The sequence below is a fragment of the Amphibalanus amphitrite genome, unplaced genomic scaffold, assembly GCF_019059575.1.
Source record: "Amphibalanus amphitrite isolate SeventyFive unplaced genomic scaffold, NRLGWU_Aamphi_draft 001163F_arrow, whole genome shotgun sequence".
NCBI lineage: Eukaryota > Metazoa > Arthropoda > Thecostraca > Balanomorpha > Balanidae > Amphibalanus > Amphibalanus amphitrite.
In genome coordinates, this window is record NW_024882657.1 from 1 (window position 1) to 70420 (window position 70420).

Genomic DNA, 70420 nt, shown 5'->3' on the forward strand with positions numbered 1-70420 from the left:
ACGAACCACCTACTTGACTATTTACGAGAAAAGCTGCGGAAACTGGTATGAGATCAGTAGGGGAGAAGTCATATTGCGCCCCTTAAGGATATCGCCTATTGCGGCTTAAGTTGACCAGCTGTCATGCTTGATGATATCTCGAATTGTACCTCAGTTATTTTGGCATCAAATTACAACTCCTAATTTGTATCACACCCATAAAAATTAACAAGAGAAAAGTTTTCCGACACACCTGCAAAGGGCGCATTTACGGACTACCCCATCAAAAAGCGCCCATGTCTCTCATGTAAAAGCGCCCTATTAAAAACAACGGTTTGCTACCTAACTAAGTAGCCTATTTGAACGTGTCAGCCCATTAACCATTTATGCTGTGAAGACTAAGGTAATGGTAAGGTGAGCGCTCTAATAATCAAAGTGTTCAATGAAATGTGTCCCAACCACCAGATGCTGTTTCTCTGGGTTGAAGAATAGGGCGCAAATAGGGTGGGCGCAATTACGAATGGAACACATTTTTCATGAACTTCAAATATGGCGAGGACAGCGAAGCCACGGTGGTGATAAACTTTCAAAACTACCATTAAACGAGCAATTAACAATGATTATTAGTTAAATCACTATCTCTAAGATAAACCATGACACTAGCAAAGGTCGAAATAGACTGTTTCGCGTAAGAAAATAGAGGAAATCACAAAAAAATGGTCTGCGAGAAAGCTGAGACACCTCACCTGCCCCCGTGGACCGGAATAAGAGCGAGTTATTGGCGGTGAAGGAAATGCACACATTCGAGCATTCATTCGAATCGAATTTTGGACAGGGGGAAGGTGTGGCGCATTTAAGAACATGGCGCAATATGACCTCTCTCCCCTACCTACCAGGATATTTTTGGAACGGTCATTGCCACCCATATCCGGACGCGACCGGTTGCACCCAGGAGCTGCACCAGTGGTGATTTCATGGTATTGCTGCGGTGGTCTAATGCCACACACACGAGCGAGCACTTTTGTGATGTGTCCTAAAATGTCACTTCTACTTAACTGACGTTATGACGTGAATGTCTTCGTAGATTAGTTCGACTTAACCTTCGCCCCAGTGGGGGGGGGGGGGGGGCATATGCTACCACCCTGTCGCGTTTTTTTGCGTGTGAATAAAAAAAAACGCGGCGCGTATCGCCGCGCCGCTTGGGGTAGCTTTGGTACCTACATCAATTTTGGACAATGTGTGAAATTTTGACCACAGGTCATGTCAGGTCAGGTCACCAGGTCAAGTTAACTGACCAAGCCTAAAAAAGTTTGCAATCATGTCCAGCCTGCAGTGTTTGTCAGAAAGGTTTAAATTTGGTAGATTGCATGATGTTATGGGCGCCTACAATTTTCATATCTCGGATTTTTTATATCCGTGACCTAAGGTCAGGTCAGTGGCGTGACCTTCCCATTACAAGTCAATGGAGAAAAATGAAAATGCCTCTAGATCCGTGTGTACTAATAGGAACAGTCCAAATATTTCAGAATCACAATGATTTGGATCACCCGTGATGACCAAGGTGTCATTTTTGCTGATAGCCTCTAGAAAGGTCATCCGAGGTCATTTGAGGCTACAAACAGATTTTTGCAAATAACTCACGATTGGAAAGAGATAGAACGCTGGTGATGGTCTCATTGTGTTTGTCTTATTGAGACGCATCGACTGATATGCAACATGACCTTTTCCGGTCAGGTCATGACCTTGACCTGAGGTCAAATTTTCAAGTTGACCTTTCAAGGTCAAATTATAGTTCATTCGACGCGTCTCGGCAAGAGGAACACGATTCTGGCAATAGCAATGTCTTGGCTTTTTTTAGTCAAAAGTTATTGTCGAAAAAACACTTTTCGTAAAAACAGCTATTTTTGGAGTTTTTGCCCTCTGGAGGCTAAACTGTTGACCTGAGGTCAATTTTGATTATGACCTTATCGCAAGAAGAATTCAAAAGCTATCGATTGCTTTTCCATGCGTTTTTCTAGCTATCATAATTCCAGAGATAAATGCATGTTTTCTGAAAAATATTATGACATTTGGCAAATTTTGACCTTTGATGACCTCTAGTGACCCCAATATTTCTCTAAGATGAAAAATGACAGAAATACTTTCAAACGTACGCATTGAGAGCTATCGACTGCTTTTTACCGCGTTTTTCTAGCCCTCTTCATTTTTGAGTTAGAGGTGGGTGGTAACATATGCCCCACCCCCCACTAGGGCGAAGTTGGCTGAGACCGCCACTAGGGCGCGGGTTAACATTGGCGAATGCCCCTCGTAAGCTGACGTTTATCCATGCTCGTATATGCATATCACAAGCGTTATTACGGAGCGAGCGAAGCGAGCGTAGTCTTTCCTTAGATTAACGGAAATTTCTGAGTATGAGCGGCCGGCCGGCCGGCCGGCCGTGCGGACGCTTTTGCGAGGCTTATATCTCAGCAACCACTTGACCGATTTACACGCGGTAATTTTTGTAGGGTAGCTTCATTCCTTCTACCAAGTATTGGACTATTCCCGATGCATGTGGGTGACCCCTTATGCACGTGCCACGTGCAAAACGAAGAGGTGTCACTTTTGTAATTGTTGCAATATCTCGGTAACTACTTGGCCGATTGCGCTGAAAGTTGGCATGTAGGTAGGCACCCACTAGGCACTGCATATCCATGTGCCAGAGTTGGGGTGCTGCTGCACGTGCGCACGTGCAGGGGTCGTTTCCAGATCTCGAGAACGGCTGGACCGATGGCGCTCAAATTTGGTACACGGTTAGGGACCAGTTAGTAGGGTGCCGTGCACAAGTCAGTTGGGATCCATTTTGCACGTGCGCACGTGCAGGGTGCCGCTCCCAGATCTTGAGAACGGCTGGGCCGATTGTGCTCAAATTTGGCACATCGCTAGAAACCGGTCAGTAGGGTGCCGTGCACAAGTCAGTTGGAGGTACCCCCTCGAAATTTCGCACGTGCAAGACTCACCCCCTCGCTCGCTCCGTTAATCGCCCCAAAAGGCGTTATACTGGTGCTTATTGCATAATATTTTAGATTCGTGGGATTTAGTTTCACTAAGATGCGAAGACCCTAGCAGGGGATTGATTTTCATTCACCTAATCTGTAATTACAACATAATCATGAGAGATAGTGAACAAACTGCTCGGATAAAGTATGCTTTCGAAACACTTCCGAAAGACCTACAAGTAACTAAAGAATCATTGGTCAGGCTCTCTTCCAAGGAAAGGAAAGCTGGCACGCCACCATGACGCAAACGGATAACTTGTTTCGACCAAAACACTAAATGAACTTTGGAGAGGCGAGTTTACGGTCTACGGAACTAATGCCTTAGGTATATCTATTCACTGACGGATCCAGCTCAGAGTTTTGGGAGGGGCAAACCATAACAATATAGTGGTTCTTTCCATGCCCTGTCTATAGGCGTGGTATTAGAATTTTGCCGTTTGGCAGGGGCAATCCTATTTGCCCTCTCCTGGATCTGCCACTGTATCTATTATCTGCTAAAGAGTTGATGTTGTTAAGTTTAAAGCATGACTTTACGAGCATCCGTGCGATTGCGATTTGTTCATTGTCCATCGCCCATGGCTAAGAAGACTTGAAGAAAATTATCGTGTTTCCGTATGCTGAAGAGCTGAGGATTTAGTGATTTCGAGGCCTGTTTATCAACACTGAAGTATTATTTCTATCGAAACATTATTAGCTACGTCGGACAAAGTTTAGTTGAAGCAATGAAACAAACTTAGAATCCTTCCTTATCGTATTTTTACCTACTAACGACAATTTTGCCAACAGAAATATTGTCGGCTGCAGTTGCATTTATGCATCAAAATCAGCAAATAATTTTACCAGCCGCGGAAAATGTAGCCGCTGACGTGTTGTCAATTGGCTCATATTTTGATTGAATAGATTTTATTTGATTGGCTCCTGTCAGTTTTCACATCAGCGGCTATTTTTTCGCGTGGCTGGTAAAGCTTTTATGCGGCTTAAAACCTAAAAATAACTACAGCCAGCGCCTAATTCTGTTAATAAAATTGGCCTCTCATCTATGCATGATTAACCATTGTTTATGACTGCCATGAGTTCGTATTTGCATTTGTCCGAAACAAAAATAGCGTACATATACCTAATGAAAAACGATCAAGCTTACCAAAAGAATCTGCATCCTGCGTTCTGTTTGGCTGACTCCCGGGCTACGAGGTTGGTAGTCAAAATGGGCTGTGTTCCGCTTTACTTTTTCACCGTTTCACTGGCTTACGCACTTAAAAACAAACTATCCTCTTGGGATATCACTAAACCGCCTCACTGGCGGTACGTTTTAGCACTCCATTTTCACCAAAAACCTCCCTTTTCGGCACCACTGGCTGGGACGTTCGCGCGTCCTCACTGGTCCCGCCTCACCAGGTGAGATACTACTCCGTATCTCGCTCGCAAGTGCCGCCGCGCCGCCGAGCTCTCGAGTGAGCCGGGTGTTCCGTGTGCTGCCGGTGAACCCAGTCGGGCGCAGCGCGCTCTGCCTGGTATATATAGGCGACCGCTCCCGGCGCGGTGCCCCCCGCCGATCCCCGGCCGTTCTGGTTAGCTCTGCGCGCTGCCGGTAGTTGGTCAGCTCCGCGCGGTGTCGTGTGGTCGCAGGGGGCAGAGGCCGAGCCCGGTTCACACGGGGCGGCGAGGGAGCACTGCGGCTCGTGGGCAGAGCTGTAGACCTCGTGGATGGACAGGTGGATGGGTTTTCCTCGGTCATCGAGGACAATGGACAAATGACTTCATCAGTAGCTGACGGTTGTTTCCCGCGAGATGACGAAAGCGGTCGCGCTGAATCATGCATAAAGATGTATAATAGATAAAGATGCAACAACTTATTATAAAATCATTCTTCAAAAAGTCATCGCAGAAACAATTGGTTGTATTTACCTCTACGTATTCGTAAGTCTTCTTCTCACAGATGACGTCTTATGAAAATCTATTCATCCCATTAAACAGAGTGATCGTATGTACCACGTTCTCCAGAGTTTAGCTGATGTACACGCGCTCCAGCTTGGACAGAGCTTCAGTATAATTGCCGGCCGTTCTAATAACTCGTCAACTGTGCTTATGTGCTTGTGCATGGATCTAGGATGGGAAGATATGGCGGGTCCGTGTTGGAGATACTATCTCTGCACAGTGCACACGCTTTGCACATAAAAAGGAAATTAAATGATATTTTTTCTAGTATTTTGCACAAGTCTCAGCATAAACCACTCATTACCGTGTAGCACGCCTAACTATGTAATGACAAACGCTTTCCAAGAGGTCTACTATAGCTACTTCTGTGACCGAAGGATATTAATGCTGGGTGAGGACATCACATCGAGCTGGTGGGAGTTCCACTTCAAGTGCTATCAAGTGACGTAGTTGCCTGGTTTTATTTGCGCTTATAATGCATTTCACTGTTTTCGCTCCGATCACTCCGAACCTACTAATTGGCTATACAAAAAAAAACATTTTACATATGTTCTTAGTAGTTATATGTGGGAACTGGAAATTACTCGGATCTCTACCTAATTAATTTGAGTACTCCCATTGGCCATTTTATCAAAAGACATAAAACATATTGAATGTAAACATTGTCGGGGAAAATTCCTTATGTCGCAACCAATGCAATTCAGACAAAGAGCTCGAGTTCAGGGCGTGTCAACGGCCCATGCGTCAGGGGCCAGTGAATGTGGTCTCCAGTGACTCCAGTGATCGGTTTTTGTCGGTTATCTCCCCGATAGAGTGAAGGTTGGTCAGGAATCGGCTACTGCAGGCCGGGAAATCCCATTTGCAGCCGCGACTTTGGCGCATTTCTTCTTAATTATTTGAGTGACACGTTTGCGCTGTGATAGGTTTTGCAACAAAACGGCCGGCCCAAAGTGTTTGTAGTTTTATTTATGGCGTTTAGCAGCATTTGCAGCCATGCCAGTGTTGGTTAGTGTATATCCGAGTCAACGAAAAGATTCCTATGACCATAAATATGTGACGGGCTGAAATGCGCAGAAACCATTTTGCATTTACATAATAGCCGTTTTCTGCAATCGGACTCCAGCCAGTGCGGCCAATCCTTTATACACCATTTAAAAGATTAGGCCGTCGAAATAAATCGCACTGTCGAAATAAAACATGTTATGCCTCGTACTGTTAGGTGGTGCTCGCCGTCAGAAGCGGCGGAACACCTTCAATTAAAAGGGCACTGCCGACTTTTGGTTCCATTCTTTCCATGCAATGCACCCATAGGGCTAACGTTAAAATGGCAAAATCAAGGGGGCCAGTGCCCCGCCCCCCCCCCGTTCCGCCGCCTACGCTCGCCGTTGTTAATTACTGAGAATGTCATAACTCGTAACTACGTGGATTAACAGGTTTAGCTAATAATTGCATGGACCGACGCGGTGGAGTTTCAAGTTGACAGGTATTTGGTTAGTTCGCGACCGAAATCTTTTATTCCCTTGCTATTCCATCCTAGCTTACGAGTCTCGTGTTCATCTCTACGATAGGATTCCCATAGTGGTCACTTTCACGGCTTGATAACGTCATAGGCTAACTAAGCAACGCGCATTAGGGCCGGCACCGGTCAGGGGTTATACTGTGATCCCACACATGCGAGGCTAGTGAAACGGGTCTCGACACACTGCAGGCGTTTGCTGTCCTGTCACGCATGGTGGATGATTTTCTAATCCGAATATATGGGTCACCTTCACTTTCCGCTAAGCGTCTTTTCCGTGTTACCGACCCGTTAGCTGAGTGTAGTCCATTCACCCAGGACATAACACAAAACAAATGCGCACATACCTACATTCACAAAATCCTGAACGCACCTGCACATTGCTCCTCTTATGCCTGCCTTGTGCTTCTTGAATTAAAAGAATATGTGTCAACCTGGTCAATGCTGCTGAGATCACGCTCCACACTAACCCTCGCGGGCCCGGGGGGGGGGGGCGTTTTTCGCCCCCCCTGGCGAATATTTGCGATAACTCACGAACGCTTAGGGATAGGAAGGCGAAACTTTCAGTACCTTTTCTCCCATCAATTTGACATCTTCTGAAGTAAAAAATTTGGACCTAGCCCCCTTGATGACGTCACAAGGTCCATTTTTCTAGACCCCTGCACGGCAAACTTCGGCGTCACAGACGCAAACTTCAAATAGCTGCTAAAAATAGAGTTTTAGAGATAAAGACAAATTGCGAGCACGGCTGTGTAGCGTTTGACCTAGAGAAAAATAGAAAAATAGTTTCGGTGACCTGAGGTCAGAGGTCAGGTCAACGACCCCGAAATGTGGTTTTAGTTTTTCGCAAATAACTTCGACAAAAATGGTCCTAGAGCTACAGCAGTGGTACCATCGCATTCGCCTTGTCAAGCCGCGTCGAATGATATATATTTTGTTCGGAAAAGGTCAAGTTTCATGTTGACCTCATGTGACCTCGAATGACCTCTGGTTGACCTTGACACATGAAAGGTCGTTTATGATGGATTTGTACCCGCTGATCACGAATCTGGCATCTATTTTCCTCTAAGCCTTCATTTAGAGCTTCCGGATGGCAAAATTGTCTTATTTATTATTACTAACTTGAATCAGTGAAATAGCCCCTAGCAGGGATACTCTTCTGTGACCTTGACCTTTGAGCAGCCTTGTATCGTAAGATGAACCACAAATAGGGAATTGATAAGCCTCAAAACATTTCAAAACATCTTGGAAGTTAGCACGCAAGATGTGCGAAAAAGTGCCAAGTTTGAGGTCAACTTTGAGCGTGACCTTGACCTTGACCTTTGATTTGGAGCACATTTTCAGAATCCTCAGATTCTCTTCTTTCGTTTGACACCCAATTTTGCCGGTTTGATGCATCCTGCCGTCCTCTAGAATGCTTACTTTGAGATCACTACACATGTGCCGGTTTTGGCCTTTGACCTTGACCTCTGACCTTGAAAATTGACCTGAGGTAAAAAATTTTGGGTGCATTAGAATCGTCTCGTAAGGACCTTTCGTTTGGTATCGCTTTTGTTTCCGTAGCTCCCTTATTTACGGAGTTAGACAGGGGGGGGGGGGGCGAAAAACGCCCCCCCGGGCTGCGGTGGTTGGGATTACCCCCGGGCCCGGCCGGGCTAAGCCGCTTCAGGCCGCCCCCGCATGTCACGCGATACGTGAGAGGACACGGCGGTAGCCTGACCGCACGCTTTACCCCACCACAGATCAGGCTACCGTGTGCTGGTTCGTAGATGAAGGTGACCGAAGCGTTGTACGGATAAATAAGTACTCAGAAATGGCGACAGGAGAGATAAAGCTGAGGAGGCCGGTAAGGGTGGAGAGAGAGAGAGAGAGAGAGAGAGAGAGAGAGAGAGAGAGAGAGAGAGAGAGAGAGAGAGAGAGAGAGAGAGAGAGAGAGAGAGAGAGAGAGAGAGAGAGAGAGAGAGAGAGAGAGAAAGAGAGAGAGAGAGAGGGAGGGAGAGAGAGGGAGGGAGGAGAGAGGGGAGAGAGGGGAGAGAGAGATGGAGAGGGAGAGAGAGAGAGAGAGAGAGAGAGAGAGAGAGAGAGAGAGAGAGAGAGGGAGAGAGAGAGAGAGAGAGAGAGAGAGAGAGAGAGAGAGAGAGAGAGAGAGAGAGAGAGAGAGAGAGAGAGAGAGAGAGAGAGAGAGAGAGAGAGAGGGAGAAGAGTGGCTGCACGTGAGCTTATAGCTCAGATGCGTGACTAGATATTTGGGGCTGCAGGAACTTGCTATTTTCGGAGAGATTGAGTTTAGGTACGATCACAGGCGGCGGAAAGTTGGTGCCGTTTATAGATTCTCCTCGCCACCAGACTTCCAAAACATACGGCTGGATCCGCCAATGGCAATGTGTATTATTACAGATGTAACATCGTCTCCCTTGCAGAAATGAGCTGACAACTACAGTTCTACACATTTGGCGTATCCAAATCCAAGAATGCAATGACAATGCGACACACCCACATCAAGTGACATTTATGCGGCACAACATAACATAAGAACACAAATTCACCTTCTTAGCTGAACTCAGGGCCGAGTTACGCGCAGGTACAACGCCAAAGAACACAGACAAAATAGCGACCCAGCCTTCCTAAAAACAACGTATATTCGAGCCAAACAAAGTCAAGACCACACGAGCCTCGTAAACGCCATACAAAGTATTTGTACTGGTCGGAAGGGGAGCGCCGGCTTGCAAGTTCTTCACAAGTCAGTCGTATATTTACTACCATGTAAGGCGCAAACGAATGCAGAAATGCGTGATGCATGTACGAGTAGCTTTGCTCTGTGAGAAACAAACGGATCTCTGATGCCGGAGAAAGCTCAAGGAATGCCGGCTGTCCTGATCAGCTTAGCGAGGCACTGGCGACCAGAGTTGCCTTCAGAACCGCCGTATTCACTACGGCTCTGGAGATAAAAGCCTTCAAAGGCACATTCTCTTGGCTTTTTGCTAGAGATGTCTTCTGATACATATTCACTAGGGCTGGGGTGAGAGATGCCTACAGTGACACATTCACTACGACTCTGACGAGAGATGTCTTCAGTGACATCACTACGTTCAACGACTGGCATCTTACTCTCTTGAGCAGTGTGCTGCTCTGCCATCAGTGCCTCTCGCATGTGAATACGCATATGCTTAGTCAAAGTCCGCCTCGCAGTAAAACGCTTATCGCAAGAACAGCACACAAAGCGCCTCTCGGTGATGTGGCGTGTGCGATGAGCGTACAGGCGTTTGGCAAGCGTAAATCCCCTGCCGCATACCTCACAGAGGTACGGGTTCACGACCCCGTGCAGCAAGGCATGCTGCTCGAGGCTATCCCGGTCGTGGAAGGTATCACCACACTCTGGACAGTCCCAGCGGCCGTCATGCTGTAGGATGTGCCTCTTCAGCGACCTCGTGCGCTCAAACACCTCGCCGCAGACGCCACAGGCCCATGGGCGTCGCCCTCCGACGTGTCCCAGCGCGTGGTAGACGAGCAGCGACCGCTCGGTGAACGGAATCCCACACACCACACACCCGAACAGCGCCACCACGCCGTGACCGCGCGCGTGGCGCACCAGGAGCGCCTGACTGAGGAGCCGCGCGCCGCACACTGGGCACTCGTAACGTCCCGACGGGTCGACGCCGGTGGTGGGTGGTCCCCGAGAAGAGGTCGGGCTGTCTCCGACGACAGGGAGGGAGTGGGTGGCGGGCGTTTCTTCTGCTGCCAGTGTCTTGTCGGCACCAACAGCCGCTGACGAAATGGTGCTCTCTTCAGGGATGTCCGAATGGAGCAGCTGTTGTCTGGAGGAGGGCTCAAGTGGCTCAGACTGGGACAAGTCGATGGTCACGGTGCTGAGAGGAGATGGATGTGCCACCGTGACGTCAATTGGTCCTACCGGGGTCGGAGCTCCAAGATCAGACACTTGTCCATCAGCTGCTCCAGCGGGATAGCTCGCCCGTCCATTTATGGTTGCCCCGGGATTCTGCCTCCCTTCGACGGCCACTGTTCGAGGGTTATCCCACTGCTTAGCGGTTGCTGTTTCAGCCCCCAACAGATGTTCACCAATCCTTGTTACAGGCTCATACCCCCGATAAGCAGTCGCTCTTCTAGGATAATATGTCTCTCTAGCAATGGCTACTCCCAGATCATACCACTGCGTAGAAGTCACTGGCCCAGGAAGATACGTCTGTTCATCAACGCCTGCCGAAGGATCATGCGTGAACCCTGCAGCGGCTGCCAAAGGTTCATACCATTGCCCAGAAGCCACTGTTTGAGGACAAAGCGTCTGTTCAGCAATATCTGCCGAAGGGTCATGCGACTGATCAACATCGCTGACTGCAGGACCATGCAACGGACCAGCAGTGACATCGCCATGAGCATTGCACGTTTGCTCACCAGCGGTTACTCCAGGGTTGCAGGACTGTTCAGCAGTGACTGCTGGGAGCTCATGCCACTGCCCAGCTACGGCTTCTCTGGAAAGGTGACTCGCCTGTTCAGCCGTGGCTGCTTCAAGATAGCACGTCTGCTCCACAAAGGCTGCTGCAAGCTCATACCACGGCCCGGCAGTGGTTTCTTCAGCAGTGGTTTCTCCAGTAGCAAAACACCTCTGCTCAGGGGTGGTTGCTGCCGGCTCAAACCACGGCCCAGCAGTGGTTCCTCCCGGATCGCGCGCCTCCCTAGTGGAGTCGGAAGCCGGACCAAGTTGACCAGCATCGCTCTCCTGAAGGAGTCCAGCCAGCCGGGCGTGGGTCCGTCGTTCCTGGCCGATGCCGGTGGCCGGAGCCTCCGGTCTCGGACGGTCGTCATATCGCCCGGGCGACTCCCGTAGCGCGCATTGCCAGAAAGTGTCGCAATGGCTGTCAGCTTCTGTGGCGGAGAAACAAAATCCTTTCAACTGATTGATCGGTAGCTATGTTTAGTCGAGCTGATGGTCAATACTTAATCTTAGCCAGTCGCCCGTATAGGGCGGGGGCGAACGGACCCCCTCGGTTTTTCGCGAATAAGTCGCGTAAAAAGCGGCCGATCGCGACGAATCTTTCAGTACCCTCGAGTTGATCAATTCGACACCTACCCTGAAAATTTCATGACCCTGACCCAAATGACCTTTGACCTGTGACGTACTTTTTGAGACCATATTTGGCCGGAATCGTGATTCTACGTATGTCGGCTTGCATTAGCCGCGCATTTGCAAACTTTTCGTGTTTTCAAGCGTTCAAACATGCGATATGATGTTGGTCCCATGCATTAGGGTGGGTTTCAAGGTCACCTGAAACTCAAGTCAGTTCATGGGCCTGTTATGACCTCGGTTCACTTTTTCGAGTTTTACATGTTTCTAGGCTAGTTTTTGGAGCTGAATTGGAATTTAGCAACCATTTGAACATTTACGAAGTAGTTTTGGTGCCTCCTTGATATGTTACGAAGCTGTTAGAGGCGAATGACACCTACTACAAATACCCGGCAGGACCCCTACTGGTTGAACTGACATGACCCGACCTGGTCTAAATGCATGAAGACATCATCTATGATCAAAACTAAAATAATATTCACGATCAGCACCCCGAAAAAAGCATAGCAGTCACACTCGTCACGAGCAACACGCTCGTTTTTTCCGCGAAGCTCTAGCTTAATCAGGGGCGAAACGGCAAGGGGGTCCAACGGACCCTCCCCTTGTACAATCGCGGCTGGCAAAACACTAATACGGGCGAGGGTTAAAATACCTAACCGATTTCAACTGGATTTTGTGCGTAACAAGAATTGCGCTGTAGGTATTCGAGCTTCATTATGCTCGACTGGAGACAGATAGCAAGTCTTTTTTCCTGTTCGAACTGTATGGCTGCCTTTGCATAATGGCTGAGCACGAATATCGTTAAAACAATGGAGCTAATTCAAGATTACCGGATGACGATCGGTATTAGTTCCCAAATGACAACCGTAAGCATGCTCGTGTGTTTCAAAGGATGCCATTTGCTTGGATCATATCGATTGGAAAATTTCATTTTAGGCAACCTTTAAATTTGAACGGTTATCTTCAAAGGAGCCAGCACCGGGTTAAGTTTACGTACGGCGTTACGAATCCTACCTATCGTGCTCTCTGTTTTCACCCATGCTTTATTTGTACTTATAACGCAGTGTAATTAGGTAGATACTCACCTGAAAGTGTATCTTCCACCCAAAGAGGAGCCGGGCAGGTCTTGATGACCCTCTCACTCCTTATCAGCTGGGCGTCATCCATTTTGGACTGCAAAGATAGGCAGTTTATGTATATGCCTGCAACGGGCCCTGGTATTAACTGGATTATTTGCCAACTGGCGCCGTATGTTGGCGCTAGCAGAGCTTCCTTCATATCAATGCTAAATATATAAAAGAATAAATATTTACCGATCAATTTTACATTTAAAGCCATTTGAAATATTTATGTCCATCCTACTACCTCGCTTATACCTATATTCAAATACCTATCGTACGTCGCAGCTGGCCAGCCAGCTGACGCAATCCAGTTTTTACCGAAGCCCCCTGCAACTCAGTCGGCGAACAACTCCGAGTGCCCAGATAGCTAATGATTTTCTTGCACGGTGCACAATGCGCATGTGTATTTTTATCTTAAAATGATACCGTACCGTGGATGTAATAAATGAGAGAGAAAAACAAAAAAATATGGGTAAATCGCAATAAATGGAACGCTGAACTTGTAATCAATATTGAGCCGCAATATGCTATCAAACATCAGCCATCATTCAACTGTCAGCGAGTGTCGATGCAACTACAATTTTTAGAAGTGCAGAGACCAGCCCCCCGCTCTCACTAACCTGTTTACAGTCCAGTCCGCCTGCTCTCGATCGTGTCATTGGCACCCAACTCCCTCCTGTCACCGTCCCGGGCCGGCTGGCCGCCGGACACCGCCCGAGGCTACGACCCGCTCAAGGTCACAGCTCAGTCAGCTGTTGCGGCGCCCCGTCTCTGGTCAGGCCTCGCTCCCGGTGCGGCCGGTGCGGCCGGTCTGGGACCGACTGTGCCTGGGCCGGCGGGAGGGTATCATATTTTTTGTTTTTGCAGCAGAACGAAGCAAAACTTCGCAAATGGCTTCGTCGTCGGCACTCCCGAAAAAAACTCAACTAACGAACAGAGACAGATAATTCATATGATCGTTTGTTACAGGAGAATAAGGAAGTGGCATATAAAATTTGGCCCCTTTGCTGAATTGCTGAATAACGGCGCGAGCTGTAAAAATTTGAACAGTGAAATAAAGTAATAATAAAAATAAAAAAGTATTATTCGTGACGCCGTATTTTGTGTGATTGCTTTGTATTATCACTCATGGCGAATTTATCCACAGTAACGACAACATAAACAAAAATACCCACACTTATCCGATGCATAAAAATGTCCACTATTCGCGATACATATTGCCAAATCAACAGTTCACACAACATGTACGTATAATAATGATTCCAATGTCATTGAGTCATAAAATGCATTCACAAACTCGTTCGATACTGAGCATGTCAGGCGGAATGACTGCTTTTCCGGGCAGTTTCAAACGTGCATAAAAGGTGATCGTTTCACTCGTTTTCCTTGTTATTAATGTGCTTCGCTGCCTTCGAATCAAGTAATATCGTGTCAGTTATGAGGTAAACGCAGCCACCTGATTACGATGACTATATAGGCATCAATCAGTCAGAAGGCACGCATCTTGCAAACTTCTCACCGGTGGCACTCGTGCACACGGCAGCACGGCATATCTCACAGGACGCGGCGCTGCCCCCTTCCCCTCCCTCCCCCCCCCCCCCCAACACACAGGCCAGCGCACACCACCCAATAGGTAATTCATAACGGCAGCATACCTACATTACCTGCACGGCTTGTTGATTCATATCGCTAGCATTTGCTGACTGTAGCAGCCTCGCATATCCCCATCTATGAAATGAGTAAGACACATACATTTTCAAGGCACTCCCGACAAAAAAGAACAGTCACGAACATGACAATGAGTCATGTTCTAAGGCTTATTGACTTTAGATTTGTCATTGTCTGGGACATTTCACCATTGTCCCGGTCTTTGGCTTCTGACTGCATCTCTCGGTATCGTTAGCCAAAAGTCATCATGTCCATTAAGTTTAAAGCTCGTTCTCGAGTTCTCGACATCTCCAGGCTTCAATGCGAACACTGAAGCGGTTTCGCTTCATCACGAAACTGTCTACCCGGTCTAAGATCGGGATATGGTTACGTTCGCTACCATGAAGGTCCGACTAACAAGTCAGAACGCTTCTCACATAGCGGTGACTCATTGTCGGGTTCACGGTTGATACAGCCACACCAGTTCGTAGACGCGACTCCCGCGCCGAGACACGGTCGGAAAGAGTTTCTCTGCCCCCGTGTACGGGTTCATCTCGCTATGGAACAGCCGGAATCCCATGGCCTCCAGTCGCTGGAACACGGCGAGGTACTCCCTCCACCTGTCGAGGCCGGCGTTCCTGTCGCGTGGATCATACGCCAGGTGTATCTCCATGCCGATCTGACGCACGTTTTGCAGTAGTTGCGGTGAGCTGGTGAAGATCTGGGTGAACATGTCCCACTCGGCGCCCTCCACGTCCACCTTGAGGTAGTGGACGGTGCGCCGCTGATGACCTAGCATCGACACCACGCTCTGGTAGGTGCGGACGTCCCAGCGTCGCCCCCGCACCTGAATCGTCTCGTCCCGGCCGCCGATGCCGAGGTTGTGGAAGGAGATGTGCTCGGATCTCTTGTGGTCCTTCTGGCCGATGGATGGGTCGAAGGCGTGGATCTCGCACTGCAGTCGCTGCACGTTGTCGTCAAACGACCAGTCGTGGTCGACGCCAAAGCTGTAGATGAGGCAGCTGTTGGTCTGCAGAAGGCCCAGCGCCGGGTCCAGACACACCCACTTGTAGCCGTCAAACTTGCGGTTCTTGTAGTCGGCCTGGCCGCCTATACGCATCGACTTTCCGCACTTTGCATACGGCTTTTCGATGTAGTCAAACACAGCTGACGCCAGCTCTTCCCAGTTCTTGGGTTTGAGTGTTCGCCACTTTGCCCGCGCTTCTTCCGTCCACACTGCCGTTGCTGACGTTTGTGACGCAGGAGATGATTGCCGTGGGGGCGGCGCCGCAGTGGTCCCCAGCAGTAGGTCACGGAGCCGGGTGCTGATCGGGTGCAGGATGGTCACCGTCGGCACCGGACAGTTTGACCTGAAACGGCGAAACAGAGTTGTGAACCCTACCGGCTACCGGCTACATGATCTGTGATCTATTGATCTGTCATCAACTGATCACCGGCCTTATACGTTCATAATTCATACACCATACCGTACCATAAGGCGAAAGCATACACCCACCTTATGTTTTCATGGTTGGTCATGGATCATTTTGCTATTTATTACGGCTTTGAGTACCGTCTTTTGTTTCTTCATGACCATCAAAACTTCATTTATTACGGCTCCCGTCCCGTTTGTTATATTTCGCCCTTTCCAACCCTTTTAGCGCCCAGAAAGAAGTTTATTTTGTGATATGAAACATTCTATTGCAATCACTCAACGCCTTTCTAATGGGAAAACGTGTCCCCTGGGATATTTCTGAAAGAGTTATTCATTGGTTAACTGTGTAATGTGTATGGTGCGGCACACCAATTCCTGAATGATGACGGCTGCTTTACCCAGAAATGACCACCAGCCGGTCTGACAATAGACGACTGACATTATTTGCAAAGGACGTTCGGCCCCTATTCAATATATCCTGGTTCGGCCTCGCGCGCTGCATCTGAATGCCCGCTTTGGGTTCGAACGGTAAACGCCGCGAATAAAACAAAGGCCCACGTCTATGCGTCGACACACAGAGTATCAAAGAAGCACCCGATAGCGTGGGAGGTAAAGTAAAGCGTTCGTTCAATATTATGCTGACAGCGACAACGAGCACGTAACAGCAGTTCAGGCTGACGGCGGTCAGGTGTCAAGTCAGCACGCGCAACTCACTCAAACGTGAACATCAGACACATGACGTTTTTAGAGCACACGTCACATGAAGTCTGAAGATTTCTACCCCTGTCACCCTAATGCATTGCCTAAATCACCCCCACTTATCTGCGCCGCCTCGGCTGGCACCTCGCCTCGGTTCGGCTATCCTCGCTAAATGGCACTCTCTGACCTTTGACCAACCACCCGTCCCACGGGCCCCCATCAGCCGTTTCGTAATGCGTTATCAGAAATAACGGTTAGTGTGGAGATAGTGCGGGAAATTGTCCCCTTACAGTTCGGCAAGTGTCCGGGAAATGTCCTAACGGGCGCGGGTTAAAAAGGTTGGATAACAATAAAAAGATAACGATAAACGATTCTTAGCTCCAGCCACAACTAAGCACAGCCTCTCCATCACTACATGTGCATCGAAAATGCTGGAACTGCTGATTCTCGACGAGCTGATGTCGTCTGTCGAGCCGCACGACCTCCAGTTCGGGTTTATACCCAGCCGCGGATCTGCACAAGCGTCGCTCCTGGCTAGTGAGACAGTGCAGCACCAGCGCAGGAAGGGGCTACCGGTATTCGCAGCCAACCTTGATGCGCGTAAGTGTTTTGATCGCATCTGGCACGACGGTTTATTCTTCAGACTGGAACGGTATTTGAGCGTCAATTACTGGCTGTTAATCGTTGATTGGTATCATCGCCTTTCTGCTCACGTCATTTTGGAAGGCATTGCCTCTGAGCAGTTCAAAATTCATCGGGGCACGCGACAGGGAGCAATATTATCTCCAATGTTCACGAACATTTTCCTGTGTCCTCTTCTGCGAGCGTTAGACAGCAGCGGACGTGGTGCCACGCTGTACTCTAAGCATGTTCCTGCAGTATGCTATGCAGACGACCTTCTACTTTTATCCACCAACGTCAAGCACCTCCAAAGTCTTCTGCATCTAGTTGAATGTTACGCGAACATGTGGCGTCTAGAGTTTGTACATCACCAGCCGTCTAAAACTAAGAGCCATTGCATCATATTCGGCAGCGAGCTCTTAGCTCAAGTACCCAACTGGACTTTATCTGGTCAGACACTTCAGGTGCGCCCTCAGTCGGAGCACCTCGGAATCATCCTTGATTCGAAGCTATCTGCTGCGCCACACGTAACACAGCGTATCAAGCGGGCACGAGGTGCATTCTTCGGACTAACGCCAGTAGGAATGCTTACAAACCGTCTCTCGCCGTGGGATAAGATTTACCTATGGAAAACTATTGTATTGCCGACATTGACCTTCGGATGTGAAGTGTCACCCCTTACGTGTTCTGAGGTAGAGCACCTTGACTCATTCCAGGCAGCTAGCATCAAAGCTGCTGTGGGACTTCCTAAAACTTCACATCATACAGCGCTGCTAATTGCGTTAAAAGTCCCTCCCATTCACGAGATGCTCCGAGGCTCGGCCTTACGGTGCTTCGGTGCAGCCTTTCGCTCGTCCCACCGGCTACGCCAGGCGTACATAGCGGCACTGGCACAACTTGCCATTGATCCGAGCGTTGTCACTGGCTCATTCTTGTACCATGTTTATGCGTTGTGCAATACCGAATTTGACGCAGTTATGTATTGTGCTGGTGGCGTATTTGAAAGAGAGCGTGTCCATGCACCTGTCCCCCAGAGCGGACTGGTTGACAGCATCAGCTCGCTTCTGGCTGTGCCTCAATGTCAGGCCACCAGGCGCCTCATCCGGCTGCTAACCTCTGTATGATACTGTCTGTCATTTCTCTGATTGTTGTTGATCATCTCAACTGAATACTGATCCAGTTTTTTGTGTTTGTTGTGAAACATTGTTTCAATGGTATTTTTGCATTGTCACTTTGTGATGCTCAATAAAGATTGATTGATTGATTGATTGACAACATCGGCTGGCCCACCAATCACTCATTTAGGACCGCTAAATCAAAACACCGACAAGTTGAGTGTAAAATGCATCGGGAATCAAGAGGCTTCAGGTCTGCAACCTACTTCAAAATAGTTGTTTTTTTTTAGGAAAAGATTTTATGCGGTTTTAAATGTAGTTACCCATATTTATCGATCACAAATTATTGCATCGGAATCAAATCACTCACACAGCTAGGAGACAGTCGAATTTTGAAGACAGGATGCCCATCCTGTAGAGCTTGCTTTATGCTAATTACAACTTAGGTACGATGTGTAGCATATGTCATTCTGTTAATGGCTCAGCAGAATGACCTGTCCTAGTCCAGTCCCCAAACATGAAGTATAGTGTACAGTACCTACACCGTTTTAACGATCCAGCCGCTCCGCACTGATTATTCGCTTGGTTTCCCGTCGAATTATATTGAACGTCATACCGTAGTAAACTTAAAACTCATTACCTATATGGGGGGCCGGGGGCTAATCAATATAAACGTCCACAGCTTGCACTGGCGGTGACTTTTGACATATACCTAAATGGGCGTATGACGATGGATGGTCAACGACCATTCATGCCACATGTCGACCTGCAGGGTGGATAATGACGGTCCATGACGGCCACTGCCGCCTTCAGTCGACTATGCGAGTCGTTCGCTGAAGGGAGCAATTGTTGTTTGCTTTTGTTTGACGCATGGGGCCTACTAGCTACAATCATGTGAACGATTACGGCTCATAATAGGTATTTTGTTATGCGATGGGCATGGGTGGAGAACCTGCCCCGGCCACCCCGGCCGTGGCCGGGGTAACTTTCAGCCGACCCCGGCGTGGCCGGGGTAACTTTTTCCACTTCTGTAAATCCTAAAAATGTCTCCATACGAAAAAATGCCATCTATAAAAGCGTCTCTCATTATTGTTATCTACCTTGAAAAGTTCTTGAAAATTTACTTTATTTTCATTTTGGAGCTTCTATGTTTTTAAGTCTTTTCATCGCGGAGCCCGACATGTTTCATCAAACAGAAGTAAATCATTTTTAAGGGCCGTTGTCGTAAGATGGCACTGTAATAACATCACAAGACAGGACGAGGGTACCTAATATCAGTGAGATAGAAGGATGAGCTGCTGGGGCTCAAGGCTCCCCCAACTTAACCCGCGCCAGGGTGGTGGCCTTATCGTAACACGTTGAGTCGAGAGGTGGTCTTTTCACGCTCCTTCTAACTCGGCTCCTGGGCTACGAGGCGAGAAGCGGAACGACGTTTGAAAGAGCGACAAACGTGATCAGAGAAATCTGGGCCTCGTTTCATAAAGCGAGTCCGTAACTTACGCGGGTTTTTGGTCTTGTATTGCAAGTGCATGTGAAGCGATGACGATAGTTTGAATCGATGAATTTATTTATCTTGCAAGCAAGAACAGAAGAGAGAAGGGAAAATAAATTTATCGCTTCACGTGCGCTTGCAATACAAGCCCAAAAACCGGCGTAAGTTACGGACTCGCTTTATGAAACGAGGCCCTGGTCATGTTTTAGGCAAGCTCAATAATAAAATCACCATAGATCATCAAAAGCCAAATTTCTCTGATTTTAGCGTTCTCCGACAACTTTTCTCACAGTTCATGAGCATAACGGAGCTTAAACACTGCAAACAAAACATTCGATTACTCGTTTAAGGCTCGGTCGCGAATAATATTTCAGGTGCGAGCTCAAATCAATAAGAGGGTCAAAACGGTCAAATTTGACATTTTGTTTTGTGTGGGAAGGTTGCAACTTCCACGGAATAAGCTTTGCAAAGGGCATGATGGCATTTTTAGCACGATCATCCATCAAATTTGACCTGATGACCTGACCTAGCACTGGGTGACATGCGTCCGAAATTTTAAGGCGTGTTGCAAAATTGTTGTTACAATTACGAAATCTTCCGCACCTGCGTGCAGCAGTTTTCCCTAAAAACGTAGGTACAAACGGCAGACAGACATCCATTATTCTATGCCACAGAATAGGGTTTTTTTGATAACCGTTGACAAATATTTGAGCATCATCGTCTTTCTGACTTTCGGTCGCCGGCCGGGGTAACTTTTTCAAACATTCTCCACCCGTGGCGATGGGTATGAAAAAATCAATCCCGTAGCCATTGAACCTCTGCATACCGAGTTATATACATAGTTCGGAGACATACAAGGTCTGTGACTTATAGCTTATGTGTTTTTCCAGTGTGTTGGCTGTCAGAAGCAAGTATGTTGGATACCGTTTCGCCGCACGTTATGGATGTGAATATGACCGGCACGGATGCGCTAACTCACCCGTTACACTGGGCCGTCGGTGACGTCTTCATGGTCGAGTAGATCACGAACAGACCTTGTAGTATCAGCAGGAGGAGCAGGACAGCCAGCTTGCGACGGTTCTGCAGAACGGCCCCCGCGAGGAACCCGCAACCTGAGAGACAAGTCATAACCAAAAACGCGATTTAACTTACTTGAAAGTACGGAATAACATTGATTTACCATTTGTACTTAAAACAAACGTCAGGGACAGAACCGATAATGAACTGATATCGTTCGACAGAAAAATTACTAACAGTTATTGATGCCTCCGATTTTCCGTCTGGTCCCAGTGGATGCATAAAAATGCCGCGAGTGTTGTGGACCCAAGTGTTGACCTTAAAAATGTTTTTAGGTCAAAGGTATCAGCCGTGCATAGCTACAGGGACGGAACGTTCGACAATTGTCAAAGAATCCTCGTTCTGGCTGGTGGAGTGTTCGAATGAATCCGAGGGCTTTGCCTTCCGTCGGTCGCCGCGGTCAAGGGCCGTGGTCGATACATGTCAGATGTGCCGGGTAGTGGGTAGTGGGTATGGGGCTGGGCACGGGGTACCTAACAACATGTTCGCCTGACCCGAGGAAAGCAGGTAATCTTTTGCCGATTGTCAATAAAACGGGCATCCATAAAAGAAGGAAGCATGGTGTATTAGGAGCTCCTGATGGTTTGAATGGATTGGATATTTGCGTGACAGATAGCTAGGATGAGGTATTTGGTGGCTTGTAATTACGATAATAAAGAAGCAGGTATTACGTTTTTATTATGACATATGTATCGTCCTCCGATATCAATGTGCTCGGTGCCGTGGAAAATGCTAATAGATCCCGATTGGGGTCACAAGGATGCATTTACCTATAATATTTTAGTGCACCCGGCTACGTCCGCCATTAGTGCGGTTCATTTAGCTAGAATTATGACTCTTGTGGGCCACTCCGAAACTACTGACATCTCGCTTAGCGAGAGAAAAGAGCTTGTAATAAATTAATCTAAAATTCTCGTTTGCAATGCCCCATCTCTTTTCAGCACGCTGACCTACTTACCTGAGCTGGACATTGCATTGGCGTACGTTGACCTTTAGAGCTTCACTTGCCGGTGCAAATCGATCAGAATACCTAAAAATGCCATGATTCTATTATTGGTTCAAAGTTTTCTCGTTTCAACATAACCTGGATCTTAGATGGTACGGACGAACAGCTTGGCTTCCATTCATGCTCTTGTGTCTAGTGCTTGTTGGCCCATTTTCCGTCTAACTCACTGGCTCTGGGACCATAGCTTCTCGAGGTGAGGCGATTACACCGGGTTTTCACGTGTTCTCATGATCCATCTCAGCACGAGCGTATCACAGAGCGATTCAACTAAAAGATTCGTGTATCTCTTGGAGGAAGCCGAATCTCTATCGGTAGCAGAGACGGGAGCAGCAGGAGCAGCAGCTGTCGGTGCGGGAGCTGCAGCGGTCGGCGCGGGAGCTGCAGCGGTCGGCGCGGGAGCTGCAGCGGTCGGGACGGGAGCAGCAGCAGCGCGAGGGAGCTCCGGCCCTGACACACCCTCGCCGGCGGCACTGTGGGTCAACTGGCGCCGACGGACCGTCAGCCCTCCGACGATGCTGTGCGCAACTCGCACGCCACTCCAACGCCCAGATTTGGTCCACGTCGCTCGGAACTGTCTCGGAAACCTCCACGCGTCCCTCATTCGTCGGCCGCGTTGAGCTGTGCCTGCCTCGAAATATGGACTTCCCTCAAAACAGATGTGTCAACAGCGGGTCAGCACCCAGCGCCGTCCAACATCAGGTCCGTCAATCAGCACCGTTTGTGCGTGTGTGTTTGTTTAAGTCGCTGCAGTCGGACCGTGTAAAGACGCTGAAAAGCATATGAAATAGCGCATAGCATTGTATAATATGCCATTCCGTGTCCTTTTTAACGCGTGAACAAAATGGATGCGCCTTCTAAGTTAATAACAAGCGCCAACTGACGTAAAATATTGCTCCATTGCGCAAATAAGACCGACAACGCTACGGATGCAATCTGTCTCCATAAAGGTCAGCTATGTCATGGGATAATGTTGCCGTTAATATTCCATAATCGCTGTATTCTTCATTTGAAGAAGCGAGGGAACTTAAGCGCAAAATGAAATAATTTTTTAATATGCTTTGCAACGGTGGAATGCTGTAGTGCATACCTGGGCCCGGCCCCACACCACGAACACCAAAATATTTGAAGCTTTTGTCCCTAGCAGTCACGTCGTACGCAACGATATTGCACATCTCGATCGCGTGAACAATGTACCTATTGCATAATACAGACCGAGACGTTGATTCCGTATAGAGTAAAGCCGATGTACCGATGCATCATCTATGGTAAAAGAAAACGTACAAGAAACACAAGTTTACATTATATATTCATTCACTTTCGAATATAGATAATGCGAAAACGGCACAATCCAATAAACAATGCCCCGTCTTTCGTGACAGGCCGTTAAGAACCCCACATCGATTCCACGACTATTATCCAACAGTCACAGAGCTGACTCCACCGAAACTCAATGGACAGTGGGCGTGCACTGTGCAGTGTGCACATCCAATGCACATTGGCCATCGCATGTTCCCTGTTCATTCTGCATAACTGCCGCCGCCGGGCGCCAGCCTCGCTGATCGATACGGTCCGCTGGACATTTGTACACGTTACACTGCGAGTCGGGCACGTAATTGACAGAGTGCCGCGCCCGCGTGCCACCGCCTCCGGGCGACCCGGGCGAGCTGGGGCGGAGTCGATTGCAGCCCGCGCCGGGCCGGCACCGTTGCCACGAGGCCGTGTGTTAGGCTGGCGTTGCCCCGGCCTGTCGTGTTGTAACATCCGTCGGTCCCACGAACGGACGCACGATACACTATATTCACATCCCGCTCTCACTGCCACTGCGATCGGCGTCACCGTCCGACTCCGAGTCCTCCTCCGACTCTGACTCTAACTCCGAGTCTGTCTCTACCTCCACCGGAGGCCGGTTCGGGTTCCCCTCCTCCAGGTCCAGATTTTGCAACTCATCGGCCGCCTCGTCTGCCGCCGTCGAGCCTACCTCATCGAACCTCTCTGGCCAGGCGCCTGCGCTGCGCAGCTCGGCCACGTGCTCCCGCGACAGCACTCTCACCACCTCTGCCCGCACCTTGTCGCCCTCGGCAATCGGCTCGAGGATCAGAAAGGTGCCGCGACGCACCCAGATGTTGCGCCGGAACTTGTTGGGCATGCTGACCAAGTAGACCTCCCCGTTGGCGTCCTCCACCTGGTGCAGGTTGTTGCCGCGGGTCTCCAGCAGGCGGGCGATGGTCTGGTCACCGCTAGGCGGCGCCACCTCCGACATGTGCTCCTGGTACACGTACTTGCGCTTGGTCTTGGATGACATGGTGCTGGACACAACTGAAAACATATATGATGTTAGATAAGGTCATATCAATAGCATATCACGATTTGGGGACAGGGTGGCACATTATTGCGGTTGAATATTATAACTGGTTGGTACCACTGACATGGTTTGTAACATTCCCTTCTGCCAGTAAATAACAATGCAGACTGTGAATGAGCCATAAAACAGTCCTTTTTTAGGTGCAAAAGCCAGAGCCATCACAAAGTACTAAGTTAGTAAGGACTCAGGAGCATGAAAGTAGCATAAGTGGTGGTCTGAGGATCACTTTTGAAGTTCTACCATATAGGTAGATGTTTCTTAGCATTCAGGACACAAGTTGAAATGACACAGCCACAGGTTTGTAGCTAACGTAATACAAGGATAAAAAAATATTCGATGATAAGGTTGCCTAAAAAGTAAAATGCCAAATTAATTGTATAACCTTGAGGCCAAAGTCAAGATGGCAATACGGCTTGAACCAGTTTGAATTGGTTCCAATACATGAGCACAGAGCAGCTGATGCAATTCCGTTCCGTTTTGCAATTGATGCCAAAGATGCCAAGTGTTGGGTGTTAATTTGCAGCTTGCGTTTGATTTACCTATGCTCTGATGTTTTCAATTGAGTTCAGTCAATTAGGTATGTCACAGCTTGAGCTAAGACATGGACACAGACAATATCAAGGGACAAGTACTTTATGCAGAGATTAGGCAATAGTCAGCTCAGTTGCATAAAAAAATGCCTATGAAACTTTTGCACTTACAGTACTGGCCTGTACTGATAGAAATGAAGCTGCGTTAGCCTTCCCGGTCTGGGAAAAGTCGCTAGATTCGTCAGGTCTAGAGATATTTCTGCCAAGTCGCTATACAGGGTGATCCAAAAAAATTGGAACCCCTAACTTAAAATGTCTGTAACTCCGAAAGTTTTCACTTTATTGACAAATTGCAAACACCATTAGAAAGAACGTTCAATTTTCTATAACACCAAGTTGATTGTACTTAACTATTACTAAAAATATTATCCTAGACTTATGCCTATAAAATTTGTGTCACGAAACTCGGTGAAACGGATTTGAACATTATGCGCAAATCAGTGATAGAATGTTTGCCGTTCTGACCATGTCGCATGTTAGAGGTTCATGAAAAAATAGCTCATTCACGTGCTATTGTAAGGAAAGGAAAGGCTGACGGCCTGCTGGGACCAGTTGTCCCAGAGTCCGCTGGCCTGCGCAGTCGGAGCCGTCCCCAAGCGGCTGCAGGCCTGCGTGAGGGCCCACGGAGAGCACATGCTAGGATGAAGACTGAAGAGCGGAAGCTAGGATGCGTGTATCTGTTCTACCGTGTGCTTCTGTGTTAACTTTTATGTAATAAAATTGAACTTGGATGTGCTATTATTCGCAAAAAACAACAACAGATAGAGTGTTTTTTGTTTCAGTGCATTGTTAACATTTGGCGATTTCGTTTCACTCAGTTTTCTGACGCTCATTCCAAAAGCTAATAGTGTGCCAATGCTTTACAACATACATGCACCAATTTGACGTGATTTTATAGAAGATTTAATACTCTTTCTAATGGTGTTTGCAATTTGTCAATAAAGTGAATACTTTCGGACTTATAGACATTTTAAGTTAGGGGTTCCAAATTTTTTGGATCACCCTGTATAGGGTAATCACATAGCGGTGATTTAACCCTCGCCCATGTAGGGGGGGGGTTGGTGCAACCCCCCCCCCCCTGAGGTTTTTCGGAAATAGTGCAAAAACGGCGGCGCGCAGCGCCGCCAAATTTTGGGTACCTTATGGGGCAAACCTTGCGCATCTTTTGATAAAAAAAAATTGACCGGGTCATGTCAGGTCACGGAGTTATGACGTCACAAAGGGAACAGCCTCCGGCCGGATTTTCACAAACTGAGTGCCAACGCCCGAGGTTTCCTGCCAGTGGTACGGACATCGGTGGATGGATCGTGATGAAACTTCCTATGCATGTTGGGGCAAGTATTGGCTATCATATGGTATAAGAAACTTGACCGGGTCAGGTCAGGTCACGGAGCTATGACGTCACAAGAGGAACAGCGTCCGGTACTATTTTTGAAAAGCGCCCGAACCACTATTTTGCTAATTCTTGTCACCTCAATGGGAATATGCAGCAATATTAGCTTCTATAGGGAGCAAATGGACCTCCCAAATCCAAAAATACAATCAGATTTCAAAAATTTAAATTTTGATTTTTCGAATTTCTGCCGCCGACTGTGACCTTGCCGACTTCCGGCGCTCCCAACGCGCCATTTTTAGAGCTAGGGAAACGAAATACATACCAAACGATAGAGAATTGATCAAGGAACACATTAGTGAAGGTTTCAAGTCGATATCTCCCATCGTTTTGCCGCAATCGCCGCGGAAAGTTGAAAAAAGTCTATTTTTCCGAAAATTTGACCTTTGACCGGTCAAAAGTAGGTCAAATGTTGACCTAGGACCAAAAAATATACCACCAATCGCGAGATCTCGGCGAGAGCAATCCGTTGGTCTTTTCCGCTAAGCTCTACGACGCTCCGTTTTCAAACGCCAAGGGGGGGGTCGCACCAACCCCCCCCCTGCATGGGCGAAGGTGGCAGATCGCCGTTTACGGGCGAGGGTTAAAAAACGGAGTCAGTTTTTTTCTGAGTTTGCGGGGGGGGGCGTTTGGGGGGATTGCCCCCTTGCCGATAGCTCGGGAACGGCTGATCGTAGCCAGGATTGCAAGGTGGCGTTGGAAAGCGGTCGAGTAAACAAGCCTAATTAGTAATGCAAACTATCATCGGGATACTGGGGGGGGGGGCGTAGGGGGGATTGCCCCCCTTGCCGATAGCTCGGGAACGGCTGATCGGAGCCAGGCTTGCAAGGCGGCGTTGGAAAGCGGTCGAGTAGACAAGCCTAATTAGTAATGCAAACTATCATCGGGATACGGGGGGGGTGTGTGTGTAGGGGGGATTGCCCCCCTTGACGGACGCTTTCCAACGCCGCCTTGCAAGCCTGACCCTGATCAGCCGTTCCCGAGCTATCAGTCAAGGGCAACACCCCCCCCCCCCACACACACACACACACGCCCCCCCCCCCCCAGTATCCCGATGATAGTATGCATTACTAATTAAGTAATTAGGCTTGTCTACTCGAACGCTTTCCAACGCCGCCTTGCAAGCCTGGCTCCGATCAGCCGTTCCCGAGCTATCGGCAAGGGGGGCAATCCCCCCTACGCCCCCCCCCCCAGTATCCCGATGATAGTTTGCATTACTAATTAGGCTTATCTACTCGACCGCTTTCCAACGCCGCCTTGCAAGCCTGGCTCAGATCAGCCGTTCCCGAGCTATCGGCAAGGGGGGCAATCCCCCCTTAGCCCCCCCAGTATCCCGATGATAGTTTGCATAACTAATTAGGCTTGTCTACTCGACCGCTTTCCAACGCCGCCTTGCAAGCCTGGCTCCGATCAGCCGTTCCCGAGCTATCGGCAAGGGGGGCAATCCCCCCAAACGCCCCCCCCCCCCGCCAGCTCAGAAAAAACTGACTCCGTTTTTGAAATCACCGCTGTGATTACCCTATATAGCGACTTGGTAGAAATATCTCTAGACCTGACGAATCTAGCGACTTTTCCCAAACCGGTGGCAGCATGTGAGACGCCTGCTATCATAGTACCAAAAGCAGTACCTATATATCAATATTTCTTCACCAAGCTCCAGGTTGTTCAACTGTCTTGACCCAATGGCATCACCACCTGCAACCAAATCAAGAGCGTAGGTATATAATCAAGAAATCAAGAGCGTAGGTATATCAGTAGGCGGAACTATGGTCATGAGTACCCAAATTTAGGAACGTTCCCATTTTTGGGAACGGAGTTCCCAAATATGGGAACGGGCGTTCCCATTTATGGGAACGGAAGGCAATTTTTCGGCCGTTCGCCCACTAAAACTCAAAAGTGCATCACGTCTCAAAAAAGTGCACGCTGATTTAAGTATCTACTAAATCTCCATAAAGTTATCTTTAATCTGACCGTGGAACAAGGAAATTGACCGTGGAATGATATTTTTAATGATTTTTTAAAAATGACAGAATGGTTGAAATATGGGTTATACGACATTTAACATGCAATTTTAAGGAAAATGAAGCATTTTTTACATTTTGAGGTCAAGTATAATAATTTTCGCCTGGTTATGAAGTTTCATTCTAGCGACACCAGATGCTGACATACGCAAGCGAACACGCGGACAGTCCCGAGGTAATATTGTTGACTTTTGGTGTCGGGGCGATCGACCGCGTGGAACGTCAGTGATTTTACCGAACTACTGTTGTAAACTCAGTTTCAGTGGTTTAAAATCATTCAGCTGTATTTTATCAGCCCTGAAAGACATATTTTATTTGGATGCTAGCTGTTTAGCGTTGTTTTATAAGCAGCGTCATGAGCGTGGTTTTTGTCTTCGGCGTTTCTAAGCATGATCGTTTGGGGGGAATTTCTCTGATATAGGTCGCTCTGTGTGGCTTATTTATAATTTTTATGCTGATTTCGATCATTCCTCGTGCCCATCCTACCAGGCCTTTTGCCACTTACACTCATTAAGAAAGGAAAAAACTAGATTTTCATTGGGAATAGGTGTTTTGAGGGTGTAACATATTCAGCGTTCCCATTTTTGGATACTTCTTGTGCTCGTCAACTCTCGGTGATTAGCAGACAGGTGCTTGACATGTCTCCACCCTCGGCGCGGACGGTGGATATAGGTATGGAAGACCTTGTTGAACATCGCTGAGCGTAGTGGATTACGTAATCCTGCAGAGGGGGGCGTGCCCGCTGCGAGATCGACGGGAATAAAAGCGCAGAAGACCGGGCGAAACATGCAACGGTCTTGCCGGAAAGGTCATCTGATGATTGTTGCGTTACCAATAATTTGCGGCGTTGGACGTGATGCTTGTTAATGAAAAGAGCCCCTGAAAGGCGTCGGTGAAATCGTTCCCAATTTTGGGTACGCCGTTCCCATAATAAGGAACGCTTGCAGCGCCAGTGTACGAGAGCGTTCCCAAATTTGGGCTCGCGGCCCGGGTGATGGACTGCTTTAGAAATAGGGGAACGATTTGAAACTACGATGGGCCTTACAATATCAAACTCTTTCCCAACAATATTGAGACAACGATCAGGCGGTTCACGATCGTTTTATATTTTTTGGACGTCATTTAACGGTTCTTTTTCTTGTTTTAAATAATGCCTACATGGCGTTCCCATATTTGGGTTTATCGTTCCCAAACATGGGAACGAAAATGCGTTCCCGAAAATGGGTACGCTTGACCATAGTTCCGCCTACTGATATAGGGCCTTGATCAAGAGTCAATGACTTACTTACTTACTTACTTACTTACAGCTTCTCGAGATTTTGTCAGGCCAACTAGGCCTGTGGGTCTCGTTCTGACCAAGCTCATGGTAAGGATGCCAGGCTATCGGTCCTGTTCGGGGATGGCGAAGGCAAGGTCCGCCCAGTGACAGTCTAGGTTGGATTTAAATGTGTTGAGTGAGGGTGAGTTGACCACATAGGTTGGAAGGGAATTCCAGTCATTTACAATCCTTGAAGCAAATGCGTTTCTCCTGATCCTGGATTCGGCACGCAGCTTCTTCAACTTCCATTGGTGCCCTCTGGTGATACTTCCGGTTGCTTGGTCAAAGAAGATTTCTGGGTGAATGTCGATGCCAGCATGGAAGATCTGGTACGCCAGGATCATATCGCCTCTTCTACGACGATAATACAATGATGGCAGGTTCAGGAGCTGAAGTCTCTCTGTGTATGGTCTGTGTCTGATGTTTCGGACAAGCTTTGTAGCGCGCCTCTGTACACGCTCGACGAGGATTTGGTCCGCACGATTAAAAGGTCCCCATACTGCATTACCATATTCAAGATGTGGTCGCACCAAGGTTTTGAAGAGAATTGGTAGAGTTTCATGATCCAGTTTCTGAAAAGATCTCTTAATGACACCCATGATCTTGCTGGCCCTGGCAGTAGCTGCAGCTGCCTGTTTCCTAAACTTGAGTTCTTGGTCCATCAGGACACCCAGATCCTTCTCCAGAGGAGTTGCTACAAGAATCCTGTCCCGCATTTTGTATGTTTGGAGAGGATTTCCAGATCCTATGTGGAGTACCTTGCATTTCGACTCGTTAAACGGCAGCTGCCACTTCTCGGACCATGCCAGAATGCTGTTAATATCCTCTTGAAGTTTGCTCCTCTCAACTGACGCCTGGTAGATTTTAGTATCATCGGCAAAAATTTTCATCGGGCACTCAGTCACATCAGGCACTGAGTGACTGAGACTTGAAGCTTGCGTAGAGAAGTCTATAAAAACAAATGGTATATACTAGTGCTGTCAACAGAAAATTGGAATACCCGACACCATAACCTTTAGCATACCTTTTACTTACTTTAGATAACCTTAAGCATCATAGTGCCTGTATGTCGATGTTAAGCATTCAATAGCATTTTGAAGCTAACCACATCACAAATGCAAAATGCTAGGGCCCTAGCATTAGAGAGAAAAAATATATTAAACCCCTAGAGAAAAAACCATCGCATTCACCGACATCTCCTGTCCACCACTCCCAAACGTTCTTACCTGTATTGGTATGATGATGAACGGCCTTGCAAAAATTAGGCTTGTGAAATCCAAGCCCGAGTGTTTATTAATGCGGTTGAATAACCTCCAAGATAATCTCTAATATCTATATACAATATGACCTCTAAACTCCTTCAAGCACGTTCAAGTGATTGCGCAAACGTGAAGGACAAATGTGAAGTTACCGAAGTTACGCCACGTGCTGTTCCACAAAATGCTTTATGTTCGACAGAAGCGACTAGCTGTCGCCTGCACGGATCGCATTACTGGTAATGAAAACCCTGTGCATGTTGCCTGGCAACTTGCACGTTTATAGCTGCTCACAGCAGCTCGCCGAACAGCAGACTGATTATGTGTGCCATGGAGGAGCAGTAAAAAGAACTGCCGTCTTTTACTGTATATATTTTTTACTTTTCGAAATATTATTCTCATTTAGATGTCCACTTGGAAGGACTGTTTTGCACATTTCTGCATAATGAATTCAAAGCCGCCAAGAGTTACTATCATTTTAACATCTTTGTAATGCATTTTACATGGCAGACGGACAAGCATGCTAATATTTTATTGGTCGTTAAAGAGAAATAAATTGCAATATCATGTCATAATGAAACTGTCAACAATTAAAGAAAATAAAAATTCTGGCAGGGTACTGTGATTTGGTAGAAAACTGAATAGCTTGAGCTGATTGCAATAGCTCTACAACACTACTATTGCAGTGCTTTAATAGCAAAATGAAAAAACTGCCTTGAATCAATACATTAATGGCGCTTATCAGACAAAATATGATTCATCAATACCACATCAATACACTGAACTCTATAATGATCAATAGCAGCTGCATCCCGCTGCATCCACCACCGACGGAAAGACGGAAAAGTACGGGGAGTCCCCGCCGAGATTCTGGTCCCCGCAGATCCAAGGCCGCAGGCTCACTCTTATACGGCCTTGGGCCCACTTCATAACATTTTTTTTCATGACTTAGGGCCTGTTCAAGGCTATATAAACCAGGTAGAACGCTCCGGGAAAAAAGTTGGAAACAATAAATTAGTTGCGGCATTCCCTGATGACGCGAATGTGGGTCAGCGGCCGGCGGCCGGCCGCCGCTAACACTGTATGAGGAGGGATGCGCGGAACTTTTGCTTGTTGGTGATTGCGTTAGGCAGTTAAATGGTAATGTTAGGATATGTTTCGAAAGTAAATTGAACGACGCTTCGAACGCCGTCAATGAATTTGCGATACGACGACTATTTGTTTAGTTAGAGCCGGCGAACTTTTACCTTCCGACCGCGCGCGGAGGCGATATGGTGCCACACTGGCGGTTTTTACGATAGCTCAAAATTCTTTTGAGATAAAGAGATGAAATTCGACATGTCCTATCTTTTGATCAAGCTGGATCTTATGGTACAAGTCGCATATTTAAGGTAGGTCAGGTTGTTGACCTATGTTGTCGCTCGTGATCCTCTGCACAGTCAAAAAACAACGCAATTTCTGAACACTCAGTGCCAAGAAATCCTTCACAAAAAGATGACACTTGGCAGAAAGAAGATTTGTCGGTTTCTTACCGTTCGTATGTGTCGTGTTTTCACAAGAGTTTAGTAAGGTCAGGTCCGTCACGTGACCTCCCCTCATACCTGAATAGGTTTACTATCATAGAAGCGTTTATCAATCGCCGGAAATCTTAGCCAATCCCACTGGACACTGGATCCATACCCACATGGGGCCCTCCTGACTGGCCACTCCCTCTGAAATCCACAATAACATTGGGCTGCGGCCACGGTTATGTATTAATGCTTTTCACTAACAGAAATACAACTTCAACCAGCACAGTGCACGCCGCCACAACAGTCCGACCCACGTCCCTGATATCGACTAGCTCCCGGCCGGATGCACATACGCGGAGCCAATCAGTCCGAATGTGACCTGCAGCTTACAATTGCTGTGTCGCATGGCGCATGGCACAGGACGATTCCTAGCAGCTGTCGGCTGGAGTGGAGAAACAGCACGTTGCGACACACCGCGCCGGCGACAGAGCTAAGCAGGGCTGGTTGGAGGCTGGAGCCGGAGGTAAGGGCGGACACAGGCACAGACATTGCAGGACAAAGAACAGGATGTCAGTTAGGGATATAATTCAAGACGAATGATTCAAGACGGACTGAAATAATACACATTTTGCTCACTTGGATACCAACTTCAAACTTGACGTTTATGTATAGCACCATGGAAACAATGGGCACACAGGAAAGAAACAAAAGATGAGGGTTTTGTAACTCAAGGAAGTAAAACAGCCCGAAGTGCAGACAAGCACATACTTTTGGTAATAGCTATCAGCTGTCCTACTCCTCTTCTCCCTTCATCAACTACTGGACACATTTGAAGCATCATATATAGCACCAATGTCCATAACCAAAGCTTGCAAGTAGTTTTAACTTCTATGAAGCCAAGGGAAATGTGCCTACATTATGCATGTAAACTCAAAATTACACATGCATGACAAAGGAGGCTTATGTAAAGAGAATAGTTGACAAAAGCATCTCATGGTTAAAATTATTCAAAACTGCACACAGGGCAAACATAAAAAGCAGCAAGTGTACTGTTCTGTTATGCTAAGAAATAGTCCAAAACAAAATACAATCTTTTCATGTTTGAACTGGTTGTTCTTCTATGCCCCTTCATCCATATCTTGATTACAGATGGGCTGTTGCTGTAGGCTGATGAAGTGACACTTGATTGCCTTTGTGCGAGTTTCAGTTGCAGCCTTCTTGGTACTGCACTGGAAAGCAGATTGAATTGAATGCCTCTGAAAGATAGGAATACAGGCAAAGTTAGCTGTAGTAGTGTCAATGATAATAGACATGACATTTTTGTCCTTTGACATACATTTGTTGAAGTACAAAAAGGTACAAAATAAATTGGTTTGTTTCAAGACACGCACACTGCACAAAGCCGCACAGACATTACACAGGCATACGAAATTGGTACCCATAAAAATTGATGATTGAAAAGGTCAAAGCTTGCAATAATAATTGAAGTAAAAGTTACAATCACAATCATTTGAATTAAAATGACTTGGCATAAGTCACAAGACGCAGCGCTTCTATTCTTTTATGCTTTCATTATCCTCCACATATCAACCAGCTTGATGCCAGGCTGTGCAATAGTGTGTACATAACCCCATGTTGCCATTTTATTAGAGCAAGTGGGGTTACAACAACAATGCTAATGTCAAACCCACATCTGCAACCCGTACTGCAGTTTCAATCACCTTACAATTGCACACCTTCTGGCAGTTTGATGGGCAGGGCAGAATGGTCATTACTACTTTCTCCTCACATTCAACACATATTCCCTTTATACAGAGACAGTTTAGACCTGGTTATGGCAAGCATTTTCGAGAAAAGATATGATTAAAGTCCAAGACAAAGGTCGAGAGAAACAACACCAACATAAAACACCGACTATGTAGCACTAATAGTGTCAAATTAATAAAAATATATACATGAGTCGATCAGAAATTCACTGTAGATTTCGAAAATGGTGTCAAATGCCACTCAAATACCCCCATTCGCATGTACGAAGCAATAAAACACTGACCTTCAATCCCGCGTGCCATTCTCCATAGGCCACTGTGTATTAAATAACGCGTTCACTGATAGCAAAAAAAGAGACCCACATATGACGCGTTTGCTACCAGCCAATCAGCGCCCGAGTTACCGAGCGCTGATTGGTGGAGAGGGCCGTCGTCAGCAGCTAATTACGCGTTGTTTTCCTTGAACATGTGCGTGAGCGCTGATGCTGCTCACGGGCTGTTGCCATTTTTCGTAATGCTGAAGGCACGGGAGCGAACCCCCCCATTCAATCTTTATACCACAATATTGATATTCTGGCTGGTCTGCACTCGCCACTCTGACCTGACTCTGCATTTCATTTTTCATGTCATTGTCAAATGTCATCCATCTATAACTTTAGATTTTAAGCAATGTTGATACTATCATATCTTGATCTGTAGGTATCTATTCGTGCTTCACTATCCATCCATCATGCATCAAACAAATATGTTTTCAGGTCTGCAATAATGTCATTGTCTGGCAAGACACCAGTGCAGGTCATTGATGAGAGTGTACTGTATGAGGAGTTGGAAAACTGCAGCTGCTTCAAGTTCATCGCCTTCAAAGAGCTGCGGATGCCCTTCAGACATACTGGTTTCCTGTTGTTTTTTGATAATGTCCCCAAATACACCATTAATGTCAGGACAGGTAAGTATTGTTGACATTTATTTTTTATAGATAATTATTGAAAATGTTTGTAAGGCTGAGCTGCAATGTGCATGACCATCCTAATCCAGGAATTACAATGAGGAAATGATGTGACCTTACCAAACATCCAAACCTTATATCCAGATGTAAGCATGGCAAAGGTGAAAGGGGTCAGTGAGACACACTAGCTAGTCTCTGTATCCCATACCAATCACTAACAAGGCTAGGAACTTCGCTAACGCACCGAGCGAAAACAATTGAGGAACGCTATTCCAGGAACGCACTAACCGCGGCCGGAGGAACGCAGGAACGCTAACGCACTACCGAAAATCGAGGAACGCGCCCAGCTCTGCTAAGATATATCCTTCTATGATCCTTCCCACTCTCGAGCGCTGCTGTGTGGGGGCGGCATCTGATGGCGGCCCGTGGCCGGCCGGTGCGGTGGCGCCACCTACTGCTGGATGTAGTGGCGCCCCCTCTCCGTTCCTGGAGCAGATAATGACATGTTCAAAACACTGACCGCCTCCGTCTGCCGCTCCGCTGCCGCCCCTTCAGTTCCTGCTGAGTATCTAAAATATTGTCACACTTGTGCCCGAACATGGTTAAATTTTTGTTTACTTTTACTTTCTTTGCTTACTTTTTGCGCGGTCTGTGGTTGGTGTGGACAATTTATTTGGTATAAAATGTCAGCTGGCGGGTGTTATATACCTAGGTGCCTATACAGAATTGGTTCGCGATTATGTGTGAAGAGAATGTGAATTAGAAATGTTATTGATGAAACCCGGGTCACACTGGGCAGTTTTCGCTTTTTTATTTTTGCTCTGCAGTCTCTTATGTTCCTCTAGCGTGACTGGACGTCCCGAATTGAAACATAGCGTGGATTATTAGAGTGACAGCCGAATAAGAGGAGTCATGGGTGCAATAATCGTTTAAGCAACCTGTATGTGAGTGAAATAAATACATTTATGAAAAAAAAAAACAAGGCTAGGAACTTATACTAGCTTGGACCAACAGGCTGGAAATCTGCACCAGCCTGCACTGAAGAAGACCAAGGCCCGTAACTTTAGCCACAAAGATGTATATATGTGCACTCGTGTGATTAAACAAAGCTGCCTTAAAGGCCAGTTCTTTCCTGGCTGATCTCATTGTGCCTATCATGCATCAGTTTTTAGACAATGCTCTACCAACACAGTGGTTCAGCACAGTGGCACTGAGGGCCAGAACTGCTCCGCACAAAATCCACACCACACCACTGACCAGCTAACTCTGGCTCTGCACCAAACAGTGGACAGAGCGCTGTATGATTGAGATGGGTTGCCTCCTACCTACGAGACATCGTTGAGATTACCTGTTACCTGTTTGCAGTCTAGCCTCAAGTCATATCAATCATCACCTGCCCTAAAATCGTTTCATTATCCCCGGCACCTTCACAGAGGACGACTCGTGGTCTCACTGGCTGCAGAGTCTGGTGGTAGCGCCGGGCCGTACCACCGTCGAGTCAGCAGAGTCCCTGGGCAACGTCAAGTATGTGGGCCGTCCGGTGGTGCACGTGCTGAACTCTGACGAGGAGAGGGCTGCGGCCCGCTCCGATCTGAAAACCATGCTGGAGCCCAAACGGTGAGCATCGGTGATGTACGTTGAGTTGGTCAGTGTTTACTTGATACACTTATGGATCGCAAAATGATCATTTGGTTGATTGAGTATTTGGGTGTGTTAGTTTGGAATGTTTGGATTTTTCATCAGTTTTTGCGTATTGCATGGGGTGATTTATTTATTCCTCGATCTGGCACAGTTACTGGACATTGGACACTCTCGTGCTGTCATTTATCTCACGCCACCTCTGCCGCCTAGGTGGTACTCTCTGCTGTGGCAAAACTGCCGTAACCACGTGCAGGGCATCATGGGTCGGCTGGATGACCGCCACCCGGGCCTGAGGGACGCTGGACACCGGGAACTGCAGCAGGTGGGGACACGGCCAGTGGGGAATGTGGGGGATGGGCAGTGTGGAATGTGGGAACAGGCAGGGGGAATGTGGGGGACGGTCAGTGGGACGTCAGACACCGTTGCTGCAACAGGTTGGGATGGGCAAATTTAACTTTTCCTTCAGAACATTTTATCGTATTTCGCACTAAAGTGCGTCCTGTGCGTTCCAGATCTACGCTGAAGACTGGACACTTTTCACTCTCATCGGCCTGCTGGTCATGATCCCGATAGCCGTCGTGCTCAAGAGATAAGTTGCGGACTCTTCCGACTCGGCTCCACTCCCGGTCATTGAGCACGATACTCCGAACAAAGATATTGATCTGATACTTGATACCAGTTGATCATCTGGCTATCTGTTCTGCTGATGCCAGTTTTTTATTAGTCCCAGGCTGTCACCGACGTGCCGTGATCGATACCACGCAGAGATGCCAGTCCGGTGTTCATTTCTGATGATTTGATAAGGCCAGTGAACGAGATGCTGTCTTGTCTTGTGACCTGCCGGCCTCTCGTGCGTTGCGATCTCGATTTTGGCCAGCAGCCAAAGGGCGGGGTAGGTACTCTTCACCCGAGAATTTCATGCCTAATGAAGCCACCTTCTGCCCAATAATGTTAAAGTTCGAATGCTGCAATCATAATTTGGAAAAATTATTACCCGTCGAGATCAATGACTATTCATTGCACCTGAGACAATCTCAGACGATTGGCTTAAGTATTTAACAGTTTATTAATCAGTTTACTTTTTCTTCGCCTTGCTTCGCCTGCCCACTTGCCTACCCTGTCCTTAGCGCCGTTTTTAAGATAAGTATCTGCATATGTGACCTTTCTTCGTTAGTTTTTAAGCCACATTGCCAAGTGCGATACTGTTCGTAAGGAGTCTGTTGGAAGTTTCGTGCCACGTTAGCAGTTTTTCGTACCGTTAATTTTATCCGAAGACCCGAGCGCTGTTTGGTGTTTATATTTTTTTTAGCAACATTCTGTCAGTTTTTTTTTTCAGTATTGAAGTTACCGTCTGGCCCAAGGTCTGGCCTTTCTCGGCCTTTCATTGGTCAGCCCAAGTGAGTTTCACCAATGGAAAGCCGGGAAACGCCAGCAGTCTGAAAAATAGCGACACCGAGCCGCGCTCAGGTACATTTAGTTTGGGCATATCCGCTGGTTGTGAGTCGCTGCTCGCGACATCAATAGGCACATGAAGTAAGTTCTTCCTGACAGAAAATATGAAAAAACGGGGCCTCGTCCGGTGTCTTCAGTGCCTCCTAGATCTGCCATGCTGCCAGTTTATTGGGCGTCTGAGACTGAGCTCATGGAGTTGGTCAAAATCCACAAGGTTGATGTAGGCTCTATTCATATTTTGTCTTATACCTATTGCCAAAAGAGTGTATTTCGGGAATTAATCTAGTATGGACGTATACAAGTCTCTAGAGAAGCATATCAGCAATCGCAACCTACATATGATGCGTCACAAAAAAAAATCGCCGGTGACATGGCGACACCGAACGGGGCCCCTACGACACCAGGCTCGTTTCCTGGTCGTGACGATGCTCGTCTCCACTCACCGGAGCGCGATCATCGTCAGATGATCTGTGATTGATCGTGATCACCGTACTGGCTGGCTTCGCTTAATGTGATGACGCTTAATTTGTACCGCGAAACAGTGATATTGGATGGTGTAATGCGTGCATGAGTGGTGTAAATCGCACAAAGGGGTTTGTCACACACACACATGTGCCTGTGCCAGTCACATCGTTCGATGTGATGCTTTGTACAACTTAGAGCGGGAGTTGCACCAAAGGCCTTGTGTGGTGGATGCGTCCATGCGTTCACATCCTGCCAGTTAGAGGTAAAGGGGTTTTATGCCACGTGTATAGGCTGAGCTAGTGTTTTAACAGTTGACTGAGACTCAGGACAAATTTTAGGCCTGCATTTCGGCATTCAAATCGGTCTCACTGAGTATGGGGCATCACATCAACAGACCAGGTTGCATTTAATGCCTCACGGTACAACTTGGATCATTAATGAAAGTGGTCTTTCGCCGGCAAACTTCAATGGTATACCTACCAAAGCGAAGATCAACCGTGTAACCGTGTTCATGCATAATGTGTCAGCGTCGGTTCGAAGTCGCCTGCTAGGAACAAATTCTACTATATTTCCAAGAATTTGATTCCTGAAACTAGGTTGTAAGTTCTCGCTCTTTGAACTTTTGCTTATTTGCTGCCTGTTAATGTTGGTGATAAGGCATCAATCGCTTGTATTTTTGGCGTGTATTTTTTTCTTCGAAGTGGCAGATAGATCTGTGTTCTTCGCCTGTTGAGAAGAGTTCCTCCTTTCTGTAAATCAGTGCAGTTCTGGGGATGGGCTGGCTTCAGTTGTTCAACCCGATGCAATACATGCTAATCGCTCTTTCACCCAGTTGGGTTTTTGGTCAATCGTGTTCAGAAAGTCGAGATGTGTAGGTAATGTCTCGTCGCGTAGTGTCGCACAGTATGGTAGGCACATTCACGCTGCTACGGCCTACGGACGTCCGAGTTCAAGAAGATTGCTGACATTCATGAATATGGGACAGTTTCCAAACCATGCTATTCAGTTTCACTGCATACACTTAGCTCTCTTGCTATCGAATGCTGCCATGGAACGCGCCAAGGTACTTGTTCACGCCAAATCCAACCATTCCCTCCGTCCTCGCTGTTTGCATTGATTGGCATTTGGCAATGCACCATCACTCATCAGTCCAGCATTTGAGCCTTTATCCTTGCATATTTTGGCACAAGAGCCGTCGGGTACCATCATAAAATAACCTGGGTTTTCTGATTAAAAGGTGGCCAACGGACAGTGATTGAGGACCAAGGGGACTCGCGAATGTCGCAGCGCCGTTATGCGTTCACCAGCGTAACCTCAGCTTGTGCGGTCGGCCGAAAGGTGTCAGTCCAGTTCCAGTGAGCGAAAGACGGAGTACCCTGGCGATCATAAAACGGCTTAGGCGCCTTGGCTTAGGCTATGATTCGATAGGGTGTCCGTGTCGGTGTCGGATAGGTAATCTCCGGCAGTACCAAGGCCCTATATACCGCAGTACGATCAGCACGCGTACCTGCTGGCTGCGCACCAGCTGAACGGACTGCATCTCGGTGGCTGACTCAAAGCGAGCGAGCCAGCTCGTCTTGAGAACATCGCGCACTTCGCGCGGCTTGCTTGGCCTGTCTCACCATCGACATCTTCTAGTTGAAGCGTGATGTGGTGCCGGTTGTGTAGCATCACCAGTATTGGGCCAAAATCAAGGCTAAAGTAGAATTAGGGTTGCGGTGGTGGCAGCATAGTACTGCCCAGTATTTGTTTTTTATTTTGCCTTATTTTCTGGAACTTTTTTGGGCAGCTTTTTAGCATAAGCAGACAACAATTACCAGTAACCTTGAACTTTGCGAATTGTTTGGATACAATTGTGGTGCAGCAAAAATACAATTTTTCGGTGTTATGAACGCTCTATATACTGGTATTATATCAATATAGAGTTCAGTGATTTTCCGTGATTTTTTATTGGTTTTCCATATGGTATTACCAAGGGAGTATATACCGGACTACCGGTATTACTTTTTAAATGGCAGAGTGTAGGTATGGACGACATCAAGGACGACGTATAAGGATGCATGTATATCTCGGATTATTGATACCTGTGACCTAAGGTCAGGTCAATTTTGCGACCTCTCCATTATAAGTCAATGGGAGAAAATTGAAATGCGCCTCTTTTGGACGAATGTCGTTCAAAACGCTCTCAAACATCGGTTTATAGGTAAACATGACACACTTAACCCGCGCCCCGCTGGGCTATTCAGCCATACGCGCCCTGCTGGGAGGGGGGGGGCAGATTCTGCCCCCCCCCCTGTCTAACTTCCGAACCGATGGTCGTAGAAAGACGGGGAAAACAGCAATCGAAAGCTCTCATCAAGGCGGATCTTAAGAGCCCAAATTTTTTTGCTTAATTAGGTCAGAGGTCAGGTCAAGGTCAGGTCAAGGGTACAAAATGCAATTTTCTACAGTATCGGCCTTGCACCGTAGTTGCCGAAGAATGGACTGAGACTGATTGCCCAAAACGTGTTCTTAGACTACCAAGACAATATTCGTTGCATACAATGTCATTCAAAGGTCAAGGTCAAGGTCAGGTCAGGTCAGGTCAGGTCACCAAAAACAAAATATAGAAAAGGGCATGTGCGACACATGTTTTATGAGTCATTTTACTCATAGAATTCAATAGGCACACTCAATAAGTGATATGGACCACCTCTGGATGAATTTCAGGTCGAGGTCAGGTCAAGGTCAGGTTAAGTGAGGTCAAATTTTGAAGTTGGTTGTTAAGGCCTAAAAAGGTGTCTATCTGATGCAGGTTTTCACGGCGAATCGAATGGTGCTATTTTTGTTTCCGTACGAGGTCTGAACTTAAAAAAAAATCATTTTTCAAAATTTTTGTGTGTCGTGACGTCATAAAATTTTGAATAACTCCCACATTTTTTAACCAATTCTTCTAAAAATTGGTATGTAGGTGCACATTGACCACGTCTCTGACATATATTCCGTTTTTTTCGATACACTCAAAATTTTGGCTTTTATAATTATTTTCCCAAAAAAGTCAGTTTTTTTTTTAAATTTGGGCCAAAATCCAAAATTTCTAAAAAACCGAGATAGCCATTTGATAGAGCAAGTAGAATCACGTACAACCTTTTTTGTTACGTCTTGATTCCTTAAAAAATGAAGATGTTAGCGGCGTTTGAAATTTTGCCGTTTTTGAGGCGAAAATGGCGAACATGACGTCACTAAAACGTCAATTTCTCAAAAAATTTCCGACGGATTTCGCTCAAATTTTCAGGGAACGTGTCAAATTGATGTATGATAAGGTACTCTGTAAGTTTGACGTCACTGGCGTAACGCGTTTAGAAGTTATTGGCGAAAAACGGGAGGGGGGGGGCAGATTCTGCCCCCCCCCCAGTGGGGCGCGGGTTAATCGGTAAAATGCACATGTGATGTCATGCCGCTGATGTCATCTCAGGTCATAAACGGTCACCAGCAGTTTTTTTATATAACTTTAGATAGTGACGTGCTAAAGCAGTGACAACACGTCAGATGTGTTCAGCACGACGATACGGATCGACTGATATGCAACATGACATTTTTCGGTCAGGTCATGACTTTGACCTGAGGTCAAATTTTTAAAATGACCTTTCAAGGTCAACAAATATTTCATTCGACGCGTCTCAACGAGAGGAACACGAAACTGGCAAAAGTGATGTCGTGGGTCTCTTGAGTCAAAAGTTATTGCCCGAAAAAAACATTTTTTTTCGTGAAAACGGCTATTTTTTACAGTCTTTGCCCTCTGGAGGCTAAACCGTTGACCTGAGGTCAAATCGGAAACACTCTTCAGAAAGGTCTGTAAAAGGGCTATCGAATGCGCTTTTCTTCGATGCTGTAGCTCTATTGGTTCCTGAGTTAGCCGTTGGCAGTTTCCAAAGCTATTGAAAACTTTCTCCACGATATTGCTTCTTTAGATGTTTTTGAACTTAGTGACTGGTTTTGACGATACATCAAGCAAAATTATTCATTGCTTGAACTGTTTTGTTGCCCAAAGCTGGTCGATTTCTTTCGGCTGTACACTCTTCAAATATATCTTTTTTTTTCTTTTTTTTCCCATGTATATTTTACATTATATAGGCGCGCTCACAATCAGACTTCGCAAAACTGCACCGCAGGCAACGGCATCTGTCACAAAGAACGGCACACGCAAGTTGCCCAGATTTGCCATTTGTGGAGCGCGCGGCAAGTGCTTCCGTCTGAGGCGAGGATTCTGTAGTGTACACAGTACACACACACGCGTACGTACACACGCATAGGCGATTGTTGCCTCAGGGCGGCCAAGTAAATGGGAAAGAAAAACAAAGGATGAAAAAAGACAAAAGAAAGGACAAAAACGCGCATAAAAATCATACAGTACCCACATGAGCACAACCTTAACAGCGGCGGCGGCACGAAAAACGGGTTGCGATGGCGGCGGACACCGACACGGTCACCATCGCGGCACAGAGCACAACCACAGGCGCAGCGGCGGCACAGGCCCGACGGCCCGACAGCGGCGGCCAGGACGGGACGGAGGGTACGGGAGCGGCAGCTGGCCCCATCCGGCGGCGGCAGCAGCATCGACGGCGGCGGCAGCACGTCAGCTTGAACCCGGAGTGATGGGAAAGAGGCTCAGTTGGTTGATGGTGTGTCTGAGTCTTGTAATATGTTAATGACGTTCCCCCATTTATTCTCAAATTTGTTATAGCATCGACTCCTCAGGGCTGCTCCTTTTTCTTTTAATGCTTCAGCTGCTAGTAAGGAAGTGAAAAGGTGAATATTTGGGGGGCGCTTTAAGGTCTTTGAGCGTAAGATTGTATGCTTGGCTACTGTTTTTATCAATATGTTAATGCTAGATTCTAAGTCGTGTCGCGGGAAAAACCAGCGGCCTGCCGTAGTAACTAACGTTATGCTATACTTTTCATGCACGTGACTTTTCAATTCGCTAATGAAGCTTTGTACGATATCGCAACTGTAAAATGCGTGCATTAAAGATTCCATATCGCATCCGCAGAGAGCACATGAAGCGTCATCGGTCTTACCAATGCGGCATAAAAAGGAATTTGTAGCAATAATGCGATTAACAATTCTATAGTGTAGGGTCTGCAGATAGCTATTACGCGTGGCAGACCGTACATCCCAGAGTGAGCCGAGAAACATTTGCCCAACGTCTCTGTTCCACTTGCGCTCTAACTTGGATAATTCTGAGCTTCGTCTTGTTTTTATGTCTTTTACCAACGTAGCGTATACTATTTGGTTCAGTTGAGTTTTGGTGGACAATAAAGCTATTTTGTACGGAAGGATGGGGTGTGCAATTTCTTTATCCCTATTTATGGAATTACTCGCGATGCTAGACGGTAAACTTCTGACAATAGAAGCATAACATAGAAAGGTCATTTTTATTTTAAATGCTGATGTCAGATGATCCTTACTACGTAATGACCCATCACCAGCGTTGAAAAAATCTGATACAAATCGAATCCCTTTTTCATTCCACTCCCTCACAATAGACTTCTTAAATTTAGTACTGTCAGAAAACCAAATATAGTCTGTGAGTATTTCTTTGTCGTTGGGTTTGTACGCTTTAGTGAAGCTCGCCCACGCTAGAACAACTTCTTTCCAAAAGTTGTTATTCAAATTCTTGGCGATTTGCGCGAGTTTTAAAGAGCTAAAACATACCAGATCTTCAAGCACGGGCAGTTTTTCTCGTGCCAGATTTGCCCAGGTGACATTAGCAGATGCCCAGTACAGTCTTTTGAGCCAGGATGTTTTTAGGCTCACTAAAAAGGAGTGAATGTCAATCATTTTTAGCCCCCCTTCATGGTAGTCTTTAACTAATGAGTCTCTTTACTTTGTCTGGTCCCTCGTTCCATATAAAGCGGAACAAAATACTATTTAAATCCTTAATTGTTGACTCACTCGGATTCGGTAGAGCTGTTAAGACGTGTACTAGCTTCGACACCAAAAGAGATTTAACTACAGTTATTTTTCCGACCAGTGTTAATTGCCTTCTCCGCCACTGACAAATCTCTTTCTTTATTTTAGGTATAATTGTTTGTATATTAATTGAGGCAATGTTGTCATTTGTTTTATGGTAGTGAATACCTAATATTTTCAAGTCGTTGACAACAGATAATCCTAATGTTTTAAGTTGTTCCGTTGGTACGTTATTACCTATAGGAAGACACTTCGTTTTCTGTAAGTTGACTTTTAGGCCACTGACTTTAGAAAATTGACTTAGTTCCTCAAGAATACCTTCAATTGAACTTATTTTCGGACTTGAAAATACGATCAAGTCATCGGCATATTGGGATACTCTTGCTTCTGTTTTGTCTGATATTCGTATTCCTTCGATATTGTTAGAACTATTCAGTTGATTAGCAAGCGGTTCCATTACTAGGTTAAACAGGTAGCCGGAAGCTGGGTCGCCCTGCCTTATACCCCTTCCCATGAATATTTTTGTACCAAGATTTCCATCAATTAGGATACGAGAGTTTACATCGGAATTCAAATAAAGCACCGTAATCAGTTTTTGGAAGTATTGACCAAAATTATATTTTTCTAATGCCTCTACTAAAAATTCCCAAGACACGGTATCGAAGGCGGCCTCAAAATCAATGCCGGTGACAATACCTGAGCGCTCTTCACAGTTTAACCCGCGCCCTGCTGGGGGGGGGGGTGTTTGAACACCCCCCCTGTGGTTTTTCGCGAATATCTCAAAAACGGCGGCGCGGAGCGCCGCCGTTTTTGGTACACCTTATCATACATCAATTCTACACATGTTGTGAAAATTTCAGACCAAGGTCATTCAAGGTCAGGTCACCAGGTCACTTGAAGTGACCTCACCTCATAAAAACTTTCAATGTCTGTCATAGCTACACCGAGTGACCGATCGCTTTGAAACTTTCAGCGATTGCTAAGAGCAATAGCATGTACAAAATGTATATCTCAGAATTTTGATATCGATGACCTAAGGTCAGGTCAATTTTGCGACCTCCCCATTATAAGTCAATGGGAGAAAATTGAAATGCGCCTCTTTTGGATGAAAGACGTTATAAACACTCCCAAACACCGAATTACAAGTGGTTTAGACACACTGAACTTGAAAATGGTGTCCGTGACCTTTGTTTATGCCCTGAGGTCATCTTAGGTCACGAATGGTATCTAACAGTTTTTCGCAAATAACTTTTGATAGAGGCATGCTAGAGCGATGAAAACGCCTTAGATGTGTTCAGCTCGACGATACGGATCGACTGATATGCAACATGACCCTTTCCGGTCAGGTCATGACCTTGACCTGAGGTCAAATTTTCAAGTTGACCTTTCAAGGTCAAGTTATAGTTCATTCGATGCGTCTTGACGAGAGGAACACGATGCCGGTAAAAGTAAGCTCGTACAATGCTTGGGTCAAAAGTTATTGCAGAAAAACTGTTTTCGAAAAAATCGGCTATTTTTGCAGTTTTTGCCCCCTGCCTGCAAAACCGTTGACGTTAGGTCAAATCTGAGAGAATTACTCAGAAAGGGCGTTAATAGGGCTATCGAATGCGCTTTTCCGCGGCGCTGTACCTCTATTGGTTCCCGAGTTATGCGTTGGCTTCTTGGAAATTTTCGACATTTGACCTGGAAATCGGCGAAATTTTGCCTTCAATGACCTCTGGTGACCAGACCTTTGACCTGACCAAAAAATTGACCGAAGTGATTTCGTCATTATTTTTTACGCTCTTTCGAACGCCGCCTTCCGCGTATCGCTACGTGGCCCAGGAGCCGAGTTACAAGGGGGGGTGTTCAAACACCCCCCCCCCCCAGCAGGGCGTGGAAATCCAGGACCCCCAGCAGGGCGCGGGTTAAGTGCTCGATGACATCGTATGTTAATCTACTGTTTTCGCCTATAAAACGACCTTGAATGTAGGCGGTTTGGGAAGGGGAAATTATGTTACTCATTACTTTCTTCAATCTATTGGCAACAGCTGCAGAAATTATCTTAAAATCCACGTTTAACAGCGAAATTGGCCTCCAGCCTTTGGTCGTGTCGTGTGGCACGCCCGCTTTAGGGATTAGGGTGACAATGCTTTCGTTATGGGAACCAATGTTCTTATTTGTCTTAACCCGCGCACCGACGGGGGGGGCGGATATCCGCCCCCCCCCTGAGGTTTTTCGCGAATAGCGGGAAAACCGCGGCGCGTAGCGCCGCGAAATTTGGTATGACTATTCCCTTATCAATTTTACACATGGTGTGCAAGTTTGAACCTCCTACCTTTCAAGGTCAGGTCACCAGGTCACTTTGAATGACCCAACCTCAAGTCACTTTTTTGCAACTTTGTCACCGTGCCAGAGCTACAGTAGATGTCGGAGGCCTTTGAAAGTCGCAGGATGTTATTAGGTCATTAGTAGCTACAATTTGTATATCTCGGAATTTTGATATCGGTGACCTAAGGTCAGGTCAATTTCGCGACCTCCCCATTATAAGTCAATGGGGGAAAAATCAACTCCCTGTTTTTACCACTAAAACGGGTCGGAATGGCCCCATATACCATACATGACTTCATATACGATCAACCTTCACTACCTTGAGGTCTGTTTTGCTGTTGGGCAGCTGTGAGGTCATGTGACGTCATCAAAGGTCACCAAAGGTTTTTGGCCAATAACTCCGTACAGGAACAAGATACAGACGCGTGGATGGTCTCATTGTGTTCAGCTCGTCAAGACGCATCGAATGATATACATGATGACCTCGAGGTCACGTGACCTGAGGTCAACCTTTGACCTTGACCTTTCGAGGTCAACATATATATCATTCGATGCGGATTGACGAGAGGATCACGATGATGCCCTTAGTTTGTTCCTATCTTGACTAATTCGAAAGTTATTCGAGAAAAACTCTCTCCATATTTAGCGCCGCCATTTTGACTTTTTCGACCCCTGTGACGTCATCTTTGACCTGACCTGAAAATGACCTTAGTAAAAATTGTAGATCTTGACCGTGCGTATCCGATGCCGTTTACCGCTTGTCGCTATCTTGCTTCGTTCTCGAGATCTCAGGGGGGGCGGTCATCCGCCCCCCCCCCCGTCGGTACTAAGTTGGCGCAGACCCCCGTCGGTGCGCGGGTTAAATCTCTCTTTCCAAGCACGAAACAGGAAATCACCAAGCAAATCCCAAAAATACTTGAAAAAATCTGCCGTGAAACCATTTGATCCGGGGGTTTTGCCTTTTTTCATATTCATTAAGGCTGACTTCAATTCGCCCTTGGTGATGGGTTCGTCTAATTGTCTCTTTTCGTCCTCGGTAAGCTTTTGCCTGATATTTCTGTTGAGGTAACTGGAAGGGCTCGCGGTGTCTGATTTTAAATACTTTTCCTTGAGGTTTTGAGAAAAGTATGTCAGTATCTCCGCTTTGTTGGTGATTACTCTATCGTTTATCCTGAGTGATTGTATGGAATTTCTTACCGCGTTTCTTTTTTCCAGCGAGAGAAAGTATTTCGTACATTTTTCCCCTTCCTCATACCAATTAATTCGAGATCTTGTTATAAGGCCTTCTATTTTTGGTTTTCTTATATCCTCTAGTCTTTGCTGTGCTTCCTCTAGACAGCGTAGTTTTTCGGGATTGGGATTATTCGCAAGTTCTTCTCTGATACATGCTATTTCGGTATTTATCTTCCCTTCTTTTTCCCTCACCTGTCTTGCTTTTCTCTTCGAAAATCTTACGGTTTCACCACGGATTAACATAATCAGAGTCTCATAAAACAAATGACAACTAATTGTTAATTGAATCTCATCGAAGTGCGTTTGGTCAGTTACAAAATCAGCTTTGTAAATCGGAATGGCATATTGCCTGACCGTGTCCATCACCAGTTCTTTGATTACTTTTTCGTATTGTTCATCCCTCAGCAGAGAGTTGTTAAATTTCCAAATACCAGGGCCTCTTTTCTTTTGAGGTGTTTGCAAATGAACTGTTACTATATAACTGTGGTCCGAGCGATACCCAGGCAAAATTGAACTCGACAAAACGCTATCTATAAGATGATCTCCTATGAAGAACATATCTAGTCGTCCGAACTTATACGGGTTTAGTTTTGTCCATGTGAATTCGCGTTTCAAAGGGTTCATCTGTCTCCATATATCTGACAAATTTTCCTCCTCGACAATTTGAACAAATGCATCTCTAGCACTGGGGTTGTTTTGACGGTGATAATTTGAGTCGAGCTTAAAGTCCATAACGAAATTAAAATCACCTGCTATGATCAGGTTTTCACAAGAAAGTTTACTTAATTGCTCTTTTAGGTGGAGAAAATAGGACGGTCTGTCGTCATTCGGACCGTAAATATTTAGAAGAGTATATGTATTGCCGTGTATCTTAGCTACACATAATATATAGTTCCCTTTTTGACACTTCTCTTCATAAATAATATCGTGTTGTAACTGAGGGTTTATGAGAATGGAAGTACCACGACTGTTAAACGTTCCGAAGGCATGGTAAGACTTCCCTCGCCAAACACTGTTTAATAGAGGTTCCTTTCGATCAGTCAAGTGCGTATCCTGTAGAAAATATATATCATAATTTATGTCCTTGAGATAGTGTAGTACGTCGCGCCTCTTTTTGCTGCTGCCTAACCCTCGGCAGTTCAGAGATAATATTTTAATTTCCTCCATTCCTTGCGAGTTGAGATAAACTGTGGTTATCGAATGTCAGTGTTAATTCAACTTGTTGATAAACAGTAATAGTTAATAGTGAGGGATGGGAAGGGATATGACCCAAGACGCTATCTGGACCGATTGCCGCAGATATTTCGTAGGTCTTAAACTTGCGCATAGCACTAGATGATGTAGTGAAGCCGCCGCCACCGTCGACCCCGCCACCGCCGCCAAGATGAAGCCCGCCGCCAGCGTCACCGCCGCCAACCCCGTCACCGAAGAGCGCGCCGCCGCCGGACGCCGAGGCCGGCACCACCGCCAGCAGCACCGCGACCGGCCCGGCCACAGACAGCGCCGGCGGGTCGCCGCCAGCAGCCGCCCTAGGTCGGCCGCCACTCGCGACGGCGGGAGGCCCAAATCGCCGCTGCAGGGACACAGAAAGGGAACCGAGAGAAAAACAGGAACACAAAACGGTAACATAAAATGGTATCATTTCACACAATGCTCGTAACGGGATCGTGACACGAGAGGCATCGAAGGAAAACACAGTAAGACACGTGATGGACAACCTAATACAACAGGATGCAAATAATGTTGAATTAACTAAGAACGTTGACCACACTGCTACAACTAGGCTACTGCTCGAGTGCTTAACACTGAGGAGGTTCAGAGATAGCATAACCTACTCCTTAATCGCGAACCCGAGTTCCCGCAGTTTACCAGTGTCCTCTACGCGTGTACTCGTGCCGAACTTCTCGGCTTTAAAATAAACATGCCCCCACCTGGTAAAGACGGTATACAACTTCTTGGCCCTCTTCGCGTCCAAGAGAGAGCGGTAGATGGTGCTCTTCTGGGCGGTCAGGCTCTCGTTTATGAAGAGGTCGTTGTGGTGTCGCAGCTCCAGTCTCCGGGTCATCAGTTGGTCCCGGACGCTGTTCTGTCCGGACTGGACGAATCTGACGATCACGTGACGATCACTCTTCAAATATATCTGCATGTCATCAATCTATGTTTTTACTTTCTTCTCGAAGCAGTCTGTGTTCAAGAGCCTCACGAGCTACCTGCGCTCAAAAAAGTTACTTGAAAACCGCCCAAGAAACGGTGCGAAACTGAGTGTTTTAACATTGTATGGGCATCTCTATATTATAAGCATGGGCGTCGAAACCGGGGGGGGACGGGGGGGACGCGTCCCCCCCAGTCGAGGAATCCGGGGGGGACGTCCCCCGCAAAAATATCCTCATGAATGATTAAAAAAGTGATCAACGAAATTGGTGTATTGTCGTTTTGGGATGAAATTGCGGATACCTACTCGTATACAAATTGAATCATGCGAATTGCTGACACTGCACTTGCTTGCAGGGCTGCGGAGTAGATTGATTTTGGTAGCTCTGACTCCGGCTTTTAAAAAATCGCTCGGAGTCCCCACCCCATCTCCGATCACGGCATCCCTCGGCCCGCATCGGAGTGAAAAACATGTGATGTGATGCTTTTGTCTCTTTGAACATTTCTTGGCACGTTAAAAGATAACATTACCTACGAGGTGCAGCTCTGGACTGTCCGTCCCAGGTCCTCGATAGGGAGCCAAAGCTCCAGTTGTAGGGGCGACCATATTCAACAAGGGCTGAAGATCTGTCCCAAAGTCTCAAGCTTGCAAAGACCACACATTTTATGTAGGATATTCGTAATAGTCAAGACCTTCAGCTCACTCTCAAACGGCCCTCTTCCCGTTCAAGGCCATCCGACAGCAGAAGGTCTCACCATGTCCTTTGAACGCTTGATGCTTGCACTGTAAAAAAAGTTTACCAACTAGTTAGTTATCCGGCCACTTTTCACTAACCATAGGCGTGTAAGCAAAACACGCATTTCATGACTAAGTGTGTTTTCAATTACACGCAAAAGGTTGAATAGCGTGTTTTGAAACACACCTCCTAGTTTTCGAATATTTGCCAGGTTACTAAGATAAGCCGTGTAAGCGTGTTTATTGACTATCATCGGTGTGTTTTGTTAATAACTACAGACGTGTTAGGTAACACATGTGTTTGTCACACGGCCACTTTTCACTAGCTATATGCGTGTACGCAAAACACACATATTGCGTGTTAGCTAACTAAGCTGTGCGTGTTAATAAACTAAATGCATTTTTGAGAACAGGCGTGTAACTTAACTAATGTGCGTAGTCACCTCTTTTCACAGCCGCCCCCCCCCCCCCAAAAAAAAACGAATCGAATTAAACTCATCAAACATGTTTATTCAAAACTGCATTCAAGCTCCTTTCAGCAAGCTTACAACTGCATACAGTAATATTTCTCTTATTGTACTAAAAATGAACCTAAAAAAGTAATCTTCTGTAGGAAACTGCCGAGCGGCAAAGGCGCTCCGTCCTAAAGTTACGTTCTAAGCTATATATAGCCTGCAGGAATCCGCACCAGCCATGACACCATACAGGCTCCAAATACCTATTACGAAAACATTGAGAATGCTTCATTTCTGTCGATATGGGCAAACTAAATTGCAACAAAAGGGCAAAAATTCCCTGACCGAACAATGGTGGCTCATGTGTCTACGAAAAAAAATTATTTGACAACATGGCTGCAGTGACAGGAATTGCATAAAACAGCACCTCACTGCGTTCACTGGTTGAGTGCCCAACCAAAAATTAGGTACATTTAATTTCTTGTTCAAAGCTTAATGCGGTTTTAGTGTGCAACATGCTCATTGTTCAGTCCGTCATATGTACTTATAGACGTCAATTGACAGTCAACAAATGAACAGTGTCTCCAACCTGAGACCCTCTAAAGCCTGGTTGGAGCTTCATTTGAAAAGAAAATAAGTGACATACATAAACCACACTAAAACGCCAGCAATATCTCCACTGATCTTTCTCATAATCACTCACCATACCAGTAAGGATGAAAGCCATGTCCAACAATCCATATCATTTCACTGTTTGACTTCTTATTATTCTTATTCGGGTTATGTATCACCACAGTATCACCACTTCTGCATCCCACAGCAGCTCCTTATACTGCACACGCAACACTTATACGCCACAGCTCAGCTCCTTCACAACGCACGCGTCCTCTCCCCTCTCTGACTTGGCACAGACTGAACAATGGCGGGCGCAGAGGGGCGCACAAAATGGCGATTTTTTCAATTAACTAAGGTCTTTGTAATGCTACAACAAAAAGAGTAGTAAGAAAACTAAGATTGTGAGTAACAACATGCGTTTGATTTGTTAGTTAACACGTTACCCAGAAAAAAAGGCAAAGGAAGCATAAACAAACATGTTTGTCAAATAACACGGCATGGTTTGCACGGATAATATTTGTCGGCTTACAATGATGTTAGCTTTTCTGCTTCGATGAAATGGATGTGGTGTTAGGTTGCAAACATATGTGTTACCTGACCCATTTTTTGCAACAACGTGTGTTTTAATACTAGATTTTGCTTGAAGAATTAACCAACTGGTTTGTTAGCATTTTTTACAGTGTGAGGGTGAGAGGACCTCGTCCTGGTCTGAGAGAGCCCAAGAGGATGTAATACTCAGTATGGTCCTACATTGGTCTTACCATGACCCGGCCTTCAATCACCACAGCCAACAGAATCTCCAGCTTTTATCCGACCCATCCTCGGGGATGACGTTGACTCTGACTTCAGAGTTGAAGTCTGGTACGACTTTGGTGACTCCAACTCCGTATCCGACCAAAACCGTCGACTACGACCGAAGTCGACTCCGACCCCGCGGTCCTGCAGCTACACTGCACAGAGTTTCAAACTTCTTGGAAATAAGCTGTACCTATGGTTGACAGAGGACCACACGATTTTTTAGAGGCAGGGCTGCTGGACTTGGTGACCAGATCCTAACTGTCCTGGTATCAAACTTATTACTCGGGATGCAAAATTTATGCCTTTTGGGACTGTTTTGCAAAGAGTTTTTGCCAATTTTCGCGGCGCTTCGCGCCGCCAATTCATGCACAGATAGAAAAGAGTGTGACTAATAACGCCTCCACGCGAGAACATGAGAACATGTGTATTGTGTATGCGTTATAAGTAGTGCATAGGCCTGAAATTGTACGGTAACTAGCTTTTGGGTTTTTAGTCAGCCAATCCGTCCCCCCCAGTCAAAAATCCGTGGCGACGCCCCTGATTATAAGATCTCTATGGGCACATTCACGCTGCTACGGACGTCCGAGTTCAAGAAGATTGCTGACATTCATGAATTTGGGACAGTTTCCAAACCATGCTATAGTTCAGTTTCACTGCATACACTGCTCTCTTGCTATGAACGCTGCCATGGAACGCGCCAAGGTACAGTTGTTCACGCCAAATCCAACCATTCCCTCCGTCCTCGCTGTTTTCATTGATTGGCATTTGGCAATGCACCATCACTCATCAGTCCAGCATTTGAGCCTTTATCCTTGCATATTTTGGCACAAGAGCGGTCGGGTACCATCATAAAATAACCTGGGTTTTCTGATTAAAAGGTGGCCAACGGACAGTGATTGAGGACCAAGGGGACTCGCGAATGTCGCAGCGCCGTTATGCGTTCACCAGCGTAACCTCAGCTTGTGCGGTCGGCCGAAAGGTGTCAGTCCAGTTCCAGTGAGCGAAAGACGGAGTACCCTGGCGATCATAAAACGGCTTAGGCGCCTTGGCTTAGGCTATGATTCGATAGGGTGTCCGTGTCGGTGTCGGATAGGTAATCTCCGGCAGTACCAAGGCCCTATATACCGCAGTACGATCAGCACGCGTACCTGCTGGCTGCGCACCAGCTGAACGGACTGCATCTCGGTGGCTGACTCAAAGCGAGCGAGCCAGCTCGTCTTGAGAACATCGCGCACTTCGCGCGGCTTGCTTGGCCTGTCTCACCATCGACATCTTCTAGTTGAAGCGTGATGTGGTGCCGGTTGTGTAGCATCACCAGTATTGGGCCAAAATCAAGGCTAAAGTAGAATTAGGGTTGCGGTGGTGGCAGCATAGTACTGCCCAGTATTTGTTTTTTATTTTGCCTTATTTTCTGGAACTTTTTTGGGCAGCTTTTTAGCATAAGCAGACAACAATTACCAGTAACCTTGAACTTTGCGAATTGTTTGGATACAATTGTGGTGCAGCAAAAATACAATTTTTCGGTGTTATGAACGCCCTATATACTGGTATTATATCAATATAGAGTTCAGTGATTTTCCGTGATTTTTTATTGGTTTTCCATATGGTATTACCAAGGGAGTATATACCGGACTACCGGTATTACTTTTTAAATGGCAGAGTGTAGGTATGGACGACATCAAGGACGACGTATAAGGATGCACGTTAAGTCGCCCTTAGTCACGCTCAGGGGTAGCCAGTAACAGTTGGTAGCATTAGGCCAAATGGGCGCTCAAAAACTACTACCCCATAGGGTTTCCATGTTAAATCGACCCTTTTCAAACGAGCCTCACGCGTAAGCTAAAAGATAAAAAGCCAATATTATTGTGGGGAAAGGTAGCCACAAGCTTCCTCTACAACCTTTTTATCTAGCGTTTTTCGATGCGGAGGCCATAACAGGTCCAAAAAGCATTGGGCGCTGCCCGAGGTACCAAAAGCCCCTCCATGAGAGCACAAGTTCCTGCGCATGCGCATATCGCCTCAACCCGGTACTGCCGTACATTAGTGATACTGCTCACGGACTCGGTCAGCCAATCAGCGTCCCCAATTACATTAATAGATGTCGCTAGCATCACGTAAATCCTGCTTGCGAACACATTTTAAGAATGAAACAGCTGCGCCATTTCCGCCTTCCATTGATTCCTTCCATCTTAGCAAGGCTATATAAACCAGGTAGAACGCTCCGGGAAAAAAGTTGGAAACAATAAATTAGTTGCGGCATTCCCTGATGACGCGAATGTGGGTCAGCGGCCGGCGGCCGGCGGCCGCTAACATTGTATGAGGATGAATGCACGGAACTTTTGCTTGTTGTAGATTGCGCTAGGCAGTTAAATGTTAATGTTAGGATATGTTTCGAAAGTAAATTGAACGACGCTTCGAACGCCGTCAATGAATTTGCGATACGACGACTATTTGTTTAGTTAGAGCCGGCGAACTTTTACCTTCCGACCGCGCGGGAAGGCGATATGGTGCCACACTGACGGTTTTTACGATAGCTCAAAATTCTTTTGAGCTAAAGAGCTGAAATTTGACATGTCCAATCTTTTGATCAAGCTGGATCTTCTGGTACAAGTCGCATATTTAAGGTACATCAGGTTGTTGACCTATACTGTCTCTCGTGGGCCTCTACACAGTCCAAAAACAACGCAATTTCTGAACACTCAGTGCCAATAAATCCTTCACAGAAAGATGACACTTGGCAGAAAGAAGAGCTGTCGGTTTCTTACCGTTCGTATGTGTTGTGTTTTCACAAGAGTTTAGTAAGGTCAGGCCCCTCACGTGACCTCCCCTCATAACTCAATAGGACTAGGTTTGCTATCATAGAAGCGTTTATCAATCGCCGGAAATCTTAGCCGATCCCACTGGACACTGGATCCATACCCACGTGCATGTGGGTATGGAGGGCCAGGAGGGCCCCAGGGGCCCTCCTGACTGGCCACTCCCTCTGAAATCCACAATAACAGCGGGCTGCGGCCACGGTTATGTATTAATGCTTTTCACTAACAGAAATACAACAACTTCAACCAGCACAGTGCACGCCGCCACAACAGTCCGACCCACGTCCCTGATATCGACTAGCACCCGGCCGGATGCACATACGCGGAGCCAATCAGTCCGAATGTGACCTGCATGATGCATCTTACAATTGCTGTGTCGCATAGCGCATGGCACAGGACGATTCCTAGCAGCTGTCGGCTGGAGTGGAGAAACAGCACGTTGCGACACACCGCGCCGGCGACAGAGCTCAGCACTCAGCAGGGCTGGTTGGAGGCTGGAGCCGGAGGTAAGGGCGGACACAGGCACAGACATTGCAGGACAAATAACAGGATGTCAGTTAGGGATATAATTCAAGACGAATGATTCAAGACGGACTGAAATAATGCAAATTTTGCTCACTTGGATACCAACTTCAAACTTGACGTTTATAATACTACGGAAAGAATGGGCGCCAAAAGATCAGGTGTTTCTAACAACTCAAGATTTAGTAAATAGAAGTTGCATATGATGGAACAGCCCGAAGTGCAGACAAGCACATATTTTTGGTAATAGCTATCAGCTGTCCTACTCCTCTCCTTCCTTCATCAACTACTGGACACATCTGAAGCATCATATATAGGTAGCACCAATGTCCATAACAAAAGCTTGCAAGTAGTTTTATGAAGCCAGGGGAAACATGCCTACATCATGCGTGTAAGCTCAAAATTACACATGCATGACAAAGGAAGCGTATGTAAAGAGAAGAGTTGGCAAAAGCATTTCATAGTTAAAATTATTCAAAACTGCACACAGGGCAAACATAAAAAGCAGCAAGTGTGCTGTTCTGTTATGCTAAGAAATAGTCCAAAACAAAATACATCTTTTCATGTTTGAACTGGTTGTTCTTCTATTCCACTTCATCCATATATTGATTACAGATGGGCTGTTGCTGTAGGCTGATGAAGTGACACTTGATTGCCTTTGTGAGAGTTTCAGTTGCAGCCTCCTAGGTACTGCACTGGAAAGCAGGTTGAATTGAATGCCTCTGAAAGATAGGGATATAGGCAAAGTTAGCTGTAGTAGTGTCAATGATAATAGACATGACATTTTTGTCCTTTCACATACATTTGTTGAAGTACAAAAAGGTACAAAATAAATTGGTTTGTTTCAAGACACGCACACTGCACAAATTGCCGCACAGACATTACACAGGCATATGAAATTGGTACCCATAAAACTTGATGATTAAAAAGGTCAAAACTAGCAATAATAATTAAAGTAAAAGTTACAATCACAATCATTAAATGACTTGACATAAGTCACAAGACGCAGCGTTCCTATTCACTTAACGAAAGTTTTTATGCTTTCATTATCCTCCACATATCAATCAGCTTGATACCAGGCTGTGCAATAGTGGGTACATAACCCCATGTTGCCATTTTATTAGAGCAAGTGGGGTTACAACAACAATGCTAATGTCAAACCCACATCTGCAACCCGTACTGCAGTTTCAATCACCTTACAACTTACAAGCACACCTTCTGGCAGTTTGAGAGGCAGAATGGTCATTACTACTTTCTCCTCATATTCAACACATATTCCCTTTATACAGATAGGTACAGTTTAGACCTGGTTATGGCAAGCATTTTCGAGAAAAGATATGATAAAAGTCCAAAACAAAGGTCAAGAGAAACAACACCAACATAAAACACCGACTATGTAGCACTAATACTGTCAAATTCATAAAAATATATACATGAGTCGATCAGAAATTCACTGTAGATTTCGAAAATGGTGTCAAATGCCACTCAAATACCCCCATTCGCATGTACGAAGCAATAAAACACTGACCTTCAATTCCGCGTGCCATTCTCCATAGGCCACTGTGTATTAAATAACGCGTTCACTGATCGCAAAAAATGAGACCCACATATGACGCGTTTGCTACCAGCCAATCAGCGCTCGAGATGCCGAACGCTGATTGGTGGAGAGGGCTGTCGTTAGCAGTCCATTACACGTTGTTTTCCTTGAACATGTGCGTGAGCGCTGATGCTGCTCACGGGTTGTTTCCATTTTTCGTAATGCTGAAGGCACGGGAGCGAACCCCCCTGCATCTTAGTATCAACTATAGGGTAGACCGGGTAGACCGGGGCGGCAAGTCGCCCCGCCGAGGTCAAGGTAAAACAACGCCTCACCGATATTTCTCGGAACTGGCAAGGTTCTGGAGAAACATCATCTCTTCTATAAAACGTGCACTATATGATCATTATATGAGCAGACTGGAAAGAAATTGTGATGACTCTTTAGGGAGATATAACCAAAAATGTGTTTTTGGAGTGATTTTTATGTTTTGTTGTCAGCTTATGCATCATGGCGTTCTTTTATGGTCCACATCAGGTTAACGACTTTTATGTATTTTGAACAACTTTATCTAACGCTTATAATGCCGGGTTGGTTCGTGTTAAATTATGCCTTGCTGGAGTGCAAGGTGTTGTTCTCTGACCGAACTATGTGATGGGGTAAAACGCCCCAGTAGGTCGCGGGGCAAAACGCCCCATGGGGCGTTTTACCTCATGTGTTGTTCGCACTACCCACTTCCTAATGTTCGGTAGCTGGCTAACAGTAAGTTTCTATGCATTTATATGTACTTTTCTCAGCAACTGGATGGCAAAGGAGGTATTTTGTTAACATTTCCATTGCAATGATTTATTATTTGGCCTTATGAGACAGGTGAAAAACCTGCTCATACAAAAGTGTCATAGCTGAACAACTGATAGGATGGAAGGAGCTAACTTCAGTGCCGTGCTTCCCAAGGTCTAACAGACCTCTCATATAAGATTTAAGTCAACTAGCATGTTTAATCTTTAATCTAGAGTATGGGGCTTCTTGCCCCAGGCCGTGGGGCGTTTTGCCCTGGGGTTGGGGCAAAATGCCCCATTTGCAGTTGCTTCACAAATCACTTCCTAGCTAGGAGTCCGATCATAAGTGAATGAATTTGAGGAGTGGAAATTAAAGCAAAATGTCCAAAGAACGCATTGAGCACAAATTTGGCCTTCCAGGTGATGTGGGACAAAAGTTATGTAGCAAAATAAGTTATCTGGGGCGTCCTGCCCCAGGCTACCCTACGCTTTTCAACTAACTTAAGACTAAGTTTTAAACTATGTTCAGTATGCTATTTCTGGTACATGTAATTTAAAAATAACTTCTTTATGAATTTGGCTTTACTCATCAGAATAGAATACTCTATTTTTTCCATATTCAAAAAATATATCACCTACCATGTAACTCATCCAGGTAAAATGGTCGCTTTCCGCGTCGTTGGTGTACCCGTTGTTCTATATACCCTGGTCACGCTAGTCAAAGTGAAGTGCTAGGCGCAGTGTCTGACGATTCACACGTTTTCGCGCATCCTGCTGACTTTTTCATTTTTCAGGGGTATTACATGGGCCTATGCCCTGCCCCTGTATTGTTGATGTTATTTGACAGTGGACGTTCGGGGCAAGTGGCCGGGTATTAGTAACTTTATCATACACAGCGTTTCAAGGAATAGCTCTAGATATCTAGGGAATTTCTTGACCATTGACATTTGGCATCTTTGTGGGATGCCAAATTTACTAATACCGCCCTTAGGGCACCTCTCTGGCCTCTCCTGAACAGCCACCTATTTGACTATGGCTTACACCTTTGCCCTCTTATATCATCATTCATTGTTGCTAGTGCACTGCCAGCACACGTCGAATTGGGTTTCTATGGAGACATCAATAAACTCATATCTCGGTCACATTGCCCACCTGTCCCGGGACCGACCCCATATCTCCAACATTACCGCAATATGTGATGTCAGTTCACAAAATGTGCTGGCAGTGTACGAGCAATAGCTGTGAAAGACTGCCCTTAGAGGCATGGCTGCTGGTGCTGCTGTGCATTTCGCAAGCTGATGTCATGTTATTGGTCAAGTCACTAAATGTTGGGGTGTTCAAGTTTGTTGATGTCTCCATGTCCATGGTAACCCAGTTTGCTGTGTACTGGCAGCATGCTAGCAGTGACTGTGAAACAGGGCCCTTAGTCTGGGCTTACAATGTTACAGTCAACCTATCAGGAATTGGTTGATGGTCTCAAGTCATAAGTCAATGGCTCTGACTCTCAGCCAGTTCAATTATCTATTTAAACCTTTAATAAATACATTTTTATGACCCATCTAACATTTTCTAATCTTTCTTTATGTCAGGCTGTTATTTTCTGAATCATCAGCATGTTTTTTGAATAATCTGATCATTCTGAATTATTTACAGGTAAAGGGCCTTATTGTGATGCATCAAATTCATCTTATTTAACTGCTGTTATCATACAGTGATGCCCAGTAGGGGATAGACAAGATGCCAGAAGGACCACCACTGAGAGTTGTAGCACTAGCCAGCTAATGATGGAAGAGAATGATGGCAGCTCACCGGATGGTGCCATTGGAGCCTTTCTGGACAGCTGTTATAAGGGCGATCAGGCAGCCATAGCATCTCTGCTGGAGAAAGGTAAGCAACATTCCTTTTTTAGATTGAAAAATAAAGACAAGGTGCTCAATTTTCTATCATAGCTTTGCAGTGAAGGTGATTAGTAAATTTGACCTGAATATATTGTCAACAACAAACTTGCTGAGTGCCAATGTCAGTTAAAGTTTGATATTGTGACCTTTGCTATGATACACTGTTCTGTTTCTTGCTACTGCAGTGTCTGACAGTCCTCCCCTCTCCTCAGGAGTGGATGTGAATGGCTCGGACGCCGTGTACACCACTCCACTTCAGGTGGCCGCCGCCTCCGGTCACGAGACCCTGGTACAGCTACTGATGGCGCGCGGTGCGCAGCTGGAGGCGGCCAACCTGTACGGATGGACGCCACTAATGCACGCGGCTCGCCACGGCCACGCGGGGGTGGTGCGGCTACTACTGCAGCGGGGAGCCGACGGCCGCAGATGTAACCGGCTTGGTACGTGCTGCGTCGGGGTTCGGGGAAAGGGAGTAGATCGCGGAAAGGCTGAGTATTCACAAAGGAGTAGCGTGAAGTGTGGTACAAAAGATAGATGTATTGTTAATGATTGTAGTTTTAATACTTATTCATTGTTGCCTAGGTGTGCCGACTGCCGTCTTGTCTGCTGACCAATTCTTATGTCGCGTGATTTGTTTGTAGTAATTGTCGAACCTCTAAGTGTCAAGGCCAGGCGTGTGACCGCCTCACCACTGTTCCTTCAGGAGCCTCCCCGCTTCTGCTGGCTGCCGTCAGCGGTCACCTGTCCACCGTGTCTGCTCTGCTAGAGGCAGGTGCTGCCGATCCACCACCGGCGAGCCCAAATCCACAGCCACGCACGGATAGGGGCGCACAGCCTGGCAAGGGGAAAGTGGTAGGTCAGGTCAACAAGGAGAGAGTGATAACACAGACTGGCAAAGAGAGGGTGTCCGCGCAACTCGGCAAAGAGAAAGCTATAAAACAGCACAGCAAGGAAAGAGTTACAGCTCAGCTGAGCACGGAGAAAATCCCCGCACAGCCCATCAAAGAGAGAGCAATGACACAGCCTGGCAAAGGGAGGGCCACCGCGCAGATAAGCAAAGAGAGAGTGACCGCACAGGTCGGCAAGGAGAGAGCGACTGCACAGCCCAGCAAGGATAGAGCAGTCGCACAGCCTGGCAAGGAGAGGCCCGCCGCTGAGAAACCGGCGTGGACCCCTCGCCGATGTCCGACCGCGTCTCTGGCGGCCACATCTGCGGCCACACTGGCGGCGGCGGCTCACGGCAACAACTCTGTGCTGCGGCTGCTCCTGGACCGCGGCGCCGCGCTGGACGTTCAGCTTCCTGAGCTCGGTGAGTAGGACGTGGCTGCTTGTTCTATGTGCTTCCCTAGGTTGTTTGGGAGGGTATGGTGAGACTAGAACGGGCGCAATCAATTCCCTCGTGCCATGCTGATTGCCTGAGTGATTACTCAAGTGCTACGATGAGTTATGAATGATAGGATGCTTGAAGCAATTAATTTTTGTGGGCGATAGAAGCGTTAGTTGGTATCTACTTCATTAATTTATATGGTGTCATGTTTCCTGCTGGCTACGCTCCGCCCGCGTCGCGGACGGCATTGCTGAGCTTTACATTCGGGGAATATTGACCTAGGTTCACACATCCTCATGTGTATATTAAATTAAGATAATAATATTTTTAACGTAAATGCTCGCATTCCGCGCACGACACCTCTGTCGGGGCAGCTCAGTCAGTTCCTACTGTTTTGTTTGGTCAGCGTTGTCCGGCTCTGTACGGGGCGGCGGTAAATGTAGGTGCGGACTGCCCTCATACACGGAGTGGCTTGATCGCGGTGGTCTGGGCATACAGTCCATTGTACAGGCCCGTTCACTGTACACCGCCCAGGTAATTAAACGGCATAATTTATCGCCAGTCTGCACGCGAACAGACGTGGTGTAGTGGCTGGTGGCATGAGCTTACTTCCTGAATTCCTGAGTCTTGCGGCCCACCGCCGCGGTTGAAGCTGCGAAAATTTGCACCTGTCAGCGCCCAGCGGAGGTATTAGAGACATTGCGCTCACAGTATGTCGACTGACATATTGACAGTTCCCTGCAAGAACATCCTAAGTGTCAAATTTTTCGAAATTGAGATTTTTTATGCCATTCGATTCAGCTCGTTGAGCTGAGTCGAATGGTATAAAAATATCAATTTCGAAAAAAATGACACATAGGATGTTCTTGCTGGGAACTGTCTATTTTCGGCAGACAGGGTTTTCTGTCTTTCGTATGCTACTTTTTCTACTTAGCTTATGACGCTTCTTCTGGCAGCTCTAGTACGGACAGGTCTAAACGTACACTGATGTCGTGTCTAATTTTGACAGCTCTTCGACGCTGATATGTCAGACTGACCGTTCTGATGCTGCAATATTTGACAGCTCTGGTGACGGGTCTCATGTTGACAGGCCTCAATGCTCTGATGCTGGCGGCGGTGGGCGGTCACCGGTCCACCTGCCGTATCCTACTGGAGGCCGGCGCCGACCCAAACGCGCACAATACGCTCGGTATGACGGCTCTGGACATGGCCCGGGTGGCCGGTCATCGGCAGGTGGTGCGAGTGCTGGAGGATAGCACCGAGGAGGCCGATGACACGGGAGGTGAGCGGGAGGGAAGAGGAGGGAGGTTAGAGAGGGGAGGGAGGGTTGGGGGCACGGGCCACGTTGCGGCTGAGAGCACAGATGAGGCCGACGGAACGGGAAGCAAACGAGAGGGAGGAGAAAATCCGAGATGAGAAGAATGCTTTTACCGTGTAAAATTTGCAACTTTTTCCAGACAGCACCGACCTCGTAGGTACGCTTAGGTCGATGCTGTTTAGTATTTCCATTCTGACTGTCGGTCTCAGACTACCTCGATCGTCCCTGGGCTGTCCAAAGATCCCCCCCCCCCCCACTGACCGCCCTACTCTCCATTCCCCGGCAGACAGTACCGATCTGCACGAGGCGGTGCGCCGGCGGGACCTGACTCTGGCCACCCAGCTGCTCTCCGCGGACCCCGGCGCCGCCAACCGCGTCCGTTCCGAGTCTGGTGCTCCGCTGACACTGGCTGCACTGGCCGGGGACACACCGATGGCGGCTCTGCTGCTGCGGCACGGCGCGGTCGTGGATCAGCCGGAGCCGACCACGGGGTGGACGCCGCTCATGCACGCCGTGTTCCATAAGTGAGTGTCTAGGCTGCACGGAGGGACGGCAGTACGGTTGCTGTGAGACGTTTTGTTTGACAAGCGAGTATCACTAACCCAGCTGACCAACGGGGAGGGTGGTTAAGAGCTGTCGCACGCGTTTTCCGTAAGTAAGTCTTATCAGCCTCTGCTTTGGGGCGCCGTTTTGCGGTTGGCTACCCGGAGGGGGAAGAGGAGCGTGTTAGAGCTGTCACGCTACTGGCTGCTCGAGGGTCCAGCGCGATGAGTGGACAGGGGAGACGGTGACGTGTATCGTTGGGCAATACATAACTACCGTTGTGCCGCTATTAAACAGACCATCAGCACTAGCAGTATATAGTATGTTAATTCTCGACATAGGTAATAGTCGACTACAGAATGATGTTCTACTTTTCACAGGCAGCTATTTGCCTGGAGTGGTAAGCTGTGCCGCATCACATGGGCTGAGTTCACAAATTATAGCTTTGTCCCAATGCTCACAATCGACACGCTTAATTGCGTGATAAACGGCACAACTTAGCGCTCCGGTCAACTGATAGCTTCTGAGGAGTGGAACATCATTCTGTAGTTGACTATACATGATAACCATAACACTGCTGAAGTAATGAGCGATCACTTCTGCAGAGGAAGTGTCTGCTCAGGCAGCACGATGAACCCTTCTGTCTTTCATAGCCACCCGGAGATGGTGAAGCTGCTGCTCTCCTCCGGAGCGGACGCCAATGTGCGCGACCACAAGGGCTGCACCGCCTTCGACCTGGCCTCGCTGGTCGACAGCAGTCCCGACATGGTGAGATATCGGCAGGCGGGACGGGCTGTTGGAAAGCATATTGGACACGCGGATGAAACATAACCATTTCCCGATAAAATGTTATCAAGTAGGCATTTAATTGAGATTTCCGGTTATCACTGTCAAATACTGCGTGACTGTTCACCCGTCGATTTGAAATATTTAAAAGTAATTTAATGAAAGCAACTAAATATGCTTGCTATGCTAGGTACCACTCACTCTTAGGACAACTACCACCAAGTCATGTCGTGTGGCCTCCTGCGGCTCCGTTTGACCCTGTATGGCCTTGTGCGACCTATAGCTACCTTTGTACGACTCCGTTATATTACCCTTGTTATTCCACCTCCGCTGCAGATTCGTCTGCTGGCCGCCTGTACATACAAGTTCACTCCTCCGGTGCCCCCTGCCGGTCTGGCGGGCGGGCCGGCGCCACTAGCCTGGCAAAGTCGTGCCGTCAGCACACCCAGTCTACAGGACCGTGGTCTGAAGGCCTGGTGGAGCCGCTTCTCCTCTAGGTGAGAGTCGGAGAGTGGGAATGGAAGCGAGACTAAACGGGACTAGAGATGAAATCGAGACTGAGCGGGACAATGGATGGTACTGAGACTGATCGAGCCACGGAATTGGTACTGAGACTGATCGAGCCACGGAATTGGTACTGAGACTGATCGAGCCACAGAATGGTACTTGCTGCTGAGCGCTGACTATTGTATGGCTGTTGACTGGGATGGTAGTGTTGGCCGGTCGTACCCCCCCCCCCCCCCCCCAGCTTTAGTCCCGCCGTGTCCCACCTTCGCCTGTGGTATCATCCCTCGAAGCTGACTTCTCTCCTGGTGCGCTTGTTGCCAGATTTCAGAACGTGCGTGCCCGCGTGGAGCCAGTGGTGATGACCGGAGCCCGGCCCCTTCCGGAGGAGACCGGGGTGCCGCAGGACGCCGACCGGTCCCGGCCCCGACTCACCCTGGACGGGGTACTGCCGGCCGCCAAACGGCTCAAGGCCAGGACGCCGCAGGTATGAATGGGAACGGATGGCGGTGGCTGAGGGAGGGAGGGAGGAGAGTAGGCTGTGGAGAACCGACCACCGAGACTGAGTTAGATGCTTACTTTGCTATTCAGTTTGGCTATCGACCTGTGCGGGGTTTCCAGTCTTGACCAGCTTCTTTCATCAATGCTGGGTTGTCAGCCAGCCTGTTCCTAAGTCTAACCTCCCTGTTTGTCAGGGCTCAGTCTATAGCTGTTGCTTCTCTCTGTAGGGTTTCCAGTCTGTTCTCCCGTGCTGTATTTCCAGCCTGCTCCTCCCTTGTCCCGTGCAGTACTATCAGTCTGACCGTCCGCCCCCGCACAGGGTTTCCCGGCGCGCAGTCTGCCGTCTGACACGCTGCGTCCGGTGCTGCCGCCGTTCTGCGCCGACCGCAGCGCGCTGGATCGGTGTCGACTGCCGCCGGCTCTCTGCGAGGGGCCCGCGGACTGCGACAACGGCCCAGGTCAGTCGCCGGTGACATGTAACAGTCCGAGGCGACATGGCAGTCATGACTCCCAGGCTCGGAAAGAATGTGTTCGACCTACACAAGACTTGTAATCATGCCTTTATAAACGCGTGAGAACTGTTTGCGGCAATTACGGCGCCGGTGTCTCTGCAGCATATTTTACTAAATGGCTGTCTGTCTCTCTGCAGCTGTTTCTGTGTGTCTGCCTTTCAGTCTGTCACCGTATCTGTATCTAATTCTATGTCTATCTCCGTCTGTGTCTTTGCCTGTGTTTGTCTGGCTGTGTCCTGACGCTGCCGTCCGTACCGCAGACTCGGCCGCCGTGCCCGCGGCCGGCGCCGGCTCTGGCCCTGCTCCCGGCGGCGGCCACCTCAACACCTATCGTCTGCTCAGCTACCTCCGGTCGCCCAACTCGTCACCGTCCAACTCTCTCGGCCAGCGGCGGCTGCTCTCGCCCGGACCGCACTCCTCCGGTGAGTTGTGAATATACACTCCTCTGGTGAGTTATAGACTCCTCTGGTGGGTTATACACTCATCTGGTGAATTGTGCACCTCCCCTGGCGAGTTATAACTCCTCCAGTGAGTTATACACTCCATCCGATTCGTTGGTATGTGATGCTCACGTATCGTAGCTCGTCAATTTTACTTTTAACTGTTCATAACGCTCTCTGAAAACTTGAGTCCGTGTTTCAGGCGATTCTGGCTTCGAAACGTCTGGGAAGTCTTCCATTGACCACCCTTCGTACTTGAGGAAGGCTACCAAAGGCTCACCAGCGAAACGGGGCTCGCTCAAGCAGAAACCGAGTCTCCGTAAAAAGTGAGTGTGGTTTAATATTTTAGTTATTTTGATTCTTGATGTTCACCCTGATGTCTGATGCTTGCCGTTTGAGTCCGGCCTTACCGTCTGAATGATAGTGGATACCTGCTGCTTATGCATTTGTAGTGTTGATAAACATAACAAATGTAATGGTGCGGGTGAGATGTGCTTGATCGAACTTTCAAGAGCTGATTGGATCGGATTGTTATCATTATTTACTGTGTATTTCTCATCTTCTGATAAGTTAAACACATCATAACACCGCGCCTCTCTCGCTGTGCCCGCAGACCCACCACCACGGCCGCTGACCCGCCGGCCGCCGCCGAGCCGGCCACCTCCGACGGTCAGGCGGTTGGTAAGCTGACCTACCTGCTACGGTCACTGGGTCTGGCGCGGTACGGCTCAGCGTTCGCTGCGGAAGAGATCGACTTTGAGGCGTTCCTGGACCTCACAGACGATGACCTTGTGGAGCTGAATGTGAGTCGCCGAGACCGTCAGAAGCTGGCTGTTGTGATTCAGGAGCTGCGGCAAAAACTGCGCGTGTAGAGGCGCGTACCTGAAACTGTCGCGCCTGGAAACGGGCCTCACCGGCGCACATAGCCGCCAGTCGGCGTCAGAGGCTGCTGTTTCAGAAGTGGTGCCTCGAAGTTGGGTGATCTCACAAGTTTGCCTACCCCGTGGGTTTATTGGTAAGTGATCTCAAAAGTTTGTGATAGAATAGGGAAACTGGTGTGCAATTGTTGAGGAATGACTCTAGAGCAGTTCTTTGCGATATTTGATCTGGTGCCCCGCCCTGCAGTGGTTTGATCCTCGTTAAAGAGAGATCCCGTTGAGTGAAGGAAGACACAAGCTAAGTGTTCCACAGTTTTCGTGGCTGCGTGCTGTTTCATGGTTGTCAAGCTCAGGCGAGGTCGTGGTAGAAATACTTGTGTTGTTTCTGATCTCAGAAGGCTCTCAAGCTTTGCAGTAAATATCCTGCAAACTTTCGGTAAGAGTGCTCTGCACATTTACACAGTGTTGCCGTATTGCTTGCACCAACGTGGAGTTAGGGTAGACTAAGTCTAGACCAAGGCTAGTCCAGTTAGACCAAGGCTGTCTCTTCCCAATTGGGCCTTAATTGAGGCCTTAATTGGCTACTTAATTGAGCTGCTGAGAGCGGTATTTTTGTGAGAGCCGCCGTCCGCCCGTGCTCTGGTGGAACCAGCAACCACTTCAAGCCCCAGTCGCAGTGTAGAATAGTCAGCAGGCCAGAATTTAGGCACTCGCGTTCTTGTTGTAAGGGTTTTCTATGCTAGTCGTGAGGAATTTCAATTTGCATTAGCATGACCACGTTGGACCTATAGGGTTGCCTTCTTCTCACGGTTGCGTTATATTAGTTCATTGAAAAATGGGCATATATTTATCTTTTGTTATCATTCTCATTGTTTTATTTACTATTTCATTATGAAATCAGTCGCCAAATAATGTCATTGCATTCATTCATAATACCTTGCCAGTGCATTGTAGTCATATAGCTCTCCATCACGATTAAGTTCAAAACATTAAACATTTCAAGTACAAAATACCCCGCGATATGGCTCCACCGATAACAGTAACCTGCGAGCTCCAGTCAGTATCGATGGCTCCAGCCAGCTTGCCTCTCGAAGGCGTACCCTTAATGACAGCTCGGTCGCTCATTAATTAACCGCACCCTGAGGTGCGTTTGCTGCGTATAAGAACGGTGCCTTATCTCGTGCCTGGTTAGATCACGTGGTCAGAGTGGTTTGAAGATGTATCGTTGATGTCTGCCGGATCCTGTTATTGATTTTTGTAAATACCGGCATTACAATGTGCAAACAGTATTATTGCCTATTAAATGGTATGTTAGAAGATTTCAGGTAAATTTACTTTATGAATATATAATCGGGGTTGTTATATGGGGCGGGTCATATAGTGTTTTCAGCCAGGGCTGAGTAGTGAGTAGTGATTAGAGAAGTGAATATTTGAAACGTATTGCCTATTTATTGGTGTGTAAATGTACTTTTGCGACGTTTAGAGACAACATTGGCTGGTGTGTCTAGCCCAGTAATCAGTATTACGCCTAAAAGGTGCCTAGATGTGATTCAAGATGCAATATTATTTCAGTGTGGTCTCAATGAATAAAACCGTGTGCGTTTTTTGACTGTTTCTGCGAGTATTATTGAATAAAAAAACTTATATGCGATGGATAAGTTATACTGCCGTCATGAAATAGGAGACCCTTATGATTTCCTTGTAGACCAATTTACGCTTCTATTCTGCATCCTCAGATGCCCATCCCTGTCACTACTAACCAGTTAGGCTGCTGTGGTGTCAGCTATAGCCGGAGCTATGAAACTGTGGTTACCGGGTCAGCCGCTGGTGTCGCGACTGGCAGTAGCCTGCGGCCAGTTGATCGTTGTTTGACGCTTGGTTTGGCGCACCGGCGACTCTAGCGACGACCTCCTGTCACGAGCTTTTTACAATTATGTGGCAAAAAAAAAATCCTCGATGGGAAAATGCGTTGGTCTGTGAATAAATAATAGCAATAATTACGATGCACCGATCGATAGGTGCCGTTTAGCCTCGATGCTGCATTTGATGATGCATTTCCTCTACACTGCTTTCATGAGGAAAACTGCTTTGATAGCTTTACGAGGGGGTACCCAAAAGTAACGGGAATCGTGCTCTGTAGGCCAAGCCAGTTGTAGCTCGGCATTGCCCCGCCAGGGGCAACCCAGTCTGGCCCCTGGGACGTAGTCTGCACCGCGAGGTGACGGAGTGAGGAGGCGCAGCCGCGTGGCGCACACGTTTAGTGAAGCATTCCCGCCCGATCTGTCGTTTTTTGAGATGGCGGAACTGAACGAACAACGCGCATCGGTGAAATTTTGTTTCCTGCTGGGGAAGTCAGCGGCTGAAACAGTTGCAATGCTTCAAGCAGCATACAAAGATGCTGCCATGAGCAAGACGCGGGTTTATGAATGGTTTTCGCGCTTTAACCCTATTCCTGGCGGGGGGGGCCTCAGGAGCCCCCCCCCCCTGAGGTTTTTTGCGTATTTCTCCCAAACGCGTTGAGCTAGGAAGCTCAAATTTTCTGACTTTTCCTAAAAGGCTTCTACGCAACATGTCTGAAAATTTTTAGTTGATCTGACCTCAGGTCAGGTCACCAGAGGCGGTTTGGTGACCCTACCTAAAAAAAGTTTGCAATCACGCCAGAGCTAGAGTTTTTGACCGATCAATTTCTTCTCTTCAGGCTTTAGTTAGGGTACCAGTATGTGCAATTTGTATATCTCGGAATTTTGATATCGGTGACCTAAGGTCAGGTCAGTTTCGCGACCTCCCCATTATAAGTCAATGGGGGAAAAATCAACTCCCTGTTTTTACCACTAAAACGGGTCGGAATGGCCCCATATACCATACATGACTTCATATACGATCAACCTTCACTACCTTGAGGTCTGTTTTGCTGTTGGGCAGCTGTGAGGTCATGTGACGTCATCAAAGGTCACCAAAGGTTTTTGGCCAATAACTCCGTACAGGAACAAGATACAGACGCGTGGATGGTCTCATTGTGTTCAGCTCGTCAAGACGCATCGAATGATATACATGATGACCTCGAGGTCACGTGACCTGAGGTCAACCTTTGACCTTGACCTTTCGAGGTCAACATATATATCATTCGATGCGGATTGACGAGAGGATCACGATGATGCCCTTAGTTTGTTCCTATCTTGACTAATTCGAAAGTTATTCGAGAAAAACTCTCTCCATATCTAGCGCCGCCATTTTGACTTTTTCAACCCCTGTGACGTCATCTTTGACCTGACTTGAAAATGACCTTAGTAAAAATTGTAGATCTTGACCGTGCGTATCCGATGCCGT

The 70420-nt window shown here is 47.1% G+C and overlaps 5 protein-coding genes across 14 annotated transcripts; 2 read left to right on the top strand and 3 right to left on the bottom strand.

Annotated features, from left to right (window-relative positions):
• Positions 1 to 8832: 8832 nt before the first annotated feature.
• On the bottom strand, positions 8833 to 13357 carry LOC122370730. The gene is made up of 3 exons (XM_043346596.1): positions 13290 to 13357; positions 12634 to 12721; positions 8833 to 11349 (listed from the first exon to the last, which is right to left on the bottom strand). Exons 1-3 carry the CDS (start codon positions 13326 to 13328, stop codon positions 9323 to 9325), a joined length of 2154 nt encoding a protein of 717 aa, XP_043202531.1. The 5' UTR covers positions 13329 to 13357; the 3' UTR covers positions 8833 to 9322.
• A 409-nt stretch (positions 13358 to 13766) lies between these two features.
• On the bottom strand, positions 13767 to 21842 carry LOC122370724 (methyltransferase-like protein 24). 2 transcript variants are annotated; one of them, XM_043346580.1, is made up of 3 exons: positions 21714 to 21842; positions 20658 to 20790; positions 13767 to 15686 (listed from the first exon to the last, which is right to left on the bottom strand). In XM_043346580.1, exons 1-3 carry the CDS (start codon positions 21724 to 21726, stop codon positions 14777 to 14779), a joined length of 1056 nt encoding a protein of 351 aa, XP_043202515.1. In that variant the 5' UTR covers positions 21727 to 21842; the 3' UTR covers positions 13767 to 14776. The 2 variants fall into 2 exon arrangements, with proteins under 2 accessions (XP_043202515.1, XP_043202516.1); XM_043346581.1 differs by lacking the exon at positions 21714 to 21842 and having other exon boundaries at positions 20658 to 21022.
• Positions 21843 to 23039: 1197 nt separating this feature from the next.
• LOC122370726 (probable RNA-binding protein EIF1AD) lies at positions 23040 to 31641 on the bottom strand. Of its 6 annotated transcripts, none has more exons than XM_043346590.1 (3): positions 31605 to 31641; positions 27735 to 27801; positions 23040 to 24077 (listed from the first exon to the last, which is right to left on the bottom strand). In XM_043346590.1, exon 3 carries the CDS (start codon positions 24061 to 24063, stop codon positions 23560 to 23562), a length of 504 nt encoding a protein of 167 aa, XP_043202525.1. In that variant the 5' UTR covers positions 24064 to 24077; positions 27735 to 27801; positions 31605 to 31641; the 3' UTR covers positions 23040 to 23559. The 6 variants fall into 6 exon arrangements, with proteins under 6 accessions (XP_043202525.1, XP_043202523.1, XP_043202522.1 ...); XM_043346588.1 differs by lacking the exon at positions 31605 to 31641 and adding an exon at positions 30857 to 30992; XM_043346587.1 differs by lacking the exon at positions 31605 to 31641 and adding an exon at positions 30672 to 30987.
• Positions 31512 to 39309, top strand: LOC122370725. Of its 4 annotated transcripts, none has more exons than XM_043346584.1 (5): positions 31512 to 31547; positions 34734 to 34924; positions 36358 to 36541; positions 36776 to 36887; positions 37078 to 39309. In XM_043346584.1, exons 2-5 carry the CDS (start codon positions 34744 to 34746, stop codon positions 37156 to 37158), a joined length of 558 nt encoding a protein of 185 aa, XP_043202519.1. In that variant the 5' UTR covers positions 31512 to 31547; positions 34734 to 34743; the 3' UTR covers positions 37159 to 39309. The 4 variants fall into 4 exon arrangements, with proteins under 4 accessions (XP_043202519.1, XP_043202520.1, XP_043202518.1 ...); XM_043346585.1 differs by lacking the exon at positions 31512 to 31547 and adding an exon at positions 31628 to 31648; XM_043346583.1 differs by lacking the exon at positions 31512 to 31547 and adding an exon at positions 34495 to 34558.
• An 18556-nt stretch (positions 39310 to 57865) lies between these two features.
• LOC122370728 (ankyrin repeat and SAM domain-containing protein 6-like) lies at positions 57866 to 68744 on the top strand. Its single transcript, XM_043346593.1, has 13 exons — positions 57866 to 57925; positions 60040 to 60273; positions 60497 to 60724; positions 60988 to 61593; positions 62702 to 62893; positions 63216 to 63453; positions 64126 to 64240; positions 64595 to 64755; positions 65087 to 65249; positions 65583 to 65721; positions 66036 to 66197; positions 66418 to 66541; positions 66829 to 68744. Exons 2-13 carry the CDS (start codon positions 60168 to 60170, stop codon positions 67085 to 67087), a joined length of 2493 nt encoding a protein of 830 aa, XP_043202528.1. The 5' UTR covers positions 57866 to 57925; positions 60040 to 60167; the 3' UTR covers positions 67088 to 68744.
• The last annotated feature ends 1676 nt before the right edge of the window (positions 68745 to 70420 follow it).

Coding starts and splice junctions, on each gene's coding strand:
- LOC122370730 (XM_043346596.1), bottom strand. CDS start 13,328: ATGACACGATCGAGAGCAGGCGGACTGGACTGTAAACAG. Junction 12,722..13,289: donor GCGGACTGGACTGTAAACAG/GTTAGTGAGAGC, acceptor CTATCTTTGCAG/TCCAAAATGGATGACGCCCA. Junction 11,350..12,633: donor GGTGGAAGATACACTTTCAG/GTGAGTATCTAC, acceptor TCTCCGCCACAG/AAGCTGACAGCCATTGCGAC.
- LOC122370724 (XM_043346581.1), bottom strand. CDS start 20,806: ATGACTTGTCTCTCAGGTTGCGGGTTCCTCGCGGGGGCCGTTCTGCAG. Junction 15,687..20,657: donor CCGACGGCCCAGTGTAACGG/GTGAGTTAGCGC, acceptor TCGCCGTTTCAG/GTCAAACTGTCCGGTGCCGA.
- LOC122370725 (XM_043346586.1), top strand. Junction 34,925..36,357: donor CACCATTAATGTCAGGACAG/GTAAGTATTGTT, acceptor GCACCTTCACAG/AGGACGACTCGTGGTCTCAC. Junction 36,888..37,077: donor GACACCGGGAACTGCAGCAG/GTGGGGACACGG, acceptor TGTGCGTTCCAG/ATCTACGCTGAAGACTGGAC.
- LOC122370728 (XM_043346593.1), top strand. CDS start 60,168: ATGATGGAAGAGAATGATGGCAGCTCACCGGATGGTGCCATTGGAGCC. Junction 60,725..60,987: donor CCGCAGATGTAACCGGCTTG/GTACGTGCTGCG, acceptor CTGTTCCTTCAG/GAGCCTCCCCGCTTCTGCTG. Junction 64,241..64,594: donor TCGACAGCAGTCCCGACATG/GTGAGATATCGG, acceptor CCTCCGCTGCAG/ATTCGTCTGCTGGCCGCCTG.